The following is a 70,815-nucleotide window of genomic DNA, read 5'->3' as shown; positions in this document are numbered from 1 at the left end:
GGAGAAGACTTTTGCGACGTGGTCCGACTCTCCAAATCATCAATACGAGATCTTGGTGAAAAATGAATGCAACACTGGACGGAAATAAATCTTGTGACATTGCAGAAGCTTATCGAAACAATTGCAACAGCGAATGCGTGTCGTAATCAAAGCTAAAGGCGGTCCAAAGAAATATTAAGAGTGTGTGACCTTTTTGGGTGGCGACTTTTTCTTTTGGCCAGGCAGTGTAACAATCATATCTTGTTTTTGTGATACAGCATTTGTGTCATTGACTTCTCAGAATCAGCTGTTGCTTTGTCCTTGTTGGTGGTCGAGGCAAGTTTCCATCCTACAGATATTACTAGAGGTGTTTATGGCCTTGTTATGACCTAAGCAATGCATGGGCTATGTTAGAATTGCTGCTACGTAAATCAACAAACTCATTCTTGAGATGGTGAAGTATGTCCAGATACCAGAGTGTTACCTGTTCCTATAGGGGATATTTACAGAGGTATAGAGCTGTCCAACAGAAGAGTAATTGGTAACTTTTACTTTTTTTTTATTTTCCGAGTATAAATGTCTTATTATCTTGTCCTTTTGAAAGCTATTTCAGGTCGTCTCCATGGGCCTAGGAGGACTGTGATCTTATAGTTTTTTTATTTCAATGTAGATCAGTCTGCCAAGTATTTTTAAGAGTAATAATCTAATCCACAAATATTTCTAATCAATAATGCTCATTACTTATACAATTGTACAATTCACTTAGCAGACTCTTTTATCCAAAGCGACGTACATCAGAGAGTAAGTACAACACAAGCAAGGATCTAGAAAAAAAGGGAACAATGTCAGTAAGAGCAAACGATCAGCTTTGAGTCCGATTGGACACACAGGTGCTGACAGGAAGTGACCAGAGGCAAAGCACAACATTGAGGGCAGTTCTTGAGAGCTCTAATCAGTATAGAAACCAAATTATAAGTCGTCGTTATCAAACAAAAACCATCGTCACAACCATCATCATCATCATCAATAATATGGAGACCATCATCATTAAGTTAGTAGGTATTCATGAAAGAGCTGGGTCTTTAGCTTTTTCTTAAAGGTGCAGAGGGACTCTGCAGATCTTTTCCCCAGTTTTTTCCAAACAAGTGAAAACCCAGAAAGTCTTCATTAACTGTCATGAATGACCAACAAATCCTTACTTTTAAGAAGATTGAAGAAGCAAATGTTTGCAATTTCCCCTGAAAAATGATTTAAATAATAGCAAAATACTAGGGGAACTGTTGTCCTTAGATTGTTTAATCAACTGTTGTTACAGGTGTAGTGACTAAGTAAAATGATTTACGAGTGATACATTGTACTTTGTTGTTCCCGTTATCAGGGTACAAACAGCCCAAACACTGACCTTCATTTCAAGCCCAGTATTTCCTCTAAAGTTACTTTATCTTTTATACCCAGCCACTGAAACATGCCTGTTATGATCATGTTCGCCATGCTTTCAAAGACCCCACGGCAAACTTTGAATTTGACACCGTGAGAGCAACAAACTAAAATGCCTTATCATTTTGCAGTGAGTTTCATATACCCAAGCTATTGAAAGGTAATGCCACCATCTAGGCTGTGTTTTTTTTCTCTGTTTTGTACTGTTGTCTGCACATCAATGTTGGGGGGAGGGGCCTTCACCTCAATGCAGCGCTGTACTGCAGTAGATCTATTAATGGAGCAGAGGTGGAGGCTTAACTGTGCATCGGAGGGTTTTATAATCATGAACATTTTCTGACTGTATTACAAAACCCTATTTGATAACCTTAAAAAATGTTACAATGGAGAAAAGTATTGAAAACCTCCCATCGAATAGCTGGCCAGATTATTGGTTTATTTTTTCTGATCAGACATTGAGTGATATTTAATTCAGAACAGTTACTTTAAAAAAGATCTTAAAGCAAGTAGGTACATGGACTGAACAGTTGTGATATTTGTACGTTCTCTGTTCATCATAGAAAGCCAGGATGTCTGGAGAGTTGTCCCGCGACATTAATATCAAGGAGCCAAGATGGGATCAAGGCACCTTCATGGGGCGCGCCCAGCATTTCTTCATGGTCACAGATCCCAGGACCGTCCTGCTGTCCTCTGAATCTTTGGACGAGGCCCGAGTAATCGTGGAGAACTACAGGTAGATGGTCTGGAAATAAGATGATGGAGGAGGATTTCGGCATATGACACACAATGTCAAAAATGAGAGTGTTTTTGGAGTATGTAGTCCTGTGAGGCATAGACGTAGATTTAAGAATTGTTGTAACCAGGTAACATCACCATTAAAAAAACAACAACAATGGTGCTTTGAATGGCTAAATGTGTTTCTCAAACAAGTGAGAAAACATATCAGAGATGATAGTTATTCCTTTTTTTTTATCAGTTTGTTTTTCAAATTTGTGTTTAAACCCGAAACAATAAAGTCTGCGTGTTCTGCTCCTGCTTCCTCTTATGTATAAATGATCACATCACTCCACTCTGACTTTTTCAGAGCCGGGATTGTGAAGCCAGGTTTGACAGAGGATGAGCTCTGGAAGGCCAAGTACGTCTACGACTCCGCCTTCCACCCAGACACAGGGGAGAAGATGTTTGTGATTGGCCGGATGTCTGCCCAGGTGCCAATGAACATGTCCATCACAGGCTGCATGCTCACCTTCTACAGGTAAACATGACAAGAAGCTTCAATTCATTAATCCATTTGTATGACTATTGCTTCTACTTAATCACAACATAGATCATATATAAAACACTGCATGTTGTCTGGGTCAGCAAAGATGGCCTAGCGGTTTGGTCGGGCCAATATACCGAGGCTAAAGTCCTGCAAGCTGGCGGCCCAGGTTCAAGTCCGACCTGTGGCTTCTTTCCCACATGTCAAGTCATCCAACTATCTCCTGTCCTATTTAATAAAAAGGCAAAAGTCCAGTAAGAAATCATAAAAATTGTATAAATATATATAATATATATGTCAGCCAATATGCTCAATGGATACGAGATAGTTTCCGTGTGATTTAAACCTCAGTACAGGATACAGCGCTGAATAAAAATAGTTTAATCCCTGCACAGACTGAAAATCCTCTTAAAGAATAAAAAATATCACTCACATCGGCGAGCTGGAGACGGCAAATGTTTGATATTTATGCTTAAGGAACGACTAAACATTCAGTCAACTCTAAGAATATATAGCAATTAATTCTCAATTTCTAATTTCAGTGTCTTCCTTTGAATATTGGTCATATATCTGGTGATAGTGATAAGTGGGGATGGCACTCACTTGCAACTGCTGTCATTTCAGCAAACCACCACTAGTGGGTGCTAAAGTATGAAGTTTCCAATTTTACAAATGTTTTCTGTAAATGTTATATATATTATATATATATATTATATAAATGTTGACACAATGTGACAACAAGCATAACAGTAAGGTAAGATATAAAATAATTAGTTTTATGAAAAGAGTATGAAAACCTTTGTGGTTTCATCTGTACAGAGTTTAAAAAAACAATCCAGAGAGACAGGTTTACTTAGAATTATTATTAAATCCTGAGGGGACAAAATACAATTATTCTCTACAGATTAACAGCAAAATAGATATTTGCTGGACTGCTGAATACAAAAACTTGTGACCTGAGTTGTCCAGTGGGACTAAGCTTGTCAAGTTGATAAACAGCCACACAGCAGAGAACGGCTCCAGTCACGAGTGGTTTTGTGGTTTACAAATACACGTGACGAACAGATGTCTTTATGTTTCACTCGTGCAAACCAGCAAAAGCAAAACCTCTGGGTTGACTGACGATGCAAATCACTGGTTAAATCAGATATGATCAAGGATATATTTAAGTGTTCTTCATCCTGAACTTTTTCTCTTGATTTTATGATTGAATGCAACTGGAGTATTTTCAGTCGATGTGTTAACAGTTTTAAAATAGTCAGCAAACCTTTTTCCCGCAGTGCCATAATTTTTATTTTTGTATCATATACTTGCAGGACTACGCCGGCAGTGGTGTTCTGGCAGTGGGTTAACCAGTCCTTCAACGCCGTCGTCAACTACACCAACCGCAGTGGAGATGCCCCCATGACCGTGAAGTAGGAAGGACTTCTCACTTCCACCCCCACTCTAGATCATTCCTGTCCTTCCTCTAAGCTAGTGTCTGTAAGGAGGCTGTGGGAGCTGCTTCCCCTTCCCTCACAGCGGTATTCTGTTCCACTGTTAAGCATGCTCAGCTCCATGTCACCATGCACTCATGCTGACATAGCCCCCCAGTTAAATGTCAGGTTCACATGCTTCTGCAAAGTCTTTCATGCCACAAAATGCATTAGTTGCATGCAGAGTTGTTGAAGAATAAGAGGGCTGCTTTCAGAGAATATAAAAATAAGGAGTTGTTGATTGAGCATGTCAATGAGGATGACATATATACAATAATGTGTTAGGATGTTCTTCCTGTTCTTTACCTTTGCACATGCATGCATTTGTGTTGTTAACTGTGTTAGCTCTACTTCGAAATGTCTCATGTTGGTGTAACTGTTAAATTTGCGGGCACAGTTTTTTAAGTTCTGTAGAAAAAGTTAGCTAATTATAATTGGTGAGAACGTTTAGAAAAAGGATGTGGGTACATTGTGTGAAATGTGTCTCATGCAACTGTCCCTTTGCAGTCAGCTGGGTGCCGCCTACGTCAGTGCCACTACAGGAGCTGTGGTCACAGCCCTGGGACTCAAGTCTCTAGCTGCGGTAATGCCTGCTGATCAAATTAATCATCAGTCCAAGTTAAAAAAAAACTCTGTTCTGCAGAGACAATCTTGTGTCTAAATGTGTCCCTGATTCTGCCCCGATCTCTGCAGCGTCTTCCTCCAATCGCCAGCCGGTTCGTCCCTTTTGCTGCTGTCGCTGCTGCTAACTGTATCAACATTCCCTTCATGAGACAGAGGTGAGAAAACCCGATGAAAAGCAAATCACTTTTGTTTAGTTCCCCCCCCGAGCTCGTACAAACTGTGTAGTAAACCACTGCAACAATTCTCCCTTATTCCAGGGAGTTGAAGTACGGTATCCCGGTGACAGATGAGAACGGAAACAGGTTGGGAGAGTCAGCCAATGCTGCCAAACAGGCGATCATACAGGTGGTGGTGTCGAGGATCGGCATGGCGGTGCCAGCAATGGGTAATTCTGAAATGATGTCAGCTTTGTGAAGTGGCCATAGTGGATAGTTTTATTAAAACATTTTTTAAAGCTCTTTGTACACAGTAAGTGAATGGCTGGTTTAGAAGGATGGAGAGATTAAAACAGATTGATGACTTAAAGAAAATGATAATTTAGCTCTGTAATCCATTTGAACCTAAAAGATGATCTGAAAGTGTTTTGTTTTCTAACAAATTCGTCATCTTCAACTGCATTGATACTGTACTTTGTGGAGCTTAAATCCTAATTCAGATGTTTCTTTTTTTTAAATTATTACACAAAGTCAACTTTTTTTGGCCCTAAATTAATTTGATATAAACGACAACACAACAAGGACCTTTTATTCATTCAGCAGTTATTATCCCGATTAATCAGCTTTGGTTTAAACGAGAACTGAGCCAGCATTATTCCACTTGTCATCCCGTCTCCTCCTGTTAACTCGTAACAGTTGATGTTGATGTTACAAGACACAAAAGAATTTCACTCTCTCTTTAAGACGCACACTGGAGGTATTCATGAGGACTGACCACACCTGACTTGTTTTTCTTTGTTACAGCTATCCCCCCTGTTATCATGAATGCTCTGGAGAAAAGAGCTTTCATGAAGGTAAGCAGACTGCTTGCATCACTGTCACACTGTTGTTTGTCTGGTTAGTGGACTGACTGGGTCTGAGGCTGAAAACAGAACTGTTGCATTCCACCAAACACATTCATTGATTGCTCAACTGTTGCAGAAAAAATGTAAAATTTCTGATTTTTCTTTTGTGATTTTGCAGCGATTCCCACTTCTCAATGCTCCAATTCAAGTGGGACTTGTCGGCCTTTGGTAAGTTATTGATTTTTTTTTATCAGTGTTGCTTTTTAAGTAGACTTGCAAGTACTTTAACTTGAATAAAGAACATTAGAGAACGTCTAAGACCCTCCCCTCTCTTTTGTTTTCAGCCTGGTGTTTGCCACTCCTTTGTGCTGCGCCCTGTTCCCACAGAAAAGGTACCAACAGCTCGACCTCCTCTCTCTATAGGGGAAATTAAACATGTATGTGAAGTGTTATCAGACGTTTTCCCGCTTATTTAATCGTGATCACAATCTTTTTTCGTAGCTCCATGAGCGTGAGCGGCCTGGAAGCAGATCTGCAGGAGAGGATACGAAAGGCCAGTCCCGAGACCACCAAGGTCTACTTCAACAAGGGCCTGTAGGACCTGCAAACACATCTCCATACACACACACACACACACACACACACACACACACACGCCAGACAGACACTCATACACATATACACAGTGTCTGTTTGATTGTGTGAGAGCAAATCATAATTATGTATGCATATTTTGTTGTTACATGTACTGCTGCGTTTGTTTTTTTTCAATTTGACTGCCCAGAGCTGCTCCAAGTTTTTACAGTGTAAGGGCGTTGATTGTCTGACAATTTGAAGAAGAGGATTCATGGAGGGGAAAACAAAAAAAAAACACTCTGAGAAGGAAAATCACTGACAGCTTTTTACTGTACATTCGTGTACTCCTTGAAGTTGAAATACAACTGACCCCTGACGTTTTTTAATGTGTCGTGGTGTGTTTTCTGTCTTCCTTTGGTCAAAACTGCCCACAGGGTGGCGGCCAATGATGTTACTGATTTATGTGTCCATATACCTTTTATTTTGTGTTGCGTTCAGGTTCATGCAGGTTTTAAGTCCTCTGATGACTCATTTGTAACTCCAGTTTAAAATGAAGGCTTGTGCTCGTGTGTGTGTTATCGCCACTGAATGTAACATGTTTTTTGCCTTCTGTTTTCTCATTTGGTTTTCCTCTTCTTGTCTGGTTTTTGTTGCATTTTTCTCATTGTATAAGTAATATTTTAAGCTGTTACACTCTGACTGTAGTATGTTAAGCCTGATTATTTTCCACCATGTATAATTCCAGCTGGTGGTTATACTGGAAAAACCAGCATATTAATGACTCTTAAATAGTCCCAACCCTGATGAATAGCATCCTCTTACGTTGTCCTCCTCCTCCTTGTTAACTGTCGCAGCTACTTACACTCACCGATTCTCCTTGAAGTGTACTTATGCCCCTTCATTTTGAAAGACCGAGTAATGACGTGCTTAAGGTTAAGAAAACACGCAGAACTGACCCTGCAAAAGTTCATCAAGCAAAGCCATATGGTAAACCAGTGAACCCTAGTGAGTGTGATTTTTGTAAACTTAGATATGTACTGTCATGCTATGGCAGCGGCAGCCTGTTTGTCAAGGCGTTTCATCACTTCAGTCACCATCGCACTCACTATTATAAGCTGCATATTAATGGAACTCTTTGATTGTTGTAGGTGGTGGTGTTTGTTTAGTGGTTGTGTCTGGTGGAAGAATATACTGTGCTGTGTCTAGATGTTGTTAAGAGAGCGGCTTCGGTCTGGTCTTTAACTCCCTCAGCTTGGCTAGTTGTGTGTTTTCAAAACAGTGACATGCAGAGTGCGGACAACAGTTTTATTGCTGGTGTCACATGGTAACTTTGCACACGCTGGATGGATTGCATGAGCAGGCTGAATCAGGTCAAAGCTGGATCATTTCAGCTCCTTCAAGGTGGAGATGCAGGGTTTTGTCAAACAGCCAGCTAGTCTTCTGCTAAACTCTGTGTGTGCTGCAGTTGCTGATTTCTGATTGTACCAAATGAAAGTAGCACATGTTGCTTGATACAATGATGTTCTTGTTTGTAAGGTCTGGGCAGTGGGGTTCTGTGGTGTTGTTGTTGCTTCAGTAACAGTGGACAGTTTGCCAGGGGTGTAGCTTCTCTGATCAAACTCACTCACATTGCTGACGAAGCTCTCAAAGCACACAACTGTCCAGTCTGGTTCGATGTTTGTTGATGGTGTACGTGAGGAAATATCAGCCGTGTGTCTAGACGATATAAGAATAGTTATATTTTTCATGGATATATTTATAAATCTATAAGATGTATGTATGATGTCACATATTTGGAACACGTATGCATAAGGAACTTTTAACTAATGAATGAATCCACCTGATGGCCCCTCGTATGCATCAGAGAGAAATGTCATGAGGATGAGATCACCTCTTCCTTCAGGGTTGATACGTTCTCAGATTAGAGGAGCATGATTTCTTATCGGACAAAACTTGAAACAGAGAGCACCTTCACAGATTAGCAAGTATAACTCAGTGTTTGTGTAAATGGATGTGTATGTTGGTAAAAAAAAAAACAATTGTAGGATTTTAAAATGAATACCCATCAAGCACCTGTGGTCATTTCAGGTTATATTTTTTTTTTCTAAATTTGATGTTCAATCATTCATTGAAAGTGATCCCATCGAGTGTGTTAAGGGACTGTAGCAGCTGCACAATCATTTTTATGAATCAACTTCTTTACAGACAGAAATGTACAAGGATTGTGTCTATATGCAACCCTCAAAATGAAAGGTTTTATTCCAAAGTGCTCTCCAGATCATCTTTAAAAAAAAAATGTAACAACCTATAAAAAAAGTCTCAATCCTAAAGCAATGCCTTGATACGACTCTGTGAGAATGAGAGTCTTCTTTTTAAAGAAATGTGGAAGTCTCATTTTGGAATGAAACTGCTCATTGAGCTGCTCTTTACATCTTTCATATCAACATTAACCACCTGTCAACTCTGTCACTCCTTTTTTTTTCCCCTCCTAGCCTGTTATCATGTTGTGTCGGGGTGTTTTCCTGCTGATGCTCAAACTGCACTATCTAACCTTTGCTGTGCTGCTGTAGGACTTTAGACTTGTGTTGCTTTTTAAAAAATAACTTTTAAATTGTGTACTGAAGATTGTATTTGTTTGTTGTGCTGGATAACGTTGAATGGATTATAACCATAATTCTGCTGAGATGTTATTCATTCGTTGTCGGGCAGCTTTTAATGCTTACACGTTGATTTTCTCTTGCTTTGATTCCCTTTGTGTTTCTATGCTCCTGGAATGATTTTGCAAAAGTTTCAAGAACAAAAACTGGAGGGTTTTTAAGTCAGCTTGTCAAAACATTTATGATGAACATGTATCTCAGCGTGTGACTGTACTGATCCACCTTTACATGTCACACCCATAGATCTAGCCAAAGACGAGACGGGTATGATTTGTAAGGACTGAGGAGAAGAAGTGTCTAGCTTTTTGTTTCAGCTTTAGCAAATGGACCTTTGCCACTTTTTTTTTCATGCAGAAACATTGTTTTTACTGAAGTGGGCTTTGAGCTTTGCAAGCTCAACACTCAACAGAACACCAAAAGTATTAACAACATCCCATCAAGGTCACGTTTCTTAGATTTTATGAAGTTTGAAATCAAATCTCAAGTTAAGAGTTGACCCTGACTTCACTTTACAACATAGGATTTTTGGTGATTTTCAAGGTGAAATCTTTGCAAATTGAAGGGCACAAATGTAGAAGACAATCTGTTTTGTGTTACCACACCATGAATGTTTCTATTATTTCATATTATACAAACATTCAGTCAGTATTGGTGCACTGTGTGTCCTCCCTTTATTTTGTATTGTGTTGAAGTATATTTCCTTGATGTGAAATGTATTTTACTCTGAGCAATAGAATAAAAGATGTAACAGTAATGTCCACACCTGTCTGCTTATTTTCACATGATTTAATGTAATGTGTGTTTTTGAATTTGCATAAAGATTTCACATCCTGCCCCTGGGGACGGGCCAAATATTCGCCTAAACAACTGAATACCACAGTAACAAAACAAACCCAGTGACATGAGATGATAAAGGCTTGTTTGTGCAACACTGAGGAAAGCAGGAAGCAATCAGATCAAATGAAAGTCATCTGACTGTTGCGAAGTACAGTTTGTTTCAGCAACAATCCCACAGAAAGAGATCATCCCAGCTTGAAAACAAACATGTCATACTTCGACAGCGGCTCTGATGTAAGTGAGTCGTCTTCATTTAGAAGTGTAGGGATTAAATAACTTAGAGGATTATTGATTTGAACATGAGACGAGAGGAATGTTTCCTGACATGTTTGGACCACTGATGGTACATAGATAGCCCTTTGACATGAGGCTGTGATACATTGAAACTTGAAGAAATAGTGAGATTCATTGACCAGAATATAATGTTTTATTCAGTCTATGGAATATAAAATTATGGTTTTGCTCATTTTTAGTTTGAAGTAACAGAGACATGCTACTCACACACAAATACAAACACATGCACAGACAGGATGGATGGATATACATTAAAGAGAGATGTCAGAGTGGGGCTGCAGCTCTGCTTACTGCAGTACTGGGACTGGAACCGGCGACCCTCTGGTTCCCAACCCAAGTCCCTACAGGCTGAGATACTGCCGCTGGTGAAGAAGCTTCTGTTTCTGTTTAAGTGTCTTTTATTTTACATACTTTTACAATTAAAAATAGTGGTTATTGAAAGAATAGGCCCCAAAATACACACATGCACAAACAGGGCCTGTGTAGCAGAGTGTGCCGTTTGGGGTTTGGTTCCTTTGTTAGGGGGCATTTCGACAGTACTAGGGAAGTCTCCAGCTACCCTCTGGTTCCTAACCCAAGTCCCTACAGACTGAGCTACTGCCGCCCCCTTTCTTAAACAAACACGATTCCTAAAAATAAACACAGACACACACACACAGAAGAACTGGTGATGAGGTGTTCTTTATTTATTACTTCACAAGTGTAGGAATGCACTTTTTTTTCTAACTCTAACACAAGTTAACACACATGCAAGCCACGCCTGTTTCAGGCGCCACAAACACTCCCAAACATGGCGACAGCATCTGAGGCCTGGATGTGTTTGAGCATCAAACCCCCTCCTCTCACTGTCGAGTTTAGAGTCAGGTTGTCATTATAAACACACACAGATCACACACACACGTCTGCCATGTTGAAAGCTTATTGCAGAGCCGGACCAGGAGAAGCAAACACACAGGATCGTTATTCAAAATATATTACTGTCAAGAACAATTCATCCAATATTTAACCTAGTCTTTAGCCTGACTAATAAAGGTCTCTAAAGGACACATTTCAAGTGATGTTAAGTTAAAGAGGTCATATTATGCCCTTTTTGGGGTTCATATATTTAATCTATGTACCTACTAAAGTATGTTCACAATAGCTAAAGTTCGAAAAAAGTGTCTGTTTTCATGTACTGCCGCTCCATGCACCGGCTCTCTTCTGACTCTCTCTCTAAGGCTCTGAAGTGCCCACGTTCAGAGTCCCCACGTGTGCCAAGTCTGATCTGATTGGTCGGCCTGTCGGCTCTGCCGTAATTGGTCAGTCGCTCAGCACTGTTCTCGGGAATGCCCTGCCCCTTTTACCATATTGGGAATGCAGCCACTTTGGCCCCGAGGGGAGCAAAAACATCAGCACCTTAGCACTACTGTGCTACCGCAGGCTACGGCATGTCGTGGGTGTGCTACAGAAGTTAACGGGCGTGCAACATGAGCTGCTGGGCTTGCCACAACGAGCCAATGGGCTTAGATCAGTGATATCACACTGACAAGACGTCACACTGACAATTTTTTTTCGAGGGGGGCTAGAACCGAGCGTTACATGCAGCTAATGCTACAGCTAACAGGAGGACGGAGGAGAAGCTGCGTTTCCGCGGACTTTGAATTTCTGCACATAGTTGTGCCTAATAATATGACCCCTTTAATAGTTGATATACCTGAATGAAAATGCTTCTTTGAAGCCCCTGGCTATCTGATTCTAATACCCATCTCAGAGACACTAGCTCTATGGTGTCTGCAGAGGTCACGAGGACAAACCCTGAGGAACTCCTCTGTTCTTCATTTCACAGCTTGACTTTAGTAACCAACGTTAAATTAATGTGTAAAAGACAATCATGTGAAAGTACGCTTAAATATCATGTCAGCATGTCAGTAATGGAAGAACTTTAACAATTCTGCGTGTAAAGTTAAAACATATTTCTTAATACTTGATTTCTCTACATACAGCATCCCTTCTCTTTATTCTAATGCCATCTGTTTAAATGAAGTTAAACTTATTTCACTGCCACTATTTTCTTAACAGCCTCGGACACGTCTGCATTGTCCACCTTGTTGCCGAACTCCTTCTCTCGGTGTTCCAGGAGAATCCCCTGCAAACACACAACACGAGGTTAAATAAGCTCGATGTTTTAAATCGAAAGCTTTTGTGAAGCCCAAAGGAAAGCTCCCTTACCTGCTCTCCTGCTCCAATGACAAAAACTCCCCCCAAGATGAACCCTTCGCCGTTCATGTTGCCCTGGTAACCCGACCTCCAGGCCCGCATGAAGTTCTGCCACACTCCGAGGCGAATGAAACCCAGACCCCCCATCCTCCTCTGCAGCGGGCCGTAAAAGCGTTTCTACAACCACAATTAAGATCGAGTCTGAGCAACATGCAGGAAAGGATGAGATTACAGTGCTTTAACCTGTTTATTGAAGGTTTGACTAAAGTCACCTCCTTCACTCTCATACAGTACAGCACAATGATTACTGTAGACTCATTATTGAGCCTAACCCATAAAAGGACACGATAACAGATGGAAATACCAAAGTTCATCACTGTAATGGTCCTATAAAGTATGTAGCCCATAAATGAAAGAGGAGTTCAACTCTTAAACCACAACCAACCCCCACCCCACCCCACCACTACCCCCTCCCCACCGGATCGTGGGTTGGCGGCCTGCCAGAACAACCCCCCACACCCCCTCTCCTCCCCTCCCCACCGGATTGCTGATGGACGGTCTACCTCCCCCCACCCCCTTGCTCTCTATCCCTCTTCCTGCATCTTATCCCATCTCTCCCCCTATCCCTTTCCAAGCCCGGCGCAGTCTAGGCCTGTGAAGACTGTTTCGTCATGAGCCGGGGATCCGGCCGAAGATTTCTGCCTTTTAATAAGACAGTTTTTTCTTACCACTGTAACTTTTGCTGCTTTGCTAAAGTGCTCATGATGGATAGGCCGGATCTTTGTAACATAGCAATAAGTATGGTCTTTTACCTGCTTTTTGTAACATAACAATGAGTAAGGTCTTTTTACCTGCTCTTTTGTAACATAACAATGAGTAAGGTATTTTACCTGCTCTTTTGTAATGTTAACAGACAATGAGTAAGGTATTTTACCTGCTTCTTGTAAAGTGTCTCGAGATAACACTTGTTATGAGTTGACGCTATACAAATAAAAGTTGATTGATAAAAGTTGATTGAACCACATTTCCTGTGAATGAAAATAAAAATGTGATGATTTTAAAAACTCAACACATCAAATGTTGAAACTGAGAACGTGAATTGATTTGGAAAATGATATGCCTAATTTTAATCTGATGCTAGAAACCGTTTCAAATAAATTAGGACAGGGTCACGTTTACCTCTCTGTTGCATCAATGGTTAACTAAGGAGACCGGTTTTACTTTTTGAGACTTCAGGGGCGCCGTACCTTTCATATAAAATAAAAACTAAAAGAAACAAATCCTTTAGATTCTCTTGGTGAGACAAAAACAACAGGCTTTTTGAATCTGTCAGCTTGAGCAACGAAATAAAGACTGATAAGTCAATCAAATTAAATCTACATTCTGCAGATGCATTGAAAAATAAATCTAAGCGCCATGTCTGATACAACTTTCATTGTTTGAGACAGTTTGGCTTTTTAGAGCTTTTTGAGTCTTTAAATGAAAAGACATGAGGTTTATCTGTCTCTAACACAGCTAACCTCTTCATCGATGTAAATGTCCCCAGCGAAGTGCGGTCTGAAGTCCTGGATCTCTGTGCCGACGTTCTCCTTCACCACAGCGACCAGAGGGACCCCGAGCTCTTCCAGCAGGGGCTTCAGAGAGGACAGCTCAGAGGCCTCCTATGGACAGAGGCAGATAGACCATCAGGGAATGTATTACCCACAACTACTCTTTTATATTTCATCTCTCGAGTCATAACACGACTCCACGTCACCTCTCTGCACAAAAATCATCCGGGCCGCCGTACGGCCATGACCACAGCCCCGTTCTTGTCCCACAGGCTCTTTGCTTTGATGACCTCGCCATCTGCAGACAAAACAAGAAGAAACTTTTTTTTTTTTAAACAACAAACCTCCAACTGACATATTCCTGATAAAAGGTCATCGCAAGGTTTCATGTATTTTACAATTGCATCATGCAAGAATTCAAAAACCCCAGATTTAAAGGTGAAATATGCAGCCTACAAATAAAAAAATGGAGCATGAATAAGCTGAATATGTTTTTAAATAACTCAGTAACGGCCTTCAAGCTACAGACAAAGACCTTCACAGTGATCTAATCTGGAATACCAGCAGATTGAAGAAAGCAGCTTTGCCTTAAATGTCACACAACACCTCTTTCACTGTGTTAACAATGCACACAAACATGCAACAGTAAAACAGAGCAGAAACCTGCAAACGGCCTATGTAATGTTAATTCTTATTCTCATGGGTTTAGTATCAGAGGGAGTAAAAAAAAAAAAAAATCAGGCTTGTTGGTTTGTTTGTGACATTATAAAACAGCCAATCAGAAAGCTTACATACCCGCTACGGTGGAGCGCAGGTCAGCCCCTTCAAGGTACTCCAGCGTTGCGTTAGATGCTTTAGACAGACACAGATCGGTGTTGGCCAGAAAGATCCCGGCTAATGCAGCTCCGACAGCACCCAGACCCAATGACCACATTCCCATCCCAAACAGCTCCAACTCCAGCCCGGACCCGGAGGACAGCACTGCCGCACAGAGAGGCAACAACACGAGGGGAGAAGAGTTGCACAATTATCACAATGATTTCTTGTTCAGTTTTATGATGCAGTTCTCTTTCATGCATTGCCGATCAACGCTGAGCTGATAAATGTGCAGAGGGAGGTATTACTCCCATTTTACACTGTGACTCACTTTTTCTTTCAATGTTATCTCTGACACAGAGAGACTTAAACTCCCTGAATCCAAGAGAACAGCATGACTCAGGTTTTTTTTTTTTTTTTTAATGAGGAACGAAGTGCTTTAAAGTCTGTTGGTGCCTCGCTTTTCACCAGCAAACCCTCTTCTCACATTAAACTAATCTGATTCCCATCCATGAGATTAAATAGCTCACATACTTACTAAAGAGATGAGAGGCAGCTCATCATGACAAGATCACCAAAGTTTGTTGTGCCACTGAAGGGTTTCTACATGAGCCACTCTCGGGACAGCTAAACCTTTCAGTGTGAAGTTACGTTTGTGTGTTCACTCATGTTATAATAGTTGATTTCTTTGCGAGCCATGCAGTTAAATGCATAGCAACAAGTGAACGGTCATTATGTTTTAAAAATATCTTAAACACTTTAAAAGGTGTGTGGTCTAAAAATGTCCCAAGAAATATAACAGCTTGCAAGAGCCCAAAGAAACATTCCCAAATGTAAATTTGATCAATAATTATGCTAAAATCCAAAGATTCTGACTCTAATTGGTGGTCAAAACCAGAAAATTATCTCAACTGAGGATATAATCAGTTTGTTTTACTTGACAAACTCATTCAGAGTGCTTAGAAGATTTAATCAGTGTTTTCAAATCACTACTTTATCTTGGAAGGGAAATGCTGTGCACAGGTCACGGTTGAAGCTATTCTATGCAACAACAACACGCTCTATGTTTGGGTTACAGCAGAGAACATCTAACTGTGTCAGCGGTCGAATATGTCCTTGCCTTGAGCGGGCCTGTTTGGGTCGGGACTGGCTTTGGCTTTGCTTTGATGAAACGCAGCAGTCGGGGTTCTTAGGAACAAGGACCCGGCTGCGGTGGAGGGCCGACTGCTCACGGCAGCGCTCCCCACAGAGAGGGCAGAGCAGCGCAGACATGGTCTCCACCTGAAAGCTGTAGAACACCTGGACAGAGCCAGCATCTGGATGGGCCGTGGAAAAAGGTCTGACCCTCTGACTATAAACCCTCTCAAGACTTCACTGAAAGAAAACAAAATGAAGAAATGTCTTTTCTATGGAAGGTAAAGCTACAGACCTTTAATAGGACAATACAATCCATGTCTATTACACTCAGGTTGCTTTTTAGAACTCTGCATTTGTTCTAAAGAATGTTCTATTTATGCTCAGAATTTGAATATTTAAAGCATACTAAAATGCATGAGGAATACATTTTCCACTGCGGTACAACAGCTCTCTATGTGCAAGCAAACATCCTATTTTTGCACCCTGAGCTGTCTTGTGTGTGGTTAACACATCAACAAATTCAACTGAAAACACAAACACATAGTTCAGTGCAACATAGCAACAAGAGAAATTCACAGAGTAGACACATGACCTACCCTGGAGGTTTGACACAAGACCCAAAAAACCCAAAATGTCACTACCAGCTGAGAAGTAAGAAAAGTTGCATACTAACTTGTCCCTCCGTTTTGAAAATGTGAAGACAATCGCGTCCTTCTCCTGCGATTTAGCTCGTCCGGTTTCAAACAGTGAATCACTCAAATACACTGTTGTTCTGAGACTTTATAACTGGGAGGACAGAGGGCGGAAAAAAAAAGCAAAAACTGCAGCAGCCAATAGGCAGACGTCAACGCCTGGCACACACACCAGGAAGATTGTGGTTTCCATGACTGCGTCTGCAGAGCGTCCAATGAAAACAGCTGTCTCTACTTACTAGAGGTCGGAAAAACCATTTGTGTAAAAATTTTGATTTAAAATCGAATCATAACTACCTAAAATCATATATTTTTTTTGTTGGGGCTAATATGTCACTCCCTGCTGAGTGCTGAGGCCAGCTCTTTAAGTCAGTAGAATGCCAAATAGAGCAACAATAAATTCAGCCAGTCCCACAGATGACAAGAAGATCCTGAAGTATACTAATTCATAAATAGACTATGAATCCATGGATCAATGAATCGTTTTGAATTGAAAATCGAATCGTGAGACACCCAAAGATTCCCGGTCCTACTACTTACCCTGCTTAATATTAATATATATAATATATATTAATAATAATATTAATGAAGTGACCTAATAAATCAAGGGAAGGTTGTGTTTCCAATCTGCACATTGCACTTTGACACCACGGGACACTTTACACACTGATTATTTTTTAAATTTGACTATATTTATTTATTTCACTGTATATATGTGTATTAGTAATTTGAGTGTTTATTGCATGGCCTTGCGGAACAGTCTTTACATTTCACTGCACATCTGTATGAGCATGTGACAAATAAAAATCTTGAATCTTGACTCTTGTTGGGCTGATGAGCTGGGTGATGTGTGGAGGAAACTGTCTGTCCCTAATTTTCTTTTTCGTAATTTAGCTCATTACTTATGAATGTGTAACCCAGCTCTCAAAAAAACTGTATTCATTATGTGTTAAGCTTGTAACGATAGGTGGCTTACTTTACTTAAAGAAAAGCTGAGCAGAGCAAATCCACATGGGTTTTACGTTTATTATTATTTTACGTTTTATCAATTTGCTTTTTGCTGCAATTGTTATCATTTTTATTATAGTTAATCAAGTGTGTAAAAGGGTAAACTCCTGTTCCTGTTTATTCTGCAGCAGAAAACAGATTATTGAAAGCCGGTGTTTTTTACATTTTACTTGTTTAACACTAACACACTGCTATGTTTCCTTGAAGTAAATGTTCTGCATACTTCTTCCAATACTGACACGTAGCCTACATGTTAAAATGAAACAGAAAATTAGCTTAACAACAAGTCACCTCCCCTTCAGTGTGCACCTTTGGTCTGCACAAAGAGACACTGCAGATCATGACCTTGCTGACTGTTAATGAGTAATCATCACATTACTGTCTTTACAGGATACACTTAACTCTGTAACTGGGTGCAAAAAGAAGGGATGTGTTAGAGGTTTTAAGAGCCTGAGATGATGATTATATAATACATGCATTCTTGCAGAGTCCTACAAAGTTACTGTAGTTCGTCACTAATCGCCGTGTTGAGCCTTTAGCTCCTCTGCTAAAGGATTAGTCTACTGAGTCTGCGCAGGGAGCTCACAGGGTTCAGTGGGAGTAGGTGTGATGGTTTAGAGGCTGTAGGTGAGTTATCAAATGAATACAGCCATTAGTAAAAAAAAATATGGACACTCACCTGAATCAATGGCGCGACTTGCAGAGCCTCTCTGGACAAGTGTTTTGTAAATAGATCTCCGCGCAGGCGCACTAGGCGAGCGAGCGAGCGAACGAGCAGGGAAACCAATCGAACAAGATGACAGGCTTGGAAGATTAAAACTTTGACCAGAATATGAAAAAGAAGGAGGATAACAGGGGGGAAATGAACACACGCGGACAGGTATAATGTTCTGTCAGTAGGATAGGTTTATTGTGTAATATATGGCACAGACAAAAATGACTTTTTTTTTAACCCACTCCAATGGTTCAATCTCCCTCATGTCAGGCCAAAAAGAGGCTTCTGGTTTAAAGTGCTTAGTGTTTGTGCTGCTGGCATCGGAGCTGTCCTCTCTCATCAGAGTTTAGAAACAAGTCGTCATTAAAGCACACAAAAGACCTTCACAAGTCAAAGACCAGATATGAAGACAGTCGGTGAATGAACAGTTAAAGTGGCACATGTTGAACTACATTGTTGTGAAATTTCAAAACATAATTGCCAAAAGGAAATTGAGTCAGAAATATGTGTGTGTGTGTGTGTGTGTGTGGGGGGGGGGGGGGGTAGGAGGCTATGCTTGAGGGGGCAGATAAAAGTCCTGTGTTAAAACCCTGAACATGGAAATTGAAACGAGCTGCAGCCACGATTACATAACACCATACTAACAAACGGTTCTTTCATTCCTCACATTGACGTCTATCTTGCCAGGTTTTCCTGCATTTTGCGGGCTGTTGTCAGTACTGCCAGCATGTTAACTTTATCCCCAAACTCCTTCTCGCGGTGCTCCAGTAGAATACCCTTAAGGGGGGGGGAAATACAATCAGAACTCTTAAAACATTTTTTGAAACATTCAGAAAATTGTCAAAGTGGCGGTCTACCTGATCTCCTGGCCCCATGACAAAGACTCCACCCAGGACGAGTCCTTCACCTGTTATGTTACCCCTGAAGCCCCTCCTGTAGGCCCGCCAGATGTTCCTCCACACGCCAATACGCAGAAATACAGAGAAACACATCCACCTCAGTTGAGGGCCGTAGAAATGTTTCTGTGAGGGCGATATAAGCAGGTTATGTTACGTTACCCTGCATGTTTCTTTTAATTGTTATAAGTGTAGGAGGGCAGACCTTCTGATCCACGTAAACCTTCCCAGAGAAGTACTTCTTGAAGCTGTCCAGCTCCTTGCCGATGTTTTCTTTCACCACAGCAAACAGAGGGACTTCAAGGTCCTGCAGCTGGGACTTCAGAGAGGACAGCTCGGTGGCCTCCTGGAGGGGGAAGCAAAAGAAAAGAAAAGCATGAATGACAGAAAAACTAGTTTGGTGAAATTTTTACAAATGCACATAGAGACATGCTATCTCATACCTCTCTGCACAATAATCACCCAGGTCGCCGCACAACCATGACCACAGCTCCAGTCTTCTCCCACAGAGTTTTGGCCTTGTATCGCTCATGGACTGAAAAAAAATTCTTCAGTCAAGGCTATTTATAGATGCAATCACACTTTTTCAGCTAAGAGTTTATTTGCTGTCCAAGATGTTTTTTTTGTTTGTTTTTTTTACCAGTCTCGTGTTCACCATCTTCTCAAGTGTTCATTTGCTCAATACAGGGAATTTCTTACAGAAAAGACTGCTCCATTTCTACATGTGCATTGTCTCTGTTTTTCTGACTCACCTCCTCCAGTGGTCCTCAGTTCTGTCTCCTCCAGCACCTCCAAGTTAGCCCATGCTGGTTTGGTCTGGAACCAGTCTGTGAAGGAGCTCATGAGCTCTGCAACAAACATGCTCACCGCCTTCAGGACTGTAGTCACAGTCGCCATGACCCTGAACCCCGCTCCACCGGCCACCTACAGAGAAAACATGTCAGAAGAGTATCTATTTCTCCAATGCACTTTCACACATTTTCTTTTTTATTTTAGTAGATTATACCTCGTCTGACGGCACACTTTAGCAACACTTTTGAATGTATATTTATTTGGCTTTGTGCATCCGGAGAAGGAGCACTTTTCTTGTTTTTTAAAGTTACAAATCAGGAATGTTCTCTTCCTTATGACTGCTCGGCACTCATTCAGAAGTTGACTGGATTAACAACTTGGATAAAGTCCTCATATTAAGATAAGAACAGATGTCAATGTACTGAAATTGTCAAATGACTTAACGTTAAAACCAAAGTTTGAAAATACAATAAGTATATTAAAGTTTTTAAAAAGGTGATACTCACCACAATGTGCCGCTCTGCTAACAGGGAGGAATCTGATGTTTTCTACCAGCCCCTTTAAGCCCTCTGAGTTTGAGATCAGTCCAATCACAGTGAAAGCCTCGCTTATGTGAACGTAACACAAGAGGAATTCCTCAAAGACTTCAGTGAAACGAGGCTCACACTAAGCTGAATGTTTGTGCCAGGTTACGCATGGTGCAGAGTGAAGCACTTATCAAAGAACAGCGCCAACGTTATGATGCCATGAACATTTTAGAGGGTTGACCCCCATCAATACAATAAACAGCATCTGTAAATAAGTTCAGTACACTTTTTTAATGTCTACATGTCAGTGGAAAGAAATCTTTTTTGTAAGTTTTGGATTTTTATTGTCATTTCAGGTCACTTGTTGCAAAGGCCCTGAGATTACTCTCCACTTGTAATGACTCAGAGCAAGACTGCCCCCTGCTGGAGGTGAGTGACATTACAGAATGGATCATTCAGATTGTTCTTCTTTGCTCATTCACAAATTAACAGAACATAGTACAAAATAAAAAGGTACACACAAATGGCTAAAATAATCCACAAAAACACACCAGGACCTAACATGACGTCTTTAAATGGTTTGTCAGCTCTGTGAAAGATACTCAGATACTCCTGTTTCAAAAGCGGGGACCTACATTTTGTGTTTCTGAATAACGCTGAAAAACGCAGAGTGGGGTTTTCTGGCACAACTTAACCAACTACCTATGTGCATGAAGAGTGAAAGGCTTGAAGAGGTAGAAAAGCTCCAGCAACACTTGAAGTATGAAGTTTCTGCTTGTAGCCTGTGGCCTCCATCGGGGTCATCCACGATGACACGTCGGTCTAATCTGCTTGAAAAATACTCACATGGTTCATTGTTTATCAAAAAAGTTGCTACTTATTTTTGGCCATATCCACTTCTTTTTTTAACCTCATTGCTTCACGCCTTGCTGACTTAAATATATCTTAATTTCAAACAAACAAAAAACTAGAGGCAATCTGCAAGACACCAAAAGCTGTTAATTATTATTATAGATTAGATAGTGTTTTTATTTATAGCGGCCCCTGGCTATACAGTCTGTAAAGATTTGTAATGTTTACAGACTGTGAGAGAGAAGATGCATATGTAATCTCTGGGCCATATAAGGTAAGTTAGAATATATGTTGTTTCCACACTATGGTATGAAATATGATAGAAATGTTTCTACTACAGTCTTTCAAAACGGTTGATAACACAAAATATATTTGTAGTCACAGGGCTTCATATTCATTATTTCTTTGTTCCAAATCATTCTTTATTTTATGACCCTTTTACAGCCACTTCAAATAGAGATAGGAACTTTATAAGAGGAGCCATTGATAAAATCAGAGTCGGACCCTGTGAGGTGTAGTCAAGGGGGTCCAGTGTGTTTAGTGGAATGTGAGCGTGAAGGGAGTAAACATACACTACCTATGTCTCAGTTTCAGAGTTTTATTGCTTTTAAATGTGCCTCTTTCCTACAGAGTATCATTGACAGACAGGTGGAGTGAATAGTTTGTAGTTTGGTTATATTTCACTCATTGGTGGCAGCTTCACACAGGAATGTGCTGAGGGTCCAAAATGAGCTGGAAGAGAGGTGGGATAGGATGACACTTCACAACCAGCTGCTGCACTCTTTCTGGCCGTTTTAGCCTGACCATGTGTCGGACCGTGTGTGTGTGTGGGGGGGGTGGGGGGTGGGGGGGGGGGGGGGGGGGGGTTGTATGTAAAAAAAAAAAAAAATTGTGATTTCTTTTTTTCCCCAGAATCTTTTCCTCCAAAAGGTTTTCAAGTCAAATGATCTAAAAGAGTCAATTCACAATAAAAGTGTACTGCAAGCTACAGGTTCAAATAAGGTCTTGGGTTTTATCAGACTGTTTTTCCTGCTGGCATTCTCATGGCAAGAACACACACACACACACACACACACACACACACACACACACACACACACACACACACACACTCTGGCAAACACACAAACAGAGAACGCTCTCTTCTTGGAACGATGCTGCTCCTGCTGGGAGTGTGCAGGAAAAGCAGCCAATCAGAGCTACAGATTTGCACCCCACCTCCTGTGTTGTGTTTTCACTTGCATGTATTGGTTGAGATGTTACATTCTTATTGCGCTGGTAAGGCCAATCAGATCAAAGTGGACAGTAGTGAAAGATGGGAGTGTGATAGTAATTACAGTGTACAGGGTTCAGTTTAGAAGAGAGTCCTAGTCGTTGGGTCCTCTTTTTTTTTATTGCAGAGAGAGAATGCTATAACCTTTTGCACAGCCTTTATGTTAAGAATAATCTAACATTTACATCCCTTGCATTTAAAACAAGCTGCCTGATTATTCTGCAAATGGTTCATATATTACAAATTCAGAAACAATAAAACGATAAACCAAAAAATGTAACACAGCAGGAATAACACCCTAACACAGAGAACCATATAAAATACTATAAAACACAGAACAAAACTCTGGTAACAAAGAACTATGAACATCAAATAAATCAGTGATAATGACAGACTGTTAATGGGATTATCTACCGTTTATTGTCATTTCTTATATAACAAGTTGTCTACACTTATCTTACCACAATCTCTAACATGCCAGAAAAGTTCATGACTGGCAAAATCCAACATATTCTGCCTACTCTGATCACCATCCAGATGAAACTGGTTGGTGACCAGACCCGCTCAGAGCACAGAGAGAGCGGAGACGCGGAGGTAAGCTGCGCGTCCTTGAACCTGGGGAAAGACAAACAGGTGTTAACAGCCTGTGAGGCGGCCAGGGTTCATTTATCTCATCCTGTTCTGTCAAGTTTGAGTCTGACTCCCTCTCTAACCCAGAAGTGACCAAAGAGTCCTGACCCCGAGTTTTTTTTTTTTTTTTTAACATTGCGAGAAATGCAGTGGAGGTCAATATGACATACATTTCATTCAGCCAATCACACAGAAGGTGGAGACACTGTCATCTTGTTAGCCTGATTTGGGATTGGTTTAGCCTCAAAGTGTCTTTATCTTCGGGGTGTTAAGGGGTTTGTAAGTGTCTGCGTATTACATGTTAAAAAAGGAGATTTCTATGCCCTCTGACACACTACTTGGAAGTTCAGCATGCTGTACTTGATAAGCGATTTGAAAGATTTGAAATAACTGGCAAAGCCCCCTTTGTAGCAACACAAAGGTCATCGGGCCTTTATCGTTTTACTCTTCATCTTCTTAGGGGCCCAGCGGCTCTGTGGATGAGGGTTTAGTAGGGTTTAAACTTTATCTTGATTGTGTCCTTAGAAGGTTTCATAAATCCACCTCTGCTTACTGACCTATTGGCCTTCAGAGTGGCGCCAATAATCCCCATTCCCTCTAAACCAATAGAGTTATGTAAATCTATTCAGATTCAGAGTAAATCATCAATATTTATAAACTTATCGCATGCAGTAGCATCATCCCGATATTGAACAGTGTTATCGTACAATGCTGATATGCCTAATTTTTTTTGCAAGCCTATAGAGCGAAGTTATCTTTGCGCCATTGACTGTTAATCTCAAGTGATGACACACCTCGGTTTGACGCACAAGTCCTTGCATCTGGTTAAGTGTTTGGAAAAAGTGATATCCCAGTTTCTTTATCACAGCTGTCACCGGGATTAAGTTATAAATCTAGTATAAAGAATACTTCAGACGGCTCAAAATAGTGTTTTGCATGCTGACAGTTTGACCTCCATGTGATATGTGGTGCACTTAGAGGTCAGATTTCTCAACCTAGCAGTCTGTGTTTAATTTAAATTCAAATTCAAATAACTTTATTTATCCGTTAGGAACTTCATTTGTGTAAAAGAGCATCAGTACGCATACAGCTAGACACAAAAACAACAGCAGAAACACACACATACAAGTGGCTCTATTAAAAGCATGATAAATAGGTCATAAATAATTGTTATTATTGTATTATTGTATTATGTATTAATTGAGCAGAAGTCATGAAGTTACACTTTCATAGTAACAATTCCATGTTAATGACATTATTTTCATGTATTCTTTCAAAACGTATTTAAGGAGAGTATGGATGATGTCAAAACTCTGATAGCTGTTATCTTTTAACGTAACCAGAATGATCTTGTTGACGTTAAAAAAAAAAAAAAAACACCCACTGCTTGGTCAGTCATTAACCGGTGTTTGGAGGCAAAACACACAAACTTTAGATAGAGTTCACGTTTGCACACGTAACGTAAAGTGTCTTTGGTGTTTTCATCCTGGCACACACTTCCAGGCCAAAACAAACAGCGGTGTATCATTTTAAAGGTATCAGACTGCACCTACATCTACGTCTTCTCTTTTGTAATCTAGTTGATATCAGTTCCAGTTGTCTCTGTCCTCTCCATGTAAACATCTCAAGTCTATGTGCGCAAATCAGAAGTACAACTTGAGATGCTAGAAAAACATCCCACAATGCAATGGACAAAGGAAGGAAGGGAGCTATACGCCCAGTGGCAAAAGCTAAAACAAATTGTGGATGGTTGTAAGAAAGAAATGATCAAATATTGTGAAAATGTGTCTTTAGGTTTATTTGGATATTGAGGCATTACACACATAAGCAGTAGAGCTGGGGGTGATCCTTTGTTAGCATGTTCTTCTTCTGTTCTATTGATGCATTGCAAAAGTTAAGCCCATGAATTGAAACAAATAGGAGCTTGATAGTTCACAGTCTTTTTTTCACAGACACAACCTGTTTTATCAGTAACTTGTTACCTCTTATATTTCACACTTTTGGTATCTCTGAACTGCGTATCCATTAGGTAGCTATTTAAAAATTGCATCCATTTCTTTCAGCTAACTGCTACAGCTATGTGCATTTATTTCAACTTTTTATTTTTACTATTTCAAGAGTTTATCCATTAGTTTGAGCTAGTTTTAGCTAACTGTTCTTCAATTACATGAACTATTTTAGGTTTTTCCTTGTCTTTATCCATTCAGTTTTTTCGTTCTTCCACATTAGCCACGTATTTTAGTAATTAAACATTAAATTAGGCTTACTACAGTTTCTCAACTATTTAGCTGAGCGTTAGCTTGCTAGTTTGACTATTTAGCGATTACTACTAGCTAGCTGTTTCAACTCTTCCAACTTTTTCAACAGTTAAATCCTAATCTGTGAATTTTGGTTAACTAACAACTGTTAATAACTTTAAGGTATCTATTTTACCACTGTTTAACCACTTTTTCATCGGTTTCCCCATTTATTTTAGCTTTTACAAATACTCATAAGTTTAGCTAGCTAATTGCCTACATCTTTTTCTTCATTACAAAACATAACTTTTTAACGGCTCATTCATTTTAGCTAACTATTACAACTGTCCATGCATGTGAGTCAACTGTTTCTTTATTTGTTTAACTATTTCAACTTTTTATCCATTAACTGTTAGCTAGCTATATCAGTTGTTTCGAAGTTTAGCTCAGCCTACCATTTAAACTGTTTCAGCATTTCTTAAGATTACTATTTGAAGTTTATATTTTCAAGTGTGTATTGTAGTACTAGTATATAGTTTCCTTGTTACATTAGCTAAATATTTCAACTGTTCGCTCATTCCAGCTTTATGGTCTGTAATTTATTTCAGGCTAGTAAATTGCTGCTATAATCTCCTTAGCTTAAACTAGTCGGCTAATTCATTGATTTAATGCAATTACAGAAACATATTTTTGCCAATGATTGGAAATGTTAGATGTCAGATTTTTTTCAACCATTCCTGAGAACACTTGTGAATATTAACAGTGAATAAAGTGCATCAACCAAAAGGCCAAAAAAGATACCAAAGAGAGAAGAGTCACTGACTAAATAATGAAACGCTCTCAGTCACTTCCTGTTCAGTCATTTATTTATTGTTCTAGTTTCTAGTTTGTATATACATTTCTTCAATTCACTTAGCAGACGCTTTTATCCAAAGCGACGTACATCAGAGAGTAAGTGCAACACAAGCAACATGTGGGGAAGAAAGGGGGTGCACAACAACTCTGTACATCAGCTCTCTGGTGGGTTTAAACAATCAAGGTTGTATTTTATTCACTGTTGAGGGCTTATTAAAACGCTCTCCTTATTTCATTAGGCTAACTCAACACTAACCTAAATTAGAGCCAGATGAGGGCAGGAGGGAGAGAAAGGGGTCTGTCCCTCTACTCTGTTTACGCTACAATAAGCAGAGGTTTGCTCGTCTCTCTCTGTCTACAGAGCTTGCACCATATGAAAGGGTCCGGCGTCAGTGTCTGTGTGCCGGTGACGGTCCCATTGTTTCTCCAGGTGTGCGTTTGCGCATGCACATAAAGCATGTTTTTGTGTGTCTGCTGCATCACCTGCACAAAGAACAACCCCATACAGTCCATGATTTTCAGCATTAAAAACACAGATGCAGTAAGGTGCATAGATGCAGTGATGTCTGAGAGACACATCTTTATGAAACAGTTGACTGTCTGCTTCAAACTAAATCATTTGCAGTGATGGAAAGAAGCTTAAAACAACTATTACTTATGTATTGAACAGTAAACTATTGCTTCAGTACTTAGATAAGTATTATGCATTTTAATCTACTACATTAACCGTTATGTCAAAGCATTTTTTTTTCATACAAAACACAGTGGTTGAACTACATTGTTAGTTAACAACAACTCCATCTCTACATATTTTACATTCACAGATCTTTGCTTTGGTTCATTTAAATGCTCATCAAGTATTAACACTGGTCTTTAACCACTGTTAAACTCACTTGCTTTGCGTGTAGCGTGATGTAAACAGCAGTAGTTGCATCATTTTTAAAAGTTGACCAAAAATATCCCTTTCTCTCTTTGTCAATAGGTAGAGCTGTCCCACTACTGTGACAGGAGAGGTAGACCCCTCATTAAAGATCTTCCTGCTCTCGCTCATAAAACATCACACCTTGTGGCAAAGCCTGCAACCTCAGAGGTGGGGACCATAAACACACACAGGAATTGTACAGCACACAAGGGGTTAACAAGCTGTTTCCACACACTGAAACACCCTCCCATCATCCACTCCCCCCTGAAATGGACTGTCCCATGGATTCACATGACATGTGTGTGTGTGTGTGTGTGTGTGTGTGTGTGTGTGTGTGTGTGTGTGTGTGTGTGTATGTGTGTGTGTGTGCGTGCGTTCTCTTAGCCATATATATTGGCCCATGTGGACACAGACGTGGAGTTTAGAAGGATAGACTTTGTATTGGCTGCAGGGCTGTTGGCTTCTCTTTCTTCATTTCTCTCTCAAGAGAACCAGCAGGAATATAAAGCAGCACTTTAGATCTCTCTGGACTGTTTCTTTGTGGGAACCGAGGAACCTTTTCTACCTGAGAGTACACTGTACCTGGCCCTGTAGAAAACATGAGTGATCTGCTGGACGATGGCTCTTTCATGTTCACGTCGGAGTCCGTAGGAGAGGGACATCCAGGTGAGTCTTCTATTATCAACTTTTTGTGTGACACTTGGACTTCACATTACTCTGGAAATGAGGTGCATTATAGGTTTGACTTCAAGATATATTACAACTTATAGAATCTCCTAACACTTCACCAATTCCAACAACTTATCTGTACCTCTTTCTTATCTTTACACAAGAATACAAAAAAACATTGCTACTTAAACACAGTGTGACTTTGCAGAAAGAAAAACATCCAAAGAACAAGCTTATTTTAATTTGTACTTCATGTCCACTATAACTCTACAGTTCTGCGTATTTACTCTCCAAGCGTGGTTGGTATTCCATTCACAGCAACATGTGTTTACTGCTCCTCACTCTCACTTCTGGGGTACAGAGTGTGTATGTGTGTCAGTGTGTGTGACTGGTGTAAGGTTGCACACTGTGGGGAAAAAAAAGACCTACAAACGAGAGAGCAGAGGGGCATGTGGGCTCCATGGTGGTTGTTACTATTTATGATTTCAGGGTCAAAAAGTGGGATATCAATTTCATAATACAAATGTAAAATGCATGCAAATTATTGCTACAGTGCAACCTTATCTTACAGCTTTCACATAATCAAAGAGGAAGTAGCCGTAAACAGATTAACGGGGTTAAAAATGTATAATTTCAAATCAATCCTCCTCCTATCGGCACCCAAGGGTGGTGAATGATGAATGAAAGTTACTAAGACGATATGTGAAATTGAAAATTTGTCCTCGTAGGCTAGTTATTATCACTGAGAAACATGCCTTCAAATAAAGCATTAATCAAAATAAGGAGACTTAAAATAAAGGGAAGCCCAGTTGTTCTATTTGCACTTTGTTCTTTAAAGCTTCTCTGACATTAACCCTAATGATAACAGTTAATATCATGTACTCTACCCTCTAGGCTGCTGCCTTTGGAGCCCTCCTCCCATCCTCCCCTCTTGTCAGTGTGTTGAAATATGTAACCTTACAAAGTCCCCGGTGCCGGATCAATAATCAGTAACCTCTGCAGACTGAGCCAGTCCAGTGCAGCTCTGTAGCACAGAATGTGACACAATGGTCAAACGTAAAAAAAAAACATTTTAGACTCCAAGAGAAAGAAACAGACAGAAGTAGAAAATGGTAACATATGAACTAAATGAAAGGAAATGAAGGTTGACTAAATCACATTTAAAAAGCGTTTTCTAAAAAGGGAGTTAATCTGTCAAAGCCAATGTCCCAATTTCCATGCTGTCAAGAAAAGCAGATGGCTTAATTTTCCAGAAGATTTATGCATTTGTGTTTATTACAGTCTTCATGTTATCTATTTTACCAGCAGAAGGCAAAGCTGTCAAATGTCTCCACACATTATTTTTCTTCTTACTTCACTGTTAAGCAAAACCAGGTCTTGGTTTCTTGATTTCTAATAGATGTAGTCTCTTCAGGGGGTTCAGACTTACAGAAAAAAACAATGTTTGCACATATAAAGAGGTGCCTGGCCTTGAGGCTGCAGCGCACCCCCCTTTGATTTGATAACACGCCTCACAGTCTGGTCTTTTCCCACTGATAGCGGGATCAGAGTAAAAGACACATCTAGTCCTACAGGTGCACTTCAACATTTAATATAGATATTCTTGCTCCGTGCCTGAGAGATTGTGTTCAAACTAAGTATTGGGGTTCACAGTGTTCTGAACAGCCAAACAGCCAGATGTTGATGTTGTTTCTGATGTAATCTGTGAGTTGTATTGCTTCAGCGGGATGCCAAAGTGATGAATAGAGCAGTTTGTGAGGCATTGTCCTGCTGCTGCACTCAAATCCAGCTGATACAAACAAGTCCAACACACACACACACACACACACACACACACACACACACACATACACACACACACACACACACACATACACATACCTTCAACAAAAGTTGGTCTTTCAACTTAAAAAATCATTTTTGTTAATTTAAAAGCTTGAAAAGTCTACATTAGTAAAGCTACAAACATAGTTTCTTATATCCTAATAAAATGATTTCTATTTCAGCTGTTTCAACCAAACAGGCCTTTGAAATCTTATAGCAATTAAAAAGTCAAACAAACTACTTGTGTCCTGAATCTAAACAGTTACTTGTTGCTTCCCAACAGACAAAATCTGTGACCAGATCAGTGATGCTGTCCTGGATGCCCACCTGAAGCAGGACCCGGACGCCAAAGTCGCCTGTGGTGAGGAAACTAGAATTCAGATCAGTTCATGTTGTTGTTCTTGTTACACTGAAAAGACAAAGGGAGGTAGAGATGTTTATTTTCCCTTTTTTTTTTTTATCATGAATGTAACACTCTTTTAATACAAAAACAACATGGCCTGATTGTTTTGGAAGTCAAAGGCATATCCGAGATAATGTATCGTGTTTCAATATTGACTTCTGAAAGTCACAAGATGTCAGCTTGCTGGGGGAAACCCAGTGACCTTCCATGTTGCTTTCCAGCCAGTTTCCAAGAAATTGAAGTCCAAAGGTAATCCTAAGATTTTTCCTTGAGCCGCAGATGATTAAAAATGTTCAATATGTTTTTTCAGAGACGGTGTGTAAGACGGGCATGGTGCTGCTCTGTGGGGAGATCACATCTAGAGCCAATGTGGACTACCAGAAGGTGGTGAGGGACACCATTAAACACATCGGCTATGACAACTCCGAAAAAGGTGTGGGGGGGGGGAAATCCTGAAAATCAACAGACATATTGGTAATATGTGCTCCGTGTTGGCAGAGTCACAGCTTAACTTTTCTCTCTCTCTCTCTCTCTCTCTCTCTCTCTCTGTTTTGCTTCTCCTCTGCAGGTTTTGACTACAAGACGTGTAACGTGCTGGTGGCTCTGGAGCAGCAGAGTCCGGACATTGCTCAGGGAGTCCACATTGATAGACGTGAGGAGGACATTGGAGCTGGAGACCAGGTGGGACTGTCGCAACGGGACAGAGTGTCCTCTGGCACAATTGATAGTGACATAAGTCAAACATCATAGTTTGTTCACGTTGCTTTGTGTCATTGTAGGGAAAAGTTAGCAACTTTCTGTTTCAGTTCTGTCTCTCTCTCTCTCTCTCTCTCTCTCTCTCTCTCTCTCTCTCTGCAGGGTCTGATGTTTGGCTACGCCACAGATGAGACAGAGGAGTGCATGCCTCTCACCATCGTCTTAGCCCACAACCTCAACTCAAAGATGGCCGAGCTCAGACGCAACGGCACCGTTCCCTGGCTGCGTCCCGACTCTAAAACACAGGTGAGGATATCAGCTGATGTCTCCCAGAAGCTAAATCTTCGACTGTACTGCCAACTGAACAAAAGTACAACACATCAACACTTGATACTTTAAGTATTGAAGATGAAGCTCCTTCCCGTAAAAACACTTCTATGATATAAAGTGTAAAAGCTCTAAGGCCTGTAGGTTGTTGGAACATCTTGGTTTGATCACAAAACTTACCATGTATCCTAACACCAGCTTTATAACGTGCATAAAACAGAGGCTGGAACTTATTGTGTTATTTTTCTTGAAAACAGAAAATGTTATCTAAAACCTTAGAGTAGGGTCTTCACAAGAAAACACATAGAGTTAGCTGAAGCTATTCATTATCCTATGGAGGTATTAAGGTTACCAGGGCAACAGCAGCAGAAGCAGGATCTAGATTTATATGAATGAAATAGAGACAATTCAAAATTAGGTTCATATTTGTAACATGCCAACATTCTTTAAATGAACTCTTGTCTTTGCTGTCCGTCCATCAGGTGACGGTACATTATGAACAGAAGGACGGAGCTGTGATCCCCAAGAGAGTTCACACCATCGTGATCTCTGTGCAGCACGACGATTACGTCACTTTGGAGGAACAGAAGAGGGTCCTCAAAGAGAAGGTAGAGCCTCAGGAACACACGTAACTGGACTTTAGACATGTATGTTGTTTCAGTCATTAAAACGCTTTGATTTGCATTGATTTTGTCAGGTCATCAAAGCCGTGGTTCCTGCTAAATATCTGGACGACAAGACCATCTACCACCTCCAGCCGAGTGGTCGCTTCGTCATCGGAGGACCCCAGGTGACTGTCCAGCTCAAACCGCTGGTTGAATCTACGTCCCAACATGTATTGATCTTTTGCTCATGCCCAATCTGTCTTTGTCTCTCAGGGCGACGCTGGTGTGACCGGCAGGAAGATCATTGTAGACACATACGGAGGTTGGGGAGCTCACGGGGGCGGAGCTTTCTCTGGTAAAGATTTCTCAAAGGTCGACCGCTCTGCTGCCTACGCCGCTCGCTGGGTGGCCAAGTCCCTGGTCAAAGCCAAACTGTGCAGGAGAGTTCTGGTTCAGGTGAGTGTACAGTTTCATTCATTAACCATGTGTGAACACTAACGAGGGCTTATCCTACATGTTGGTGACCAGTGTTTGTGGCACACATATGAACTGATGAAAACACTTCCATCTATCTGTGTGTGTGTGTGTGTGTGTGTGTGTGTGTGTGTGTGTGTGTGTGTGTGTGTGTCGCAGGTGTCCTATGCTATCGGAGTGGCCCATCCTCTCTCCATCTCCTTGTTCACCTACGGTTCCTCCGAGAAAACAGAGTCAGACCTGCTGCACATCGTCAACAAGAACTTTGATCTGAGGCCCGGAGTCATTGTCAGGTAAACATGAATTTACGACGGCCGTATCTCACATGTGTAGGACAAAGATAAGACTGCTGTGTGTAGTACAGTTTAAGGGATTATGACGCGTTAAAGAGTAGTTCAATGAGATTTATTTTGGTTTCTGTACAAATTAGAAAATCTCTGCAGCATTAGTGCAGCCTGTGTGCTGTGTTGAACACACAATTCACATTAACGTCCAATGTACCTTAAACGTTTAGTTCCCAAAGCTTTATGTCACTAATAATACCACAACAATGACACTATACAAAGCAACAACTTATCGTTGCTGGTATCCAGGTAACCCCTGAATTTTGTTGTCTGCAAATGTGCTCAATAGGTCGTTCTATTTCTTTCTTTTTTGTGCATTCATTCATCAGTGGTAAGCTTTCTACTCTAACTCCATCAATGTGTCAAAGTTATATAAACAATGTACTTACAAACTGTTTAGTGGATGCACATTTTTATTAAATGCTGGTTTCCGTTTGGATGATTGAAGAGCTCTACCATCAAAGCTGCTGCATCCGAAACAATGTTCCTTGTCCCTGGGTAGAGATTGTGTCGTGGAAACACAGGCAGTAAATTGAAATCTGTGTCTACACAGATGCTGTCCTCAACTATTTTGCAGCACATGCTCTGTGTATCAAGGACGTATAGTTCCAAACCTTTACGATTTTTTTTTTAACATTTCATGTTCAGAATCAGAGACAGAAATACTTAAAAAAATCCCAGGGAGAAATTTGGTTGTTACAGTTGCGCTTTAACAGATTATCGCAGTAGGAGTATAGAAATACAATTTAAGAATATAAAATAAAATAGAAATATCAGAATAAAAAATACGTACAAAGTGAGGGTAAGAATAATAAATGTACAAAGCACGGGGAACTGAAGATATATGTTTTTATTTTTCAGTTTTTAGGTTGAATGCCTTCTAATGGTTTGATGAAATAATTTATTTTTTTCCTCAGGGAACTGAGGCTGAAGCGGCCGATCTACCAGGAGACAGCTTCTTACGGCCACTTTGGCCGATCAGAGTTTACTTGGGAGGAGCCCAAAAAGCTCGTCTACTAAAATACTCCACCTGGCTCGTCCTAATCGACTCACCTGGACGCTGAACAAGAGGCCTCCACACAGGCTACAACCAGCCAGCTCCATCTTTTGATAGGACATTTTTATATAATAGGGAGAGTAAGTTAGGGCTATGTCGGCTTTAAAGAGGTCAGGAGGTCATAATTTTCATCTGACGGACATAAAGGGACACTGCAGAGGACATCTCAGAAACATTTTACAAAACTATTGGTGCTTCACAAATATTCATACAGTCACTACATACTACCTGATAGCTTAAATGTACAACACAGCGAGTACAATACTTTTTTTTTTTTTTTTTTTTTTTTTTACCTCAAAGCTGTGATAGTTCCTCTGTCAGACCAGTATGATGTAAACAAACAACCTCTGTGTACTTTTTAAACAACAGTACTTCTGTCACAGGGGTCATTCCTATGTTCCCAGGGATCTGTGATCGATTGGTTTGGGCTTTCTTAGTGGTTTAATTTTTTTTTTTTTAAAGAACAGAGGGAGATGGATGTTTGAAATAAAGCTCGTGAAATCAATTAGAGGTGGATTTCAACAAGTTGATCTTGGAAAGCACACACCAAATATAAGACATAAGGAAACAGATTCTTGAATGTGTGTTATATATAAATGGTATTGTGGATTATAGGACCTTGGGAACAAAGACATGATTCTTTTTTTTTTTATTCAAATGAGTGTAGGAAGTGTAATTATTGCTTAACCAAAGACTTGGCTTCAGAAGAAAACTTTTTTGTTTTGGTCACGACTGTGAAATGAGTCTTACTTTGTAATGTATGCTTCAGGCAGCTGTTTGCCTACAATCAGAAGACAGGTCATTAAAACCCCTTTAATCATATATTGCCATTCATCAACCCCGCACAGCCTTATGTTGTCATACTGATCTTCTTGTACCATCCTTATGGAAGCTGATTTGAATATCAAGTCACTTTTATTGCACACAGCTCATCTAGTGGCTTACTTGTGAATGATATATTTGCCTTTTGTACCTGCAGTCCTGCAGCTGTGACTAAGTCTGTATATGTGACTGAGTTAGAGATGCACCAATCATAAAAAATTAGGACCCGTACCGATGTTTGACATAACTTGAGCTGAGTGCAGAATCTGATCCTGATGTTTTTTATGATTACTTCTTCATAACTCTTTGCGTCTGTTTTTCGAACAGGCTCGGATATATTTAAATGATTGTGAGTATCCCCCTCTCATGAAACATGGCTTAAAAACTGCGTCTTGCTGATCTAACCCAGAGGCGTTGAAAGACTCACACACAACCAACATTTTCTCTCACGTTTGACCCTGAAAACAAATCAGTTCATATCGGCTATAATAATATTCAATTGGTACATTGGTGCATCCCTAGGCTGAATTTAGCCAAAACTCGACGTCTTACTTCTGATTTCGCTCTGCATCATTCTCTTCTCTTTGCTAGCTGCTGGGACTAAAGAATTAAGTGGACCACACTGATGTCTTACAAATGTTGCATTTCAACGTTAAGATGCCTTATCAATGCTGCATGATTTTATACAATCTGATCCTTGTATGCCTTTTAGATTTTCAGCTGGTTTGAAGCTTTCTTTTAATCTTAAATCATTTCAGACTTCTGCCATGTTGCACAGCGTATTTATATCACATCCTTCTCCGTGCATTTCAAGTTAAAATGGGACCGTTCTTATATCTCACAGGGCATTAAGAAGATTTCAAGTCAGCTTAGTTACAACGCATTAAATGATTGCCTTCTCAAACACTTTTTAATGCATGTAGGAGTTGTGAACAGTCGTCACACTTCATCTCTGTAGAGGTTTTTTGTAAGAGACATTTCCCTCTATTTAATGTGTTGATCTCTGTCATGTGCTGTCAAATTTACCGGCAGAGAAAGTGGACAATGTAAATAATTAAAACAATAAAGAAAATCTGAAATATTAAACCACTTGTCTGCTTGTTTCCTCGGCATGCTGGGTAACAGATTCATGTGAATGAAGTGTGAAATTGAAGGAAATTCAAACACCAGCTTTTCTTAAAACATTTATTTGTTGAACATTAAGGCATATATATACAATCATATGACTTTTCATCAAAATAGAATTTACAACCTAAACCTCTTTGGTTTTCATTATCAAAATAATACATAAGGCACATAGGGAGCATTTAGCATTTAGCATTTGAGAATGAACAGATGTTTGTCAGTTTGTCAGAAAGCTCACCAATGATCTACTGATTGAATGTTTTATCTTGTAGATATTTAACCGTGTGTGTTTGAGTCGCATACACATGCTCACAAGCCAAATATACAGGAATGTTTATTATTTGCAGCTTTACAGAGTCTTGATTAACAAAAATAATCTGTTATATTATGTCTAACCATCAATCCCACAACTGTGAAAAAGGCAGTCGCACCTACGCTACACAAAACGAAACAAGAACATGAAAGATCTTCATGAGTATAGAACACATTCCTTTAAAACAAAGACAGCAGAAGGCAGAAGCAAGCGGAGGTCATTCTGCTTTGAATCAAACCACGAATGCAGCTGGTGTCATAACGTTTTCCTGAGAGCAAAGTACAAACTGATCAGTAACCCAGACTAATACGGACAAAAGGTAGAGAGAGCAGCCGTGCAGGCTGGGAGAACGTTTCTAAAACTAAATATTTGATTCTGTAGTATTCTTTTGGAAATGCCCATTTTGCATAGATTCTTAACATGCCCTATGAGAAAACTCAAATACTTCCAGTAACTGTGTAATGACAACATGTTTATTTAACGAGCAGCACAAGCAGCAATAGGCTTTACATTTAAAATGCACTGAATTTGTACGGTTAAATTAAGGCATATTGTGTGTTGTGTGTCAAAAGGCCAGTTTTCCTTCAAAGGGATGCCACGTAACATCGCTGCACAGCTTAAGCCAGACGCACAGACTAGGGTTCAAGTGCTCTTCATTATACCTTCTTTGTAGATCAGGCCTAGACGTGCAGCTGACTTTGCCTTTTCTGCATTATTTTCCAACAATTAATCGACCATCTGTGAGGTTAACTCTGCCACAACGGCCCTAATCTAATCTGCAACACGCAGTTTGGCCAGCAGAGGGCAGCAGGTGATCAGCATAGTCGCTGGTGTTGTTTCCATCTTATTCCAAACACAAGCATGGGGAAGCTTTTCCCCTTCAGTCTGTTCAGAGATAGTCATGCTTTCAGCTTGAGTTTCCAGTCCGAGCTGCAAAAACTGTGCTGGAAAAAAACGTTTTTTGAGCAACTAAACCACTTTCACTCAAAATACAGGCGCTAAATAAAATCCTGAGCAAACATGTGGCCGGTGGTGGCATGAGGAGAGCGGTATTTTTACCATGAGATGGTGTAATAACAAGACTTTTTTTCTGTTGTAAACCCTCTGCTGGATGTGTTTCACACCAGAGAGCTCAGAGTTTCTTAATATGGTACTGAGATGGGAACATGGTTTAAACATTAAACAGTAATTCTGTGTGTTATGTAACTTCATAGAACTTCAGAGAAAGTCCATGAGTACAAGAAATGTTTCAACTGAAAGAAAAACAAAAGGGTTAACCTCACTTGAAACAACCTAAAGTCAGTGTAGGTGTAAGCAGGGGGCTTTGTAGTGTTCAAAATGAATTTGTAGTGGCAAATATCTGCTCTGATATTCCTGGCACTCACAGGTGTGCATGCAACCTTCTGTCCCAGCTCATTCACTCCCTCTTATTGCTTTCAGATCACAACTACATCACAGCTAAACTCAGGGGAAATGGCAGCATAAGGACTTCTGTGTTGTAGCACCAATGCCTCTGGCAAACAGGTATTTGGCATTTTCTGCAGAAAAGTCACAAGGAAGCAGCACAGTGAACCTCAGGCATGATCAAAATCCCTTTTCCCTTTGTTACACTATACGGCCGAGAAAAAAGCTTAAAAGTGTGGTTTCAAAGAAGTATAGGACGTAGTAATCCCAAAAGACCCCATTAACGCTTGAGCCTCTCCTTGTTAGGATTAATGAGATGCAGCCCTCCACCCACAGAATTTGAGAACATGCGTGATGCCTCGTCACTAAACTCAATAAAGCCAGAGCTCTGGGTTGAATTAGCCGGATCACATTTGGCTGCTGGACGCAGTATCGTTCTCTTCCTTTGGCAGAACTCTACAGTACTATGTTGACCTTAAACTTTGAATAGTATTTGATTCATCTTCCTTCCAGTAAACAATAAGAGCGTGAGACAGGGTGCTGTCCAGACTCAGACGTAAAAGGTTTGAAGTCACGAGGCACCATGGACACTACAAAACGTAAGGCATGCTTTTGTGGATTTAACCACACATCAAGTGCTTGACGGAGCTTATTTCAAATCTGTAGAAACAAAAAAACTCGACTTTCTTTAACATCAAGCTGTGGCTGAAAAGCAGCATAAAGTCTGTTTGACAGAATATTCAGGCTGAATAACCGAAGCAATCAGCTAACAGCAGCTCAAATCTATTGAATTTAAATTCAATACAATGAAGGAGTCTTTCACTGAACAGTAATTTGAATTTTTTATAAAAAAAAATTTTAAAAAATGTTGATGCGTTTGATGTTTAAATGATTAAATGCAAATGGATGCCCTACTCTATCTCAAGAAAACATTCATGAAGCTCTCTATTTGACCGATTGTTTCATTGAATTTATTGCATTCAACATTCTTGCGGGCAAAGCAACCTTGCTCTCACTGTAGCTCTTGTGCACTCTCTCTCTCTCTCTCTCTCTGTCTGTCTCACAGCTATAATACTGTCAGCTCGGCCGTCCAGCAGCCGCCTTTCTGCATAATGAAAGCATCAAGGCAGACACTCCAAGTAGAAATGCTCCAAGGCCACTAAGTGAGACTAAGAGAATACAGGATTTCAAGGGAAACGAACAAATCTTGAATTGACTGATTAAATACAAACAGGACTGGGTTGGACAAATGTTGGTTTCACACTTGTGCAATGTGCAAACGCCAAACAAGTCCTTAGGAAACCCCCGAGCTCTGATGTGAGCACAGTACGATCTGAGCTCTCCACTGTGGCAGCACATCGACACCCCTGTGGTCGAAATAGTAGAATCCACTCTGTCGTGAACAGCGACGGTACTGGCCTGGATTATCTCAAAGCTTCAGAGGAATGTGGCTGGAAATGAATAATTAAAATTCATTCAACAACCGCAGTTTATAAAAGGAATAAACAAGCCAACTGTGTGGCACGGAGATGTGCCAGCAGGCTACAGGATGGACATGTTTTCAGGTTGGTGTGGGTGGTGCGGACTGGGCCCTCCCATTGGTCCCAGCGCGTCCACCTTGTGTTCTCTCCCAGCAGGCCCCAGGGCCCCTCCTCTAGCCAGCACGGCCATGGTGCCTCCTGACATGCCGGCGAACTCGAAGGCAAACGTCCCGTAAAACAGCATGACGATGACGCAGAACACCCATTCGAAGATGGCCGACGCGTGTTGAAGGACGAAGCTCTCCTGGCAGAAAAACACGCCGCCTGAAAATACGGTTAAGGGCAGCGACAGCGAATCAGTGTGGGTGCTCAAAGGTTACGAGCTGTTCATGCAATAAACAATCATTTTCCACAATCGGGCAATTGGGCTACCGTAGAAAACAAGGCAGGGCGATAAGGCTGACGGGATAGAACCTATTACCAATTATTTTAGGCTTAAAATCAAAATATTATATACAAATATTATTAAAACAAATCATTAAATCCCCAAAATGCAATGTGATGTGCAAACAAGCATTAGCAGCAGTTCTAATGAAACCATTACAGTTATGGTGAGGTTTGTTGTGTTCTCAGTGAACCTTTGAATTTCACTTATAGCCGAAATAAAGAGACTGCTACATCTAAAGACAGGGTCTGAAATTGAATCATTACAGTGAGTGAAGGTGGACGTTTCTGTCTTTCATCAGGCTGGCAGGACTACTGAATGCTCTACATTAAAGCACTTGACCGCCTCAGGGCTGCCATCTGTTCGTGGCTGCAGAAGGATACTGAGCACCAAGGCTACGAAGGCCAGCAGGGTCATGCAGAGCCGGAGGTGGGCCACGTTGTACTCGCCCTGGGTCTTGGCCAGTCGGTAAGTCAGCGCTGACTGCAGGGACACAAACAGCATGCTGGTGGGGAAGGCGATGCCCGCTCCGACATAGTGGAGAACTTTGGCATTATCCACCTGCCATCGGAAAGGAAGCAGACAGGAGGAGAGAGAGAAGGAGGGTTAAGACGAAATATTCAAAAGGGGCAACATCAGTCAGCTGCTGGGTCACATTATTCAGTGTTGGAGCGCCTGTGTCTGACCTGTGGCTCTTTTCCTTCAATTCATTCCCCACACTCTCTCTCCTCTGTTCACCGTCCTGTCTCTTAAATGGGGGCATAAAGAGCCCATTAATAAACCTTTAGATGATTTTGTGTTGTGTTATAGCGTCTTAGCAGCCAGTTAGACTTCTTCTAAAAGGGAGCCAATGATGAATGAAGGAGGGTGATACAGAGAGCGACAAGATCTCCTCCTTTTCCCTGCTGGTCACAAGGACGATATGAAACAATGCACAAAAGAGCTGCACTAGATCATGTGACTACAGCTGCCACTGCAACAGACACAGACACACAGACACACAGACACACAGACACACAGACACACACACACACACACACACACACACACACACACACACACACACACACACACACACACACACACACACACACACACACACACACACACACACACACACACACACACACACACACACCAGATGAACTGATCAGAACTGATAAAAGATTCAACAGAGCCAGCGACGAAACAAGCCTCCAAGGAATAGAACAATCCAGACGGCTGACAATAAATGCCTTTCCTGGGCTAACGCTGACACAGTTCAAACCCTGCTGTGTTGGAATAGCAATGAGCCCCCTGCTCCTCGTAATTCTCAAAGATCATTACAGCAATAGCCTCAAAGTTATTCAGGATTGGCCTTTTAAGCTATTCGTCAAATGACCCGGCAAGTACATACTCAACATTCTTGTTGCAGTATGTTAATCCTGTTAGATTTCTAGAAAGATCAGTGTGAAAAGCACACGCAGCAATATGCCAGATTTCTCCAGAGCTGGAGGACGAGGACAGGAGAGAACATGCAGCCAGGTTTGTGTCGACAAAGTGAATTATAGTTTGCCGTTTCTTTTCCGACTCACCAACGGGTGATAGTGGCTTCCTCAAACAGCCTGTGGTGTGTCATGTCATTGTAAAGGCCTGAGACGTGAACCGCTGCAGTATTCAATCTAATGCAAGATGCAACGTGGTGACTAAGCAAGTTGGGTCTGATAAATCAGTTCCTGCAGGCTGACACTGACCAGCAGCTCCCCTGCATAAATGAATAGTAATGATGTTCACGCAGAGCGATGTCGGGAATCAGCAGAGCTCACACTCCCTACATGTGAGGCTGTCACCGTGTGTCCACTGAAGGGACTTTGGATAAAGTATGTAAAATATAAATATAGTAAAACCCTTAAAATGTTTCTAAATGACTGTCTTACAGTCCAATAGAAAGTGTGCGGGGTGATGAGGGGTGATGAGGGGTGATGAGGGGTTAGGATTTACACGAGGAAACACCTGACATCCAGCTCTCTGTTAGCTTCTGTTTTTCATTGTTTTTGAAACTGAACAGAAAGGGATGAAATTAAACGACTTCCAGCGGTTAACAACCGTAACGGCTAAACTTCATGACTTCCCATATCTTCAACTGAAAGTGTCACCCCCACCCACAACTTCCAACAGGCCTTCAGGGCTCAGCTCGGCCCTACCTGTAAAATATTTCACACGTTCATTAAACCTACCACCCAAAACGTTAACTTTATTAATCCCCTTTGCTTTCATCCTGCATGTGTTTTACAATGATTCATCTTTTCCCCATGATTAAAATTAAATATATTTGGGGAGATTCCCCCCCCCCCCAGTCTTTTATAGTGTTATTTAAAATTCAAAGGGTTTACACTGTAGTATTGTATCTTTTAGTTTCGTCAACTTTATTCATCAAGCCAATTTTAGACAAAACGGAAGCACAAACTTTAAACCAACCCTGCTTTTTTTTTTTTTTTCAGTCCTGCAGACCAATTTAATTATCTCAACTTACTCCATCTCTTCTACTCTACTAAGTGAGCTTTAGAGAGGATGGAAAGATATCTTTGTTATCTGTTCCCAGTCTAAGCCAAGCTCACCAGCTGCTGGTTTCAGCTTCATGTTTACTGTAGGGAGAGGTATCGATCTTCTTATTCAGATCTCAGCAACAAAACAGTGAAGGGACTAATTTGATATTTACGAGCTTCACCATTTCGTTTGGCGTTTTATGTGCACAATTAACTACTTGCTAATACAATAAATGTTGTAGCCGTCTCACGGTAATGGGCCTCTGTGTGGCAGTGATGTGTTTCTCCATCATCTTTATATTTGTTTCTCAGGCCTCCTGACAGGAAAAGCCTTGGTGGCCACTCCACAGCTCGGCTGCCGAAGCCTTACATAACACAGAACTACAAACTGAAGCCGAGTTTGTTTCCATGTCATGTTTTTTTTTTTGGTGCTTTCTCTCTCTTTGATCAGTCAGCTTCTTCTGTCTCCTCCTGATGATCCAAACATGTTTGTTGAGTTTTCCTGAGGACGTTCATGTGTTTCAACATCTGGACTCGAGTCTGTGCTGCATATTTCACTCTCTCTTCTGAAATGGAGTTTAAACCGTAAATGTTTCCATCAATGACACGTTTCCATCCCGCTTGAATTTTCCCGCCTGGAAGGGATGCAAGTTCTCCAGAAAGCGGCCAGGATCCCGCCTGTGATTGGTTACAGGCAGGGCCTCTCCTACACACACACCCTGTCTGCCCAGCTCCTCTCCGTGCATGGCCAGACTTGATGACTCACTTCCCCCTGGCTCTTCCAGTTAAATTCCTCCCAATCCTGCAGAGCAGAGGCCAGGGACGAGAAACGGGAAGAAGGTGCTGGCGACCTTTTCATACTGTCAGATAAACTGCTGCAGCACATCTGTTTAACCTGTAGGTCTGTCATTTTTCTCTTAGCATTCTTCATCTCACAGGGAACTTCAGAAGTAGTATGGTTAGCTGGTTAACACCAAATGATGCATGCAGAGCAGAATGAGGAAGATACCCTTTAATTATCACACAATTCAACGCTCCATAACAAAGCCCTCATCTCCAGAGAGACTACTGAGAGCTGCTCTCCTGGTTCTGGGACTCTGTTCACAAGCAGAGACAGAAACCCAACAAAAAGAGAACTCTTTAACACGTTGGAAAGAATCAACCCAAAAAAACCCAAAAAAAACCAGAGATAATTAGAATGTTATCTGGCCCTCAATAGAGACAGTGGCAGAACACCTGAGCGCTGTGACTGATCCAAAACTGAGTAAACGTAGGATGATGTACAGACTCACGGACAGACTTGGCTTCCCAAAGAGGACAGAGTCTGCACCCAACAGGAGGTGGAAACGGAGCTGCACTTTTTAAACTAGCTTTACACTGTAGCAGAACATCAGAGACACTTACTGCCCTCTCATCACAAACACAACATGAACGAGCAAAAACACCTCTACCTTCTTCATATGTATTTTTTTTTTTGCTTTCAATGCCTTAATTGTGGCGACACGACAGCGGATAGAGTTGGAAAATGGGGAACGACGTGCAGGAATCTCGGTTAATGCTACACGATGATGCAGCAGGATGATGGGCTCTGTCGTCACTTCTCCTAAACAACCAAACGTGATTAAACGATTGAATCAGGAGACTATTTTGATTCAAAGTCTTGTATCTAAAGGTGGAGGACATTGTGTTAAAAAGCAACAGGAGGACCGTTTCCTCCTGATAACATACTGAGAATGTTCTAACGGAGACAACTTTTATCAGACATAAACTCTATCCACTGCAGACCCTTCAACTTTGTATCGAAATCTGAAAGCCATATTGACGGTAAAGCTGGGCCAACGAGCGCACCATGTGAGTCATGTGTTTTCTACCTCCTCATCTCCCTCCCATTAGGTCCTGTAAACAGCTAAATCTTTTATACAATTGTTTAAAAGTCGGAGGACAGAATCAGAAATGCATCAAAATGTCAGAAGTCTCCAGACTTTCATCAGAAAGCAAACTATGTAACCATGTCTATGTTTTAGTTGGAACTCATACACAGTTAATAAAAATGCCAAAGATGTCTCCTAGAAGTGACACGTAACAACTCGATTGGTTCTTTTCCTTCACAGATACAGGGGAAGACACGAACACACACACGCGCGCACACACACAGCAGAGGCATCCAGCCACAGCTCCAAATATTTAAACTTGAACAAATTCTTCCCCTAAGAACAAACATCTAGAGGGAAAGGAATTCAGGTTGGATTTCCTCCTTCAGTGTCGGACACACAGTGCAGGGTTTGGCCTTTGAATGCACGAAACACTTCAGCAAAGCAGAGTTTTAAACTGACGGCGGGATCGATGAAACAGACAATGTGTGAAGGACAGTGAAAGCAAAAAAGAACGAGTCACGATTGAAGGCCCGATCATTGTTGAGAAACTGTGACATCACAATGAAATGCAGCTCTGTGAAGGGATTCAGACACTTTCACTGACAATAACTGCTGCTTCATTTAATTCAGCTTTTGACGTAAAAAAAAGAAGAAAGAAAACAAAATGAAATGTCTATTAAAGGATCATTGGGTCTATGGTGGCATCATGTTCTGGAGGAAATCATTCCATTTAAAAAAAATCAACATGAGGTGATTTAAGAACATAAACATCTCTTGGCTTATCACTGCAGATATATATTTTAAAGTTTGTTATACTTCAGTGTAATAAATCCCAGACTAGTTTTACTGTCGTTCACAGTTCCCCTTGTGGTGGTATGTGTAATATCTGTTAGGAATGAAAGGGAACAGAAGGGTTCTTCTTCTTCCTTATCTTTCTGTTTTGTAAATGTCTTGTACTGGTTTTTATGGAGGACATGTAGAATGGGTTTAATTTGTGTTGATCTGAGTTGTCTGATAGTGTTAAACACACCATCACTGAGGTGCGCACTCTCCCCCTGTGTGGCTTTTAAATGTCGTAATAAGACTCAGGTGAAGCCGGCAGCTGAGAGAGGACCCGTATTGGACGCTGACTTGCAGAAGCTACCGGACTCAACAGCCGACCCACACCCATGAACTTCTCTGAAACCAGCCATTTGTCTTCTTTTTGTGATCCGACTAAAACTAAATCTGAACTCAAAGACGAAGCCTGGGCATCCAGTCTGAGCTATGCCCGGGGTCCAGGCAGACCGGCGTCTAGGTAAGCTGAACCCAGTCTTATGTTTTTCCTGTCATGAGAACCAGTCCTTTCTGCTAATGTCCATCTTTTATCTTCTTCAACACTTCAGGTCAGGGCTAGCTCTTTGTCTATCTGTTCTCCTGATCAAATATTATTATCATTACTGTTATAACTATTACTACTATTACCATCTTATTTCTCTTTTTCTATCACATTAATTTCCCTCTGTTACACCAGGGGAGTAAATCAGGTCAGCATACCTGGAAGTTGCCCACCATGATGAGACCAGCGGCACAGATCCAGCCTGTGGAGAGACTGGCCGTGTTGAGGACACAGTTTTGGTGCTTCTCGATGACGTGGGCATAGCGGAGCAGCACTATCGTCATAACTACAGAAAAAGAAACAAACAAAGACGAGTCAGTTATATGTGGATCTGCGCATGAAAACATTTCACCAGAGCCATGGAGGGCTGTAAGAAAGGGAGAAAGGTTACGCTTTATCCTGGAGAGGAAGCGCGCACACACACACAGTTAGTTTGGGGTATTTTTATTTCACAGCGTCTGGATTCAATTAATGCAAACACTCACAGACGTCATGTAGCCAAAAAACACAAGGATTCCCAGAAAGCAGATTTAGAGTTACACCAACTAAAAGGGGGAATATGAGAAGCAGGAAATGGCGGGAAAAGTGGGGACGACACATGGCTGGGGGGCTGGTCTCAGTCTTACACAAGACTGGAGGTGGCGGGAAACTCAGTACAGTATGCGGGACAGATGACTCCTGATGTGCTTATGGGCTGTGACTGGGGGTATTGTTGGTGGCTGACCCCTGCCTGGTTTCTCTTTGTTCCCTCCTCACGGCCATGGCTCAGTGAAGGCTGACTGGGTTTGGAGAAAGTGGGGTGAGAGGAAAGAAAGAGGAGGCTGGAAGAATAAGAGGGGAGAAGGAGCCCCTCGTGTCTTGACCTGAAGCCCATACATTTGTCTCAAAGACTGAACTGCTGTCTTTACTCTGACACTATCCCGTTTGTACGAAGCAGGCTTTAAGGAGGTCCAGGCTGCCAAAAAAAAAAAGAAATTTAATGGAAACTGTGGTCACAGAGAGGAAAAAAAAAAAACCTCCAGTGCAGGATTTTGTAACGTAAAGCTTTGTCTCTCCACTAGTCAGGGTTTAGTCTAGGCCAGCGTCTCAGTGACAGGTCACCTTTCATAACCTGACCACAACCTCAGCTCAGCTTGAATCTCTAATGATGATTCATGCCCGGAAAGTTCTTGTATTTGTAAAAAATCTTTCATTCACAACGTTGACAACCAGGGGGGAAAAAAAAGCAGCAGCCACAGATCAAATTTAAGCTATTATGTAGTGGAAGGTTATTTTGATGGACATTCAGGTCAATTCTGAACAGAGACATCAATTTAAACGAAATTTAAAAAAAAAAAACTCACAACACAACTGCAAAGTCAGCACCGGCTGCAACAGACTCCCGCTTCTTAAAGTCGTACTGCAAAGTGAAACGTACTTTAGTCTGATCTTATTTTAATGTTAAATGTTTTAACCCAGCATTAATAGTAATGTTTTCTATATCATTATTTGTATTCTCTGTCACTGCTTCCAACAGTTCAGTGTCACAGGAAGCGGGTAACAGCGTGCAAACCAGAAGTGCTTTTGTTTACACCTTCACACCTGTGAAGTCAGTGACCACTGAAGGAAGCAAGGTGACGTTTTTCGTCAGAATAGTAACTAACACAAGTACAGGAAAAGACCAGCAAAGAGACACGGCTCTATAATATCAGCCTTGCATCTATTATCATTATTATAAATACTAAAGTGAATCTTAGAGCTGCTCAACTCAACAGAATCACTCCTCCCTGTTTCATCATCATCACAGATCTAATGTTCATATTGAGTTGTTACTAATACTACACATCCTCTCACAATTATTACTGACAGTGTAGCTATAAATCTGTCTTATTCTTTGTTGCCGTTGTTGCTCTGCTTGTCTCTATCCTTCCTGCATCTCCCTCTCCCACTTTCCAAGCTCTGCACAGTTTGTGCAGACGGCTGTTCATCATGAGTCGGGTTTTGCTCGAGGTTTCTGCCTCTCAAAGGAAGTTTTTTCTTGCTACTGTTTGCTAAATGTTGCTTAGAGCTGTGCTCATGATGGATCAACGTTGGGTCTTTGTAGATAATATAACAAAGAGAAAGGTATTTTACCTGTTCGGTTTTAAAGTGTCTTATGAATTGGTGCTGTACAAATAAGGAATGATTGATTGAAGACGTATTGCTTTGTCAACAGCGGTCCCTAAAATCAACACAAACCAAAGATCCTCACAGAATGCTTTAACATCCGAGTGTTTTATTACACAACTAAAGATGAATGGGACCAAAAGGGTCCACTGTTTCACACAAACTAACAGGTCAATAGACGAAACAGGTACAGGATGGTGTCCTGATGTATACATACTGCATAATGTTTGAGAATGTATATAACTGTTGATTAACGTTATGTGTGTTTGGATCCTCCTGCCCAGTCCTGTGAGAGTGTTTTTGCGAGCTGCCCTCTGTTCCCGCAGCACTTAAACCATCTTGGCAAAGTGTTTTCAAGTTACAATCATGGAAAAACAAACAGCAGTGTCTCCAGGCTCGGAAACACTCTTGTCTTTGTTTTTTTCCAACTGCTTTTTTTTTTTTTTTCTCCTTCTTTTAAATGGAAAACATATTCTAGCGCTGAAGGGACAAGAAAGTCAGCTGCAGTTTGTTTCATTAGATTATCTTGGCTGCAGACCGGCTGGCTGTGGGTTTCTTTCCTCTTTCGACAAAATGACTTTTTCATCATTACAAATGAGCCTGTTTGAGCTGGTTGGCATTTAGAAGCTTCCTCAGGATGATGTAAGCCCGAGCCCGAAGGTTCAAGAATGAAGAACATTTCTTCCATTACTCTCTTTTTACCTTCTTGACTGTTATTTAGCGCGCTCTAATATGCTCATCTGTTTTTCCTGTCCTCTGGTTTGTTTCTTTAAGGATGCGTGTCACGTTGTCGTTCGAGAGGTCACGGGCTCGTGCAGCATGAGGACATTACGTGTCTGATGAGTAAGCAGCATGGATGCCCTCCACCTGGCCTCTGACAGTCAAGATAAACCGTTTTCTGATTAAAGCACAACAACAGGAATAAGTATGCTGTTTTAACTTTTCCCCCTGTATGCTTTTATATTTGTATTTATCAATTTACATTCATGTGTCGTTTAGAGTAATGCTTTTAATGCATGGCCTTGCAGAACAGTTGTTGCATTTCAGTGCCCACGATATGAGCATGTGACAAATAAAGGTTTGAAATTTGCATAAACACACCATGCCGGCTAGTATCCCTCACACAGTCTGACACCTTCCACATGGACGCCCTCTCCCTTATCTAACTCCTTTTCATGACTACAGGAAGCCCAGAGGAGTAAGCAGCGTCTTGACTCAAACACTGACGCACACACACCAATGCTAAGTCCACTTCCCACAAACGTCACCTCGGCCACACCACACCTCGCAGTTAAATAAACCCTGCTGTCCCCACAAGGAGATACATTTCAACCCAAACACCGGGGCGGCGTTCTCTCCCACAGCAGGTATGCTGGGAAAGAATACACGCATTGTCTCTGATACGTAGTGTGTGTACACTGGCAGAGAGGTGGGAACTTGGATAAAAAGCAAGAACAATAATTATTAGGCAATATCCAGTTCATGCAGTCCAGGAAAGGAGTGAACCCCTGAGCCAACTGCAGCCAGCTCAATCTACAAAGTGAGGTAGAAATCAATAGGCTAAGAAGCTAAGCACTGATTATTTACAATAGCTTGTTGTACAACTACATGCCTCATTAACGTAGCCTAGTTTTGTAAAGCCATATTAACTTGCTTTACGACAGGTATTAACAAACCCTGCACCGAGACTAATTGGATGGTGGAAAAAAGAAAACTAGGTGGCTGTGAATGCAACGCAACACAATGATTGACGCACTTAATTCACCTGCAGAGGTGCTCACCGATTGATTGAACCAGATGTTAAAGTAGCTTCACTACCGCCTTAAAATAGTGTAGAGGTTTTATTTTCCTACTGCAAAGACAATTCCAATATTACTTATTTAATAATCTACTATGCAGGCTGGTTAAATAGTCATATGTGGCTCAAACAGGATGCAGGCAGCTGTGATGTCACATATCTATTTTTTTTTAATGGAAGAACACATACTGTTATGCAAACATGGAATGGGACAAAATATCTACAGGGCAATATGTCATCGTCCTGACTCGTGTGATATTATCGAACCAATGGTGCACAAATATTGATATTTTAATCTAGAGAAATGCGGTGCTCCAAACAGATAGTCCCGCCTCACCACGTCACCACTTCATGATTCCTCACGATGGAACTTAATGACATGAATGAGGGTCGAGTGAAAGGGCGGTAATTGGAAAAAGAAGACGTTTACACTCGGACACAAGAAGAAGAAGAAGAAGAAGAAGACAGCATGATAATACTGGACAGCTGTGAGAAGAAGTTCAGAGATGAAGCGTGATAAGAGGTGATACTGACATCAAACTGCAGAGAATAGATGATTCATCCTACACTTTACCTTTATATTCTTCAGTTAATCAGATGTCATGATGTTTCAAAATATTATTTTTTTATGCCAGATATCAGTTATTACAGATTTACTGTATTGTGATATTATGGTTATTTTGCCGTTTGTGTTCCTTTTCACACATGCAGCTCACCATGAAAATTGCCGGAAACTCTAAGAGTTTTGTGCATGTATGAAAAGGCTAGAGCAACACACAGAGTATACAGTATTGCATGTTACTTTTGACCCTTCAATGATCATCATCCCATCATGTCTCAGCCTTCCTCTCAGATTGGGTTAAAAACGTTCCGGAGTCGCCCAATCACACAGAAAGACAGACAGACAGACAGGCAGGCAGGACTTAAAAAAGCTGCTAGAGTCATGGAGACTCCCTATGAAAAGACTATTATGAGTTAACCTGCATTTCCCACCTCCTATTTTTACACTTGGAGGCTTTATCCACTTTTTTTGTGCAGTCCATGGAAGCTACTGGAGACAGTGATTCACTCCCCTAATGCAATAATATGAGATTCAAAGGATGTTTGCATATCAGACTGTCTAACTGTATGGTTATATTTTGGACACACTGTGTGAGGATAGTTCTGTACATAAAAACAGTGTTCTGGAAAGAGTCAACAGAATAACATTCAATTCATCTTGAGACAGGCGCAACATGTCATCAAGATTGAGCAATGGAGTCGACACGGAGACGGAAAATCTGCTATCTGTTTATTCTCCACTTCACTTTCTATTTTTCTGCCTCCTTTTACCGTTCGTGGAACAATCACGGGAGCGTGTTTATCCTCCTTCTCTTTCTCTTATGCAAATACACATATGTACACAAGGTTGACAGGCTGACCTGCTGTGGTTCAGGGGTCACGGCTGGTGACACAGTGAGGGTCAAATGCTGGACTTTCACAATGAGCTGCAACCCTACCCGTATGTTTCAAACACTAGATGCTAAGTGTACTAAATAAAGTGTTGCAGTGTTTACAATATATTCAAGATGGCCGATGAAGCAACAGAGTCTGATGCTATGATCACATTTTACCCTTTATATCAAAGTAATTGGACATATTTAGAGTATCAACAAAATAGCAGAGAAGAACGTTCTGGTGAGTAGCAACAAAAATACGTAGCAGCTTCTTAACGTCCATGAAGCTCAAGCTAGTCACGCAGCTTTTGCAGGATATAAACATCATCACCCTTTCCCACTGACTCATGGAGAATTTTCCTGGATAGTTCCTGCTGTGTTCACACATCAGCTCACCCAACTTCATGAGGAAATTTTGCTAGGGGGGCTGGCTGGAAAAATGTCTGGATAAAGTCAGGGTTGAAATTCTGCCGGTTTGTGTTCCTTTCCACACATGCAGCTCACCATGCACATTGATGGTAACTCTAAGAGATGTGTGCATGTATGAAAAGGCTAGAGCAACACACAGCATACGGTATTGCATGTTATTTTTGACCCTTCAACGATCATAGTCTCATCACGTCTCTGCCTTCCTCTCAGATTGGGTGAAAAATGTTCCAGAGTCGCCCAATCACACAGACAGACAGGACTTAAAATAGCTGCTAGAGTCATGGAGACTCCTTCTGAAAAGACAAACAAGAGAGGGAGCGACATCTCCCCCCGCTTTATACAATTGTGCACACACACACACACACACACACACACACATAAAGAACATGTCTCAGCCACAGCTGGAAAACATTAACTAAATCAGACCCACCAGTAAGCACAGGGCACAGCACGTGTAGACTCACAAAAAACATACAAGCCAGCACATGGGAGCCCATTCCTTTTCCCTTTTTTTTTTTTTTAAATCATGCATGTTTTCCTTGCGTCTACTAAAATAAACCCTGTGTATGAGTGTGTGATAATTTTACATGAAGCCATCCAGAGGCTACATTTGTTGTAATTTCTTCTTTCTCTTTCATTCAAACCGACCACATGCAGGGATTTCTCTGGCTCTTGGTCAGTGTGGTTGTAAGTTTTGCATTTTTGCAGGGCAACTAAACTAAAGTCACTCTGAGGTCTCGTCTCTCCCGGAGCAAAGTTGATTAAAACAACAGCAATTCGTTTCTACTATATGATCTACGACTAATCTCTAAGGGTGGTTTCACACTAGGGACCCGGGCCCAGATCCAAGTACGCTTGACCCCAAAGTCTGTTTCACCTGATCAGTGTGAACACAAACCCTACTCTTACTGTACTCCGGTACTGTGCCCGAGTCCGCTTTAAGAGGTGGTCTCGGGTCTCTCAACGATTCATGTGTACTGTAGAACAGTCAACGGGAGATGAGAAACGCAACCGTGCTCAAACAAGGAAGTGGACTTTTACAATATGTTGACTGCGAATCCTCATATCCCAACAACAATGAAATTATTATTACTGTAATTATGCAGCATTAGTTTTATGCAGCTAAAAGTTATTTATCCTTTCCTTAAACATGTGTTGTATTCTTGAAAGAACACATTTACTTGCTTCTTTCTAAATAGCAACCACACTCCTCACTCTGAAGCTTTGGCTGGTAGGCGGAAACAAAGGTTATTTCAGTCGACGTGCTGTATATCACTTCATCGCAATGTGATCCAGTGACAGTAGTGATGATGGGCATTAGAAAAATAGCTGAATAGAAATAGTCACACTAGGGTTGTTAGTTGTTAGTTTGCGCGCCCCCGTGTACAGAGGCTTCAGTCCTCAAGCGGGCAGCCCGGGTTCGAATCAGACCTGTGGCTCATTTGCTGCATGTCATCCCCCACTCTCGCTCTCTCTAAATTTCCAACTCTATCGATTGTCCTGTCTCACTTATACATGCATAAAAAGCCCCCAAAACACATCTTAAGAATAAATAAACAAGACACATGAAGATGTCACCTTGACCTCTGTCGCTGAGAAATCAATCAGATTAAAGGAGGAGCTAGTTGGATCACGAATAGAGCAGCTTCTCATCGGGGACAAGATGACTTAGGGCAGAAATCGAAGTTGATATCAATGATTGTGACAGTGTGTGTGTTTACATGTGTGTAATGTTCCCGTGTCGTGTGCACATAATCTCTTACCCATGAACGATCCCGTGCTGCAGATAAGGCTGAAGAAGCAGCTCTCAGGGGGAAGAGTCCCACATTTACTGCAAGAGAGAGGGTACAAAGTAATAAATCAGTTAAGTGCTTTAAATCAACCTACGCTACACAGAAACGGTACCACTTATGCCCCTCTGTCGTGGTGCATTCAGAGCAACATGTTTACATGACGCATTCCTGCTCATGCAATAAAAAGGGAAGGGAGGGGGTAGAATCACGCTTCCTAAGCACTCATCTACAAGCTTTTGACTTTTCACCTAGTGCATACTGCCTCTCTTGTAGGAATGGGAAATGTTTGTAGGAGGGGAAGGCAGCAGACAAGTCAACACGGTCCGTCTGTGCCCGAGCTGCTGCTGCCAACAGAGCCAAAGCCTTCTCAGCTGACTTCAGTCACACACTCACATTCCTCAGTAAAACATAAAATTCTAATGGACTCATACTTGCACTGATAAGTTTTCAAAGAACCCTTAACATATATATATATATATATAGGTGATGGATGGAAGGATAAGGACATTTAGTTAGGTTTGCTAAGCATATAATTTAACATAAGGACACTACATGTCATCTTTAAACGATAAACAAACTCAAAGCAGCAGCATTGAAAAATGTAGTTTATGATTTTAAATATTTTCTCGTGGTCATTAAATGTGGTTGAGTTGTGATTTATTTGTGTTTTTAACAGTTTCCTTGTCTGTCTCCGATTGTTTTATGCATACCACTGTACAGTATTTACGCTCTGGCCTTTGATGTTTCAATCCCAGAGGAATAAAGGCTAAACATAAGAGTGGGAGTGCCTTGATTTCCTCCCAAATGTAAGCCGACTCCTCCGTGTGTGTGTGTGTGTGTGTGTGTGTGTGTGTGTGTGTGTGTGTGTGTGTGTGTGTGTGTGTGTTTACATGGTGAAGTGCGGACCCATGCTCTGCCTCTGAACTGCCACGGTGGCAGGCAGCAGGATATTTCAGCCCCGAGTTATTTTCAGAATGTACACACCCACACTCAGGACGGCCGTCTCCTTTAAGCTCACTCGCTTTTTTTTATCAACAATGTGCCGACAAGGGGTCACGTTAAAACAATGGGACAGTGTTCCTGTTTATAAAAAAAACAGACAGAAACTCGCAACAAAGAGACAGAATAGAGACAGACGGAGAGGTGAAGTGAAGGGTGGGAGTCTCACAGACCTGATGAGAGGTACATTGTCTAATGTGCAGCACAAGGTTGGCCCACTCTGCAAATACAGGTCCTCTTCACATGACTGGTTGTACAACCTGGGACATCAAACATACACACACACACACACACACACACACAAACACAAAAGACAGACACATGGAGAAGTTTTAAAATGTTGAAATCTCAGCACAACTTCAAACCTACTTGAAAAAAAAAAACAACAACAAACAGAGAGCAGAGATATATTTTGGAATATTTTGGAATAATATAATATATAGCATTGTTTTCGGCCATGCTGTGAGGTCACAACAATGCAGCCCTTCATCCGAACAAAAAACTCTATCATCAAAGACTAGCTCTGCTGGTGGAGATTAACATCGGCCTGTTCAGACAAACCTAGCATGCGCATGAACAGTCGGTCGCATGCTGATGCTAATGTCGATGTAGATTCAGCGCAGTATGTGACTCAGATTGACTAGAAAGTAATGCTGTTACAAAATGTCCCAAGAGAGCTGACAATGAAGATACTGGAAAAAGACATCGACTGTGACAAATTAGCAGACTGCAAGTGATGAGTTTGTGAAATGTGTGCAGTGTGATAAAGAGGTGTGAAGAAGCAAAAATAAAGGACGGACAAAGCAGCGTACCAGTTATCCACAGGGCAGACATGCTGGTTGTACAGGGCCATGGCGTACCTGAGAGAGAGAGAGAGAGAGAGAGAGAGAGAGAGAGAGAGAGAGAGAGATGGTATATTATGATATCTTGTCATTACAGTGTCATACAAAGTGAATTTAGGTGAAATATTTTTTCCAATCACAAAAAACTAAAGAATAGACATAGGGGGCGCCGGTAGCTTAGTAGTTATGTTGCGCGCCCCATGTACAGAGGCTATAGTCCTTGTCACAGCAGCCATGGGTTCAAATCCGACCTTTTTGTATTCCCCACTCTCCCCTTCCTCTCTCCTCCCAACATGTCCTGTCTCTCTACAGCTATCCAATGAACTCAAAAAGTTAAAAGTATATAAAAAAAAAACTCAGCAGACATAGAATAATGCACGTGGAGAAAAACTGGCATTGACCCCGAAATGTTTTCATATGAGTGACTTACAGATCATGGAAGGGCATGACTTTGGTATTATGTGAAGAGAGTTTAACAAATAAATATTTTAAGTATAAACCTAAAGCTGTCTCTTGTGTTTCATACGTGTAGTACTTTTTATTCCTTCATATATACGGTGTCATTGTGTAATTGTACCACCAAATATCATGTGATAGTACCGTCCTGCCAGTGTGACCTAACACTGAGCTGTACCTGTTTGTTCAACCTGTAGGACTAGGCGACCTGATACTCGACTGCTTCTTATCACCATGTCTGGAACTCAGAGGGCCACACAGAGAAAAGGCTGGTTCGTGTGAGTCTGAACAGTACGAGGAACACTGACGTCCAACGGTAGTGTTTGTTCGGCCGTGTCGCTGACCTGACGCATTCCTCGGAGAAGTCAAAGACCGAAGGACCAAGAGATAGAAACGGAACTACCATTACAAAGTTTGTCCACTCGTCAGATATTAAAAAAAAAGTGGTGCGGTTGTTACTTAGATTTTAAGTGTGAATACGGTTCAGCTACATGTTTGTGTTACCAAAGCTCAGTAAACTGTTATCATATCTTTTAAACTCACACATTTGGATATCAGAATCAGTCTTGGAAAAATCATTTTTTATCTCAGGGAATAATTTCAGCCTGACGGACTATTAGTGGCTTAACTGTTAAAGGAGAGCGCCTCCCTTTTGATGATTGAACATCCGTGTTGCTTCTTTGTACTGTATTTCTATGTTTCTATTTGACTGTTTTTACTTGTATCCCTGCAGGACAATAAATAATGTTTAGAGATTAAACATTGAGTTTCCACCATAATGTAAGATTAATCTCAACCTTTGAGTGAGCTTTGCGGCAGATGAAATAGTGAATGCATCACTTTGCTGCTTCAGGCTTTAACTGTCAGGAGTTTGATTATTTCCCCAGCAGCGAAATGTACATCTCTACCTGTCTGCTCTGTCAAATGCTCGTTTAAGTCGTATTGAAAAGCTAATGTTAATGACACAAAGATGCAGTAGACTATGTAATAGTACGTAGTTTTGCTTAAGACAGCTTGGTTTGCAGATTGTTAAAATGCTGAGTCATTGTTATGATTCTGGGTGGACACAACAGAAACGTTATTGTCACGTTTTCTGCATGTTATCACACACACACACACACGCAGTTTAATGTGAAATGTCAGAAATGATAAAACAACAGCAGAGTCAAAACCACCGAGTCAGACACACAGAGACTATTTGTCCTGATTTGCCAATCCAGTCGTAGTTCAGTAGGAGGTTAAGCACCAATTACATTTGTTTCCATGGGAGACGGTGTCCTCCTCAGAAACCAGCCTTTGGAGAGACAAATATCACACACACACACACACACATTCACACACCTGCTACCCACAAGTCGGCAAGGAGACACGTCAGTGCACACGTACATGACTGCATCGCTTGTTAACAAGACAAGATTTGTCCCAAATCCCAAAATGGGGTGCTTCTTCTCGTACATTAAAACAAGGCACTTGTTACTACACTGTATTCACACAGCGGACATTTTCCTTATCATTGGGGTATTCACAGTAAACATAAAGAATCTAAATATAATGTTTACCTTTCACCCCGTCTATATGACAAATTAAAAAGACAATAGACAGTAAACATCTGCACTACTTCAGGTAAACAGCTCATTTTATAGCAATAACTATAAAGAGGTAAAAAAAAAAAAAAAAGAAGAAGCAAATCATGAAAGCTTCAAAGTTCAACCAATTGCTTATATGACCATTAGCTATCCAACTTTTGTAGCTTGCTAGCATTACCGTTAGTAAAGAATTCAAACTTAACAGTCCTGTCATCATGTAACACCTGGCTGCTTGTTGTTTATGTTGTTTTAACAAAAGAAAAGGAAAAAGGTCTCTGCTGATGTTCACTGTCCATTGTCTTTAACTTTGCTATTTATTTAAGAATTGATGAAATGATAAAGACTTTTTACATGCCAGAGTGTGATTCTGCAACTGCACCGTAACCTCGCTCTGCTGTCATTACACGTTTGAAATCTTTGTACTTCCCCACTGATTCCACAATGACGTAATATTAGTGTCCCAGTGTATGATTTCTTACAGCCAGGACTCTACATCACACACACACACACACAGCCCTGTCCTCTCCTGCTGGCGCTGTCTTCTTACAGTAATCTCAATCTGGCCCCTGTAACGTCTGTTATTGCCTCCGATGCCGGCACAGAGGTGGGACAGATTAAAGGCGAGACGTTAAAGTGGCTAAAAGATCACTCCTTAAACTGGCGATATGAAACGGCTGACTGACCAGTTTTATTTTACTTCACTTTGAATAACTTGTACCTTTTTAAATTCACAGATATTTGAAATGTATTTGAGCAACATCAGGTAAGAGGGAGTGATGAATACCAGCACTGCAGTGATTCAGTCGTAGCAGAACACAGTAGTAAATATCAACAAAAGATGCAACCTGCACATTGTACTGCACTCATGCTACTCTGTCCACGGTTACCACAGAGAAGCTACTTTGAAGTACCAACCTTTGCTTGTTAAAATGAATTAGATCATGAAACCAGTGAAGTTAAGTCTGTTGTGTGATTCTGAGGTATGAGATTAATTTAGAAAAACACTGTCAAATGATGAAGGATGTTGTACAATTTAAATCATAAATCATCTTATCTGTGGATCATCTACATTAGCGTCACCCTAAAGTATGAGAAAGGCGTTAACTCAACATTTTTTAAGTTTGTTTCTTAGTTTTCCAACGCCACACATGATTGGTCAATACAGGTCTGACAGAGACAGCCTTGGAGGACGGCCAACATTTGGTTGGCATTAGGTTATGCAAATCGGCATGTGAAAGTCATATTGAGCCAGATGGCATGCATGTTGTCTGTTAAGAGCGGCCCTCGTGCATAATGCAGCAAGGAAACCTTCATGTGTGAGTGGAATATAGCCGTCAGGTAGAGAGGGCTGCCAGAGCTCCAAGTCGGAGCTTTTTAACTACACGATGATGTTAAAGTTGACCAAAAAGTACGCTTTAAATGTTGTAGAGAATAACCAAGGGACTTCATTAGAGGGAAAAAATTATGCAAGGAAAGTAGAGCCAAAAAAAAAAGTTGTTCGCTCTTCTACAACTTTTCGATGCCGTTTAAAAGAATATCTGATCATCTTCCAAAGCAAAAATAGCAACAGTGGGGCCTTTTCTCTCTGGGACCTTTTGTCTTGTGAAAGTATACCAGTGCATTCTGCGCCCGCAGAACGCTAAGTAATAATAGCTTTGTTTACGTAATTAGACGTCTATCAAAGCTCAGCAGTGGATGTAACCCGTAATTGCATGTTTGAGAGCAATATTTAGGTGAAACATTCAGAAGGACTGTCACGGAAAGAGATCTGGTAAAAAAAAAATGCTAAAAGATGTGTAAAAATAAAAAATAGAGACCACATGAAAGTGGGGCAAGAAATGCGTAAAGCTCTAAAACTAGAAGTGTCTTTAATGGGTTCAGTGGAGCCAAACTTTATCAATCTCATTGCCTGTCTTACAAAAGGTCTGCAAAGCCTCTACACTAAGACTCTTTGGTTGGCACAAGCCTGAGCCTTTTTGGCTCCACAGACCTTCTGTACTCTGGGCATGGCCACCAGATGCTGAGTGAAAGTTCTGCTTACGCTCTCTATTTTCTCCCTTCTAGTATTTACCTTACTCCCCCCCCCCCCCCCCCCAATTCCCCCCAGAGTGAGGGAGGGAGTTACGCAACTTGTCACATCCTTTGACATTCCACGAGTCTGGAAAAAGACCCTTGACTGCTCTTAGAAACAAGGCGCCCTTGTCAAGGTAACGGGAAGGAAATGTGTTTTAAGGGACTGACAGTCAGCAGCAATCGGCAACTTCAGTCAGATCAACTTTCTACCTCACAGATAAACAAGACAGAAGTGTGCAGTGCCAGCACTTATTTTCACCTGCCTGCTCTCCAGCTCAGCATACTGAAGGTCTAAAAAGCAACATCTTCAGCTCAGACTTTTCTTCTCTGCAGAGCCCTAAAGCATACACTCAACACTGTGAAGCAGCCACGTACACAAACAGGTATTGGTTTGCGTGGTGTCAGCTTTGGCAAAGAACTTCTTACCTTACTCATCATACATGCAGCACGCTGCATGAATACAGAAGAAATACAGCAATTTGGAATCGGGCCACCTGTCTCTCTCTCCCCCTTGGGGTCTGAATTCCTCCTTTCAGAGTGATAACAGAGAAGCTCAAACATAACCAGGAGGTGCTCAGTCTCACCTCTCTACACATCGCCTCAGATACTGAACTGTTAGATAATGATGGCACACTGAGAGCCTGCACATCACACTTTTAAGAGAGGGGTGATAATCGCAGGTCTGTTTTAGAGAGATTTAAGCCACATGAGATCACCATGGCGGCCAGGAATTTCAGGGCAAATATGCTGCTCTGCCTTCCCAGAAGGGAGGTGGTATTTGCTTAAACTTAAACAACAGCAGTGTAATTCATTAGAATGTGGACTATGGTTCGTCTACATGAAGGATCATTCATTATGAGCTTTTTATTGTATGATTGTTATGCAAACACTGATATTCCATAAGAAAGAATATAAAAAAAGAAAGTAAATGTAGACGAGAGGCTTTTCATGATATGTTTTCATTGGTCAATGTATCTGCAGGCAGAACAGGTGTGTGGCAGGTTGCTTCAGTAAGATTCTATTGGGCATTAAAATGGTTTGCATGAATGCCTTAGTGGGCTAAATTAACTTAATAACACTGTAATAATAAAATATAATAGTACGCAGATACACATGTGGATGTAGATGGCTTCTATTTTTATATTAACTCTATTTATTCTACTATCGGGATATTTTATTTTGTCATTTTAAAAAGATCTGACAGTATGTTAGAAATCGTTCGGGGAAAGCCTTGTTTCTTTGTAGCTGGTGGCATTTAAATAAATCATGTGAATTACAGCATAAGCATGTTTTTGTAGCTATGAAAGCGGAAATAAAAAATGACAATGGCAACTAATGTTTCCTTCACACAAGGTTACTGTATTGTCGGGAAGAAACTCTACAATTAGATCATTCCTGACATCAGATCAACCTTGCTGACCTACTCACGATCACTTCAGCAGTTAGTTTTCCAACTCATCAGTCTCAGTCATGTGAGCTTTTTAAGATAAAAGGCACAAGAAATATATAACACTTACACAACCCATATTCCAGTGATGGTCAGCACTGGCAGGCTGACAGGCAGTATCATCCACAGAGACATCTTCCAGCACCTTTAACAGCCCCTTTCTTTTTTTTCCTCTTCGGCCAGCCGAGCGATATCTGCTCAAGTAGCACTAACATTTAACTGAGAGTGACGGACATCTGCACTGCCACCGACTGATTCATGGTCTTGAGGAGGGAGGATGATAGATGGGACACTGGCAGGACAGATGTGTCCCTTGGAGCTGGAGAATGAGAGTAGAATGGATTTGAGTTATCATCATAATCATCATCATGACAATCATGCTCATAACTTGCAGAGGATAAGGTTTTTTTTAACAAGCTTTTGTGCATATTCAGGGTAGATTGATACTGGTTTTAGGTTATCTTAATATTATACACAGTTCCATTATGAAAAAAGACATACTGGTTTTAGGTTATCTTAATATTATACACAGTTCCATTATGAAAAAAGACATACTGGTTTTAGGTTATCTTAATATTATACACAGTTCCATTATGAAAAAAGACATACTGGTTTTAGGTTATCTTAATATTATACACAGTTCCATTATGAAAAAGACATACTGGTTTTAGGTTGTTTCAATATATACAGTTCCATTATGAAAAAAGACATACTGGTTTTAGGTTATTTTATTATATACAGTTCCATTATAAAAAAAGACATACTGGTTTTAGGTTGTTTTAATATATACAGTTCCATTATGAAAAAGACATACTGGTTTTAGGTTGTTTCAATATATACAGTTCCATTATGAAAAAAGACATACTGGTTTTAGGTTATTTTATTATATACAGTTCCATTATAAAAAAAGACATACTGGTTTTAGGTTGTTTTAATATATACAGTTCCATTATGAAAAAGACATACTGGTTTTAGGTTGTTTCAATATATACAGTTCCATTATGAAAAAAGACATACTGGTTTTAGGTTATCTTAATATTATACACAGTTCCATTATGAAAAAAGACATACTGGTTTTAGGTTATCTTAATATTATACACAGTTCCATTATGAAAAAGACATACTGGTTTTAGGTTGTTTCAATATATACAGTTCCATTATGAAAAAAGACATACTGGTTTTAGGTTATTTTATTATATACAGTTCCATTATAAAAAAAGACATACTGGTTTTAGGTTGTTTTAATATATACAGTTCCATTATGAAAAAGACATACTGGTTTTAGGTTGTTTCAATATATACAGTTCCATTATGAAAAAAGACATACTGGTTTTAGGTTGTTTTAATATTATACACAGTTCCATTATGAAAAAAGACATACTGGTTTTAGGTTGTTTTAATATTATACACAGTTCCATTATGAAAAAGACATACTGGTTTTAGGTTATCTTAATATTATACACAGTTCCATTATGAAAAAGACATACTGGTTTTAGGTTATCTTAATATTATACACAGTTCCATTATGAAAAAGACATACTGGTTTTAGGTTGTTTTAATATTATACACAGTTCCATTATGAAAAAGACATACTGGTTTTAGGTTGTTTTAATATATACACTTCCATTATGAAAAAAGACATACTGGTTTTAGGTTGTTTTAATATTACACACAGTTCGATTATGAAAAAGACATACTGGTTTTAGGTTATTTTATTATATACAGTTCCATTATGAAAAAGACATACTGGTTTTAGGTTATTTTATTATATACAGTTCCATTATGAAAAAGACATGCAGCTATACAGCAAAGCAAGTGAATAGCAATGCATATACATTTATATAAAAGAAAAGAATAGCCAAAAAAACAAGTCAAGCATTTGTGTCAACTGTAAACAATTCACATGTTGCAAAATATATCATATATATCATGTAAGTTCAGGGTTAATAAAAATGGGTTTTTAAATTGTAAAAGATTTATTTAAATTAAGTCTAAAGAAGATATGAACGAGGTAACATCTCATACAAAAACACCTGTAATGCAGTTCATCATTTATATGATATGTTAATATTATATTCCTTACTTTTCTATATGGTTTATGGGCTGCTGGACTTTGATTGTGGTCAATTAAAATGTTTTTAAGGGGGGAATGCCTTGATATTATATTTCGCAGCACAGATTTATTCATTGTCATGGAAAATGTTTGGTTAGGCTCATCCCTCCTCATGCAACATGCAACGACGACGAACATCAGAGCGAGATCTTTAGACAACTTACCTAAAGCCTTCACGTTAGACTAAAGTTTCAAGTAACTTTTGAGTACGCCGACCTGTTCCCAACACCTCTCGTGAGCAAAAACTATTCCAACCTGGACTCGTGAGACAACATGTAGTCACCTTGTTTGTTTTTTCTTCCTGAACAACTGAGGTCCCGTTAGCCGTCTTCCCTTTGAAATGAAGTGGGGGGAGAATCGCTCTCACATGCAGTCGGTCTCCTTGCATCGCCGCCACGAGACACTCCACAGTATCCAGCTGTTTGACTCCGCCCCCCACACAAACCTGTAGTAGCAGGGTACGTTGCATTCAGGTTTGATTGTGCGCCGAAGGGGCGGGACGGCGGTGCCCGAATGAGAAATAACGAAGTTAAAAAGCAGTTTCATAATTTTTTTTATCCTTCTTATACAACAAATAACATGAAAATGATCTTCATAAATGTTTGGAAGTTATTTTCACAGTTTTTATACAACACCATCTGAAAACGTTTGAGGTCTAGTCGTGTGAGACCGCAACAGGAAGTAAACTCGGAATCCAGCGGTTTCCTAGCAACGCATAACAGATGAAGGAAGCGCGGTAACTGGTTTATTTTGCCTTTTGTGAAAATCTGTGCTCCTTTAATGTGAGTGGTTTTCCTTGCACTTGATCTTTGTGTCTGTCTTTCTTCTCTCACTGTCAATAAACAAGTTCCATACATCTGTTTGGAGATGTGGCACTGTCTACTAAAGAAAAATCTGTGTGTATTTTCCATCCTATAATTAAAGCCAGTCCGGCCAGCAACATGTGTTTTTGCTGCCCCCTGGAGCATCAACTTGTTCATGTCTCTCCACAGATGCACTTCTCGTTAATGTCAGGGAGATGGGGTCAGTGTGCAGCCTGGTCTAATCAAATCAAAATGGTCTCAATCTGTAGACATAGGCCTACATTTAATGTGATTTCATCTCCCTTTGACCTATTTCTATATGCAACAACAAAAAAGCAACTCTAAATAGGCCTGTTGGGAATGATGATAATTATTTGATTTGCTTATTAAGAAATGGCACTGGATTAACTATTTCCTGAATTTCCTGAACAAGATGATGTAAAGACTGATGTGAATGTTAAAAACAAAAGTGACTCCATTTCTAGTAAGGTTGATCCACTGTCCACATGATGTGCCTGAACAGAACCAGAAACAGCTTTCTTGTGCTGATCCATATTTCAAGTGCCAAATAAGACAAAAACAATACCCTTTGTACTTTTGAAACTATAGGATTTAATTTCACAGATGATTTACAACAGAAATGTAATGCATGCTTCAACTTAAAAAAACAAGAAACATCAAGAAAATGACATGATAATCAAATGCTGTACAGTTTTCATCTGACTTTCTGCAGACTAAATTGCCCCAGAACAAAGATAAGTGAGCAAGAGAGCAAAAACAGTTAAATGGGATGTTGAAAACCACTCCGACAACACATCATAAATAAGCGAAACTACTTTTGCAAGGATGTAAAACAAACAAGTCTAATTTCATACTGAGAATATTTTGTAATATGATGGAACTGAGAGGAACAATCTCTAGTCTCTACAGCCTTATGGTCGTACCAAAGCCCCACACACTGAATGCAGGGTAGAGTGGTTCAGTAAACGTAGTCTGGACCTTCTGCAGGAGCTGCATGCCATCAGAGACACTATAAAATGCAAGTGTCCCTGCTGCATGATCCAGGTAGACGCCGATACGAAGTGGCACTGGAGCTGCGATATCTTTGCTCTTATTATTGTGCACAATGGACACCTTGGCGTCAGAGCAATACAAACTCCAGGACTTGTCGTTCCAGCCCAGGCTGCATTCATTGCCATTTCCTTTTCGACGGATCCCCCTGTAGGCGACAGCCACGTCTATCTCTGTTCCCCTCCAGTCCACCTCCCAGTAATAACGCGAACCACTCAAACCCTCCCTGCACAAAACCTGGAAGAAAATTGGGGAAATCAAATATTTAAAAAACGAATGGTTGAAAGAAGGATTCCAAATACATGAATTAAGTTTACATAACTTCTTTTGAAAACTCACTCGCTTCATCCAGCAAGATACGATACAATATGATGCAATGCAATGCGATTCACATTCACACCTCATTCACACACTGATGGCAGAGGCTGTATGTAAAGTGTCCATCAGTATTAACTAATCCTATTCATACACGTTAACATTGCAGCGCGAGCAATAGGGCTCATTCTCTTGCCCAAGGACACTTCAGCATGTGGCTCCAGTAGCTGCGGACATAGAACCCCCCCGACCTTCATGTTTGAGACAAAGGATTTCGACCACTAAACCACAGCCGCCCCACATAATAAAAAACCTAATAAATGAAAAAGATAAGAAAAATATGAAGCTAGTGCACTACTTCCACAGCCTCAAGGAACCTGAATACAAAGTTTCAGACTTCAAAAACGAAGGTCAGACTAGGGAATGAATACCACCATAAAGACATGTAAAAAATATACACAAGTGAGAGAAGAAAAACTGAACTATAAAGTTAAAAAAAAAACATGATAAATAGAATCATTTTTATTATGGCAAGGTCCTTATTGTACGATGAAGGCACATTTTAATCCAAAGTCTTTATAAGGATTTGGTGTGCCCCCATTTTCATGTGATTCATGAAGAACAGATTAACCTCTCCTCTCTTTGCAGTAACAACATAACGTGACTGTCAGGCAGTAAATCCTCACCTGCTGCCAGTGGTCGAATCGTTCGGGGTGGTCCGGGTAGTTCTTTGGATCATTCTTCATCGTTACTGTTCGGTTTCCCTCAGAGAGGTGGAGGTTGGGGTGGACACTGTTGACTTCCAGAAGCAGCTGGCAGGCATCTAAAATAATGCAGGACAACGACATTATGATTCATGTAGTTGTCTCGATTTCAAATTTAATGTCACCATATGTTTTGGTTTTCTGTCTCTTAGTATAAAAGAAGTTTCTATGAGTTTGTTTTGTTACACTGAAGTAAAGTCTTGTGATCACCCAGCAAAGGAAGGAACACCTGTGTTTACTCAGTTAAACCTCACTGTTAGTTTGCTTTCTTACATTTCACCAAACCTGTTCTACAGGCAGCATTACTTGCGCAATTCTCTTTTCAGTCATTTCACCTCGTAGTTTGGCCTTCCCTTTTGTCATGGAGACTTTCCTTCTGTTTAATACAACCACTGCATACATACTATTATATCGTGAACAATGAGAATACACCTATAGCTGGAGCTGGACATGGCTGAAGAAGTATTGACAGGTTTCTCTGTAAAACGTGGCGATGAGGTACTGAGATTAAAAAGAAAAACATCAAAACAAAAAGAAGCAAAAGAAATAGATTGAAATCTAGTACAACTCACATTGTAGGAAATCTTCCCTTGTCCTCAGTTCTTCTCTTAGCCTTGGTACTTCTATTGTTCTCGGTTCCTGTCTTGTTCTCGATTCTTCTCTTGGCTGCTCGTCCTTTAGAATCGATTCCCTCCCCGTCTTTGTCTCACCTTCTTGTATGATGTAGACGTCCTTCACTATAAACAAACACACACAAATCGCAGCATAAGCATCACGCAAACAACAGCAGACAAAAGACCAACCCTCCCTTGGAGAGACATTAAAGATTCTGTAGATTAAGAAAGATAAATGTGTCCACCTGTTCCTGAGATTTTGCTAATTTCTGTCTTGCTGACTTCTTCCACTTGTACTTTCAGTGCTGCGATGGCTCTCTTGGTAGCATCGAAGGAGTAATTGGGGGCAACATTGATGCTGTTGAGGTCTTCATATCCAGAGGGGCCTGATAGAGACTGCCAGCTCTGAAAGACAAGAACAAAAGACGAGACATTATATTTTGAAAATAGCCGAGACATTGCAGAGTACCACTGTTTTCTTGGCAGAGGTCCTAGATAGAGACCAACCACACCTGCAGAAAGTGTATGTGGTCATCAGTGTGTGAGAGCTTCTCCAGGTCATTGTGTCTCTTTCTCAGCAGAGTGATCTCTTCCTCCAAGCGGTCCAGCAGTAACTCGCCCCGAGTCACTGTTGTCCTTTCATGGGAGCGGATCATCTCCTTGACTTCATTGTACTTTCGCTCGATGGAAAGCAGAAGCTCCGTGAAGATCCGCTCGTTTTCCTCGAGGACCGTCTGAGCAGAGTGCTGATGGGAAACATGAGAAAGAGACAGAGAGAGAGTTTGTTAAAATAGGGATGGAGAGCAATTTTTTTTTTTTCAAGCCAGGTAACCTCATTTTCATGTTTTTAGCGTCTTTGTTTTACATACTTTGACTGATTCAACAGATTGTCGGAGATCCTGCCACTTCTTAATCCTCTGGTCGATCCTCTGTTGAGACTTATGCAGGGTTGTACCAAGTTGTTTCTGTAGAGGAAATAACATTAAAAGTGGAATGTTTCTATTAGCCTCATAGAGTAAACAACCTTTCAAATGAAATATCTTCAGTCAATCAATCATTTTTTTGTTCATTTACAAAGCACCAAATCTCAACATAAATAGTCTCATGACCCTGTACATAAAGTGCAGATCTAGACTTCACTGTTTGTGACATTATTTACAGAGATACAACATTAACCCACCAATAGAAAACACTTGGCAACAATGGTAAGTAAACTTCCTCTGCCACAACCAGAGGTGCCCAGAAAAAGCGATAGAAAGCGAGACAGAGAGACTGACAGATTGTTTTCACCACTCACTTGTTTCTCAGTCCTCTCGGTTCCAGCTGGTACGATGTCATGGTGCTTGTGTTCGTCCATCATGCACAGAACACACACCGATGTCTGATCAGTGCGACAAAAAGCCTCCAGCAGTTTGTCATGCTGGGCACAGACCTTCTCCCTCATCTGACCTGTAGCTTTGACCAGCTTGTGCTTCATCAGGGCAGGGTACTCGTAGTGAGACTGCAGGTGTGTCTCGCAGTAGGATGCCAGGCACACGTAGCAGGATTTTTCTGCCTTCTGCTTCCTGGTGGTGCAGAAGTCACACAAAACATCCCCGCTCTTGGCCTGGGTTCTGGGCTGGTTTCTGCTGGTGGTGCGGCGAGACCTCTCCCCATTGTTGGATCTGTCCAGATCCAGAGTGCCATTGTGAGACATTTTTAACTGGAGTTAGAAAAAAAAAAGATCCCCCCCAGGTGACTAAGCACAGCAGCAGTGTGTCAAGTTCTCAATAAAATACAGGGTTCAAAAAGCTAAAGAAAAGTCTTGAGCGCGGAACAAACTTATCCACAGAGAAAAAGAGTTGGTGATGTTCACAGCTCCAGTGAAACTGTGTGACTGACGCTACGTGTGACAGAATGTTAGCTATGTGGTCAACTCTCACTGTAAAACCAGTATTACTGGTTGGGAGTTTAATTGACAGAGGATGGGTGTTACAACAAATATGCTGCCTGAAACCAAGAGAACTGAGTCAAAGGAGAGGAAAAGATGAGAGTATTAAAACAAAAATACCTTATTGACGTAGATAGTCAGGTAGGTAGGTACAAGTCAGAAGTATGTCTTAACTACATAAATCTGTATATACAGTTTTAGAAATATCTATTGATGCTACTGTGTACAGTGTTTTTCATCTATTTTTTGTATCTGTGTACTGGAATCTGAATTTCCCTTGAGGGAACCTTCCCAACCGATTTATAAAGTTCCTATCTATAGATCTATCTATCTTGACTAAATTGGATTTAATTTTGACAACCCTGTCAGTCAACATCACATCTAGTCTGTTTCTTTTCCTTGACAAGTAAAACATGTGCTTTCATTACTAACAGTGCATTCACCAACACTGGACACGCAGGAGAACAGCATCATCTTGTGGGATTAATTTACTACTGCATTAAATGTTTACTCCTGTACAGCCTCTTTGTCCTCTAAAATAACCAGCACTAGTTTGTTACACGTTATAACTTGACTACACGTGACTAACCTAGATGATAATTCTCCTCAAAGCATTTGAAAACCGTGATAAAAGACGGTGCCGTTGTATTAAAAAAAAAAACTAAACTTAAGAAATGATCAAACTCTCCATTGCAATGACCAGTAGTGATCCGAGGGTCTGTTGGGGTCCCAGGCAAAAATAAAGTGTTCTTAATTATTTTCCTCTTTCTTTCTTCACTCCCAGACAGATAATTCCTCTTCTTCATTTTCCTTTATTGACAAATGTTGGTTTTCACAGCAATAATGCATGCAGAGGTGCTGCTTGTCAACAGGCAAGGCAGGCAAGTGCTTGGGCCCCCTGGCCAGTAGGGGCCCCTCGAGGACTGACACACTTTAAACCATAGCAGTGGCTCAGAATGTGCACATTTTGCAATGACGGTAGGAAACCTCCCTGGGGGCCCCATCTGACAGTACTCAATGTTGTTGCACTGCTACACGTTCCGATATTCCTTTGAAAATTTACGTTGGTCACTTAAAGTAGCCGTTGGTGTCAGATTATTTTTAACATAATGACGATTAATGCTGGTTGGAGGGGCCCCCACAGACTCTAGATTCGCCACCGAATGCATGCAATGCTTAGCGGGGCATTGAGAGTGAGTGCTATCAGATGGGGCCCCCTTAGGGAGGTTTCCCACTGCCATTGCAAAATTTGCACAGTTTGAGGCAATGGTGTGTTTTTAAAGTTTGTCAGACGTCGGGGGCCCCCTACTGGCCTGGGGCCCCAAGCAGTTGCCTGCCTTGCCTATTGACATGCAGCGCCTCTGGCAATGACCTCCTATTTTATACCGAAGACGTCACATTCACTTATTTAATTCACTTAACTGCTTCTTCCCTTATTTGTTACAGTATTATGCAAACACTCTCAAATTTCAAGTGATTAGTTTTACACATTTTTTTTTTTTTTAAATGCAACGACTTTCTTTCATGGTCTTCAGCTTTTACAAGTTTCTGCTTGAGTTATTTTTTTAATGTAGGCCTATTTATTTATGTTTATTATTATTATTGGTTGGGGTTTTTTAGTAGTAAACTTACAGCAGGACTATGAAATTAGTGACAGAAATAGTGTGTCAAGATTGAAATATAATATCTGCTTCTCAAACTCCACCATGTAGGCCAATACTCCAATACTATTCGTGTTTTGAGCATATTTGAAATTTCCATAGTTACAAATGTAGTACCAAAGAGACATGATTTCAATTTGAATTGTAGTGATGTAGCCACAAAGAAGTACAATATGGATGTACTATAAATATAGTTACCCTAAAACTTACATTATGCTTTTATTTACTTCAGTCTATGAAATGACCCTGCAGCATGTGCAAAGCAAAGATGAGACAGACTATAATTTGTAGGCTGTAGGCTTTAATGTGGCTATGTTGGAAAGTATGCAAACTAACTATTTCAACAGTACATGCATAGGTGCCTCCAATTGATACCTGTCTATATTTGAATAGAATAGAATAGAATAGAATAGAATAGAATTACTTTATTGATCCCAAACTGGGAAATTGTGGCGTTACAGCAGCAGGTTATCCAACACACAATTTGAGTAAAAAACACAATATTAGTAAATCTAAACACAATATAACATTAAATACAAAGTAAATAAGTACTAAAAAATATCAAAACTAGGAATGTGAATATATACAACCAGGATTTAACTAAGCATTACTAGTCTTAAATAGGAAGATTAAACGTGGAAGATTAAATGTAAATGTGCAAAAACAGAGTCGTAAATGGTTGTAAATTAAATATGAAAGATTAAATGTAAATGTACAAAAACAGAGTCGTAAATGGTTGTAAATTAAATATGAAAGATTAAATGTAAATGTACAAAAACAGAGTCGTAAAATGGTTGTAAATTAAATATGAAAAATTAAATGTAAAAGTGCAAAAACAGAGCCGTAAATGGTTGTAAATTAAATATGAAAAATTAAATGTAAATGTGCAAAAACAGAGCCGTAAATGGACAGTATTGACATAAGTTAAAGTGCATGAGTGTGGACATATTATAAGCAGAAACGATACAATATAACGGCGAGTAGATAGCCAAATGAAGTGAACATGATTTGTGATACTATTTGACATTATTTACCTAGCTAGTAAAAGGGAAGGGCCTTAAATTGAGAAGGGATTTTGTTTTAAATTTTACTGTAATTTACTTTCCAACAACTGCTTTATGCTCGCCTGAACTACAAATACATACACGCAGGAGAACAGCATCATCTTGTGGGATTAATTGACTACTGCATTAAATGTTTACTCCTGTACAGCCTCTTTGTCCTCTAAAATAACCAGCACTAGTTTGTTACACGTTATAACTTGACTACACGTGACTAACCTAGATGATAATTCTCCTCAAAGCATTTGAAAACCGTGAAAAAAAAAAAAAACTTAAGAAATGATCAAACTCTGCATTGCAATGACCAGTAGTGATCCGAGGGTCTGTTGGGGTCCCAGGCAATAATAAAGTGTTCTTAATTAGTTTCCTCTTTCTTTCTTCACTCCCAGACAGATAATTCCTCTTCTTCATTTTCCTTTATTGACAAATGTTGGTTTTCACAGCAATAATGCATGCAGAGGTGCTGCTTGTCAAC

At 40.5% G+C, this 70,815-nt stretch overlaps 5 protein-coding genes and 1 pseudogene across 8 annotated transcripts in view; 2 read left to right on the top strand and 4 right to left on the bottom strand.

Annotated features, from left to right (window-relative positions):
* sfxn3 (sideroflexin 3) overlaps positions 1-9,767 on the top strand; it is a 10,839-nt gene extending 1,072 nt beyond the window's left edge. Inside the window, exons 2-11 of the mRNA XM_061039815.1 lie at positions 1,977-2,149; positions 2,501-2,671; positions 3,994-4,092; positions 4,660-4,735; positions 4,846-4,931; positions 5,034-5,161; positions 5,736-5,785; positions 5,955-6,004; positions 6,121-6,168; positions 6,278-9,767. Coding sequence (XP_060895798.1) covers positions 1,977-2,149; positions 2,501-2,671; positions 3,994-4,092; positions 4,660-4,735; positions 4,846-4,931; positions 5,034-5,161; positions 5,736-5,785; positions 5,955-6,004; positions 6,121-6,168; positions 6,278-6,374 — 978 coding nt within the window. The 3' untranslated portion in view covers positions 6,375-9,767. The remainder of the gene's footprint in view (positions 1-1,976; positions 2,150-2,500; positions 2,672-3,993; positions 4,093-4,659; positions 4,736-4,845; positions 4,932-5,033; positions 5,162-5,735; positions 5,786-5,954; positions 6,005-6,120; positions 6,169-6,277) is intronic.
* Positions 9,768-11,781: 2,014 nt separating this feature from the next.
* LOC132975332 (peroxiredoxin-like 2A) lies at positions 11,782-18,347 on the bottom strand. Of its 3 annotated transcripts, XM_061039814.1 has the most exons (7): positions 16,513-16,618; positions 15,823-16,076; positions 14,682-14,867; positions 14,093-14,184; positions 13,857-13,997; positions 12,349-12,513; positions 11,782-12,265 (listed from the first exon to the last, which is right to left on the bottom strand). In XM_061039814.1, the coding sequence occupies exons 2-7, from the start codon at positions 16,016-16,018 to the stop codon at positions 12,170-12,172; spliced, it is 876 nt and encodes a 291-aa protein (XP_060895797.1). In that variant the 5' UTR covers positions 16,019-16,076; positions 16,513-16,618; the 3' UTR covers positions 11,782-12,169. The 3 variants fall into 3 exon arrangements, with proteins under 3 accessions (XP_060895797.1, XP_060895796.1, XP_060895795.1); XM_061039813.1 differs by lacking the exons at positions 15,823-16,076; positions 16,513-16,618 and adding an exon at positions 18,219-18,347; XM_061039812.1 differs by lacking the exon at positions 15,823-16,076 and having other exon boundaries at positions 16,513-16,655.
* Positions 18,348-18,422: 75 nt separating this feature from the next.
* On the bottom strand, positions 18,423-20,597 carry LOC132975333 (peroxiredoxin-like 2A; annotated as a pseudogene).
* Positions 20,598-27,647: 7,050 nt separating this feature from the next.
* Positions 27,648-34,093, top strand: mat1a (methionine adenosyltransferase 1A). Of its 2 annotated transcripts, XM_061039804.1 has the most exons (10): positions 27,650-27,904; positions 30,015-30,092; positions 30,445-30,567; positions 30,703-30,815; positions 30,993-31,136; positions 31,640-31,765; positions 31,855-31,947; positions 32,036-32,218; positions 32,396-32,529; positions 33,498-34,093. In XM_061039804.1, exons 1-10 carry the CDS (start codon positions 27,838-27,840, stop codon positions 33,598-33,600), a joined length of 1,164 nt encoding a protein of 387 aa, XP_060895787.1. In that variant the 5' UTR covers positions 27,650-27,837; the 3' UTR covers positions 33,601-34,093. The 2 variants fall into 2 exon arrangements, with proteins under 2 accessions (XP_060895788.1, XP_060895787.1); XM_061039805.1 differs by lacking the exon at positions 33,498-34,093 and having other exon boundaries at positions 27,648-27,904; positions 32,396-32,533.
* Positions 34,094-35,630: 1,537 nt separating this feature from the next.
* On the bottom strand, positions 35,631-60,323 carry zgc:154058 (Transmembrane protein 150A-like). The gene is made up of 7 exons (XM_061039806.1): positions 60,079-60,323; positions 54,417-54,464; positions 53,778-53,864; positions 52,576-52,643; positions 45,163-45,290; positions 39,611-39,788; positions 35,631-39,106 (listed from the first exon to the last, which is right to left on the bottom strand). The coding sequence occupies exons 1-7, from the start codon at positions 60,141-60,143 to the stop codon at positions 38,844-38,846; spliced, it is 837 nt and encodes a 278-aa protein (XP_060895789.1). The 5' UTR covers positions 60,144-60,323; the 3' UTR covers positions 35,631-38,843.
* A 3,189-nt stretch (positions 60,324-63,512) lies between these two features.
* On the bottom strand, positions 63,513-67,563 carry ftr14l (finTRIM family, member 14-like). The gene is made up of 7 exons (XM_061039803.1): positions 66,986-67,563; positions 66,558-66,653; positions 66,201-66,434; positions 65,934-66,093; positions 65,647-65,811; positions 64,997-65,133; positions 63,513-64,232 (listed from the first exon to the last, which is right to left on the bottom strand). The coding sequence occupies exons 1-7, from the start codon at positions 67,382-67,384 to the stop codon at positions 63,849-63,851; spliced, it is 1,575 nt and encodes a 524-aa protein (XP_060895786.1). The 5' UTR covers positions 67,385-67,563; the 3' UTR covers positions 63,513-63,848.
* Positions 67,564-70,815: the final 3,252 nt, after the last annotated feature.

This window comes from Labrus mixtus, chromosome 6 (genome assembly GCF_963584025.1).
Source record: "Labrus mixtus chromosome 6, fLabMix1.1, whole genome shotgun sequence".
In the NCBI taxonomy this organism is placed as follows: domain Eukaryota; kingdom Metazoa; phylum Chordata; class Actinopteri; order Labriformes; family Labridae; genus Labrus; species Labrus mixtus.
The sequence above is the reverse complement of the archived record's forward strand: the minus strand, read 5'-3'. Positions and strand labels throughout refer to the sequence as shown.

What these genes read in the sequence shown, in the direction of transcription:
- mat1a (XM_061039804.1), top strand. Translation starts at nt 27,838, where the DNA reads ATGAGTGATCTGCTGGACGATGGCTCTTTCATGTTCACGTCGGAGTCC. An exon ending in TCGTCATCGGAGGACCCCAG is followed by an intron (nt 31,948 to 32,035) that starts GTGACTGTCCAG and finishes TTTGTCTCTCAG; the next exon opens with GGCGACGCTGGTGTGACCGG. An exon ending in AGGCCCGGAGTCATTGTCAG is followed by an intron (nt 32,530 to 33,497) that starts GTAAACATGAAT and finishes TTTTTTCCTCAG; the next exon opens with GGAACTGAGGCTGAAGCGGC.
- ftr14l (XM_061039803.1), bottom strand. Translation starts at nt 67,384, where the DNA reads ATGTCTCACAATGGCACTCTGGATCTGGACAGATCCAACAATGGGGAG. An exon ending in ACCACATACACTTTCTGCAG is followed by an intron (nt 66,094 to 66,200) that starts GTGTGGTTGGTC and finishes CTTGTCTTTCAG; the next exon opens with AGCTGGCAGTCTCTATCAGG. An exon ending in GATTCGACCACTGGCAGCAG is followed by an intron (nt 64,233 to 64,996) that starts GTGAGGATTTAC and finishes ATTTTCTTCCAG; the next exon opens with GTTTTGTGCAGGGAGGGTTT.
- zgc:154058 (XM_061039806.1), bottom strand. Translation starts at nt 60,143, where the DNA reads ATGTCTCTGTGGATGATACTGCCTGTCAGCCTGCCAGTGCTGACCATC. An exon ending in GTCTGCCCTGTGGATAACTG is followed by an intron (nt 53,865 to 54,416) that starts GTACGCTGCTTT and finishes TTGATGTCCCAG; the next exon opens with GTTGTACAACCAGTCATGTG. An exon ending in TCATGGTGGGCAACTTCCAG is followed by an intron (nt 39,789 to 45,162) that starts GTATGCTGACCT and finishes TTCCGATGGCAG; the next exon opens with GTGGATAATGCCAAAGTTCT.